Below are 71,921 nucleotides of genomic sequence, written 5' to 3'. Positions count from 1 at the left end.
ATCCACTCCTGCCCCAGTCCCACCTTGCATGCTGGAACCTGCACTCAGTCCTCCTCTCCTCTTTAGATCTCACCCCTGAGACTCAGGCACCAATAGTTTCCCTTTTCCTTCTTTGGATTCAATAAGGGGCTTGGGCATGAAGACTGGAAGCAGTGAGCTAGGGAGCAGGAGGGAAGTTCAGGGAACACAGGAGACAGGCTAGTCTCTGGATTGGATGTCAGGAGACACATCTGTTTGGTGCCAACCTGGGTCAGACTGCACCCTGCAGCTAGAGATAGATGGTGGAGTCCTTTGTGTTTTCACATCCTCCGTGCCCTAGCCAGCTGACCACCCTCGCCTCCAGCGTGAGCCTCTCTATACCCTTGAGTGGAAATGGGCCCATCATGCTCTATGGCAAGTGTGGTTAGTAGGTCTCTGTTCCAGTGAGTAATTTTGGCAGAGAACTTCCAGCTGAGGTCTCTGCCAACTGAGACATGTAGGTAAGTTGTGCCTGGGGAGAAGTCCAGCACCAGCATCAGCATCACCCTTGGGCAGAGAGGGGCCCGGGAGTGTGGTCACCAGGGTGAGGAAGTGGAGAAGCTCAGGGAAGTGGAGGTGCAAGGGCGTGAAGACAACCCCTCGTTCACTTTTTACCAGGCTCCCTTCCCTCCTCTGAGCACACAGTTCAGACCAACTACCTCACTATAATATTGCTGGAAACATAGACATCACAGGCCTTGGCTCAGGCCCAAGTCTTCCACTTCCAGTGGGAAATCTGTGGCAGGGCCTGAAGCATAGGTTAGAGAAATCCATCTGGGCCCCAGGGGGTAGGAGGAATGCAGAAGCCCGGCCTCATTCAGGGCATCCCTGTTGCCTTTCCCCTTCAGCCTTGGAGAGCCCTAGGCCCCATCCTGCCTGGTTCTGCTGCCTGTCCAACTCCAGGGAAGACGCTCGCTCCCTATCACACCCCCAGCCCACCAGCACCAGCCCCAGGTCTACCGCTTTCTCTGGACTATTGACGGACACTGGCACAAACAAAGAATTTACAGTAGGTGAGCCCTGAAGAGAGCGCTAGCTGCAGTGGGCACAGTAATCATGCCCCAAAATGTCCAAGTCCTAATCCCTGCAGTTGGCTTATATGTTCCTTTGCATGATAGCAGTTGGTTAAGCTTGCAGATGCAATAAAGGCTGCTACTCAGCTGACTTAATGTGGGGACACTCTCACCTCCAATGGGCAAGTCCGGCCAGGAACTCTGGGCCTGCCAGGGTTGCCAGGTGGACTGTCCCTGTGTGACCCAGGGAGCAGCGTTTGAGTGACTACAGTGTGCTTGTTGTACCTGTGCTTGTGCAATCAATGTTGACATCCTGGTAATACTGCTCAGATGCAGATGGAGGACTTTTACAAAGAAGATTCACTTTCTTTCAAAAGATTTACCATTTCTAATTCATAAAACAACCCTTCCAAACATAGAAGAGAAATTGCATTGAATTAAATATGAGTTAAACAGACAACACATATACACATTTGAATCAGTTCTAATGAGATGGATGAAACTGGAGCCCATTATACAGAGTGAAGTAAGTCAGAAAGATAAAGAACATTACAGTATACTAACACATATATACGGAATTTAGATAGATGGTGGCGATAACCCTATATGCAAAACAGAAAAAGAGACACAGAAATACAGAACAGACTTTTGAACTCTGGGGGAGAACGTGAGGGTGGATTGTTTTGAAAGAACAGCATGTATATTATCTATGGTGAAACGGACCACCAGCCCAGGTGGGATACATGAGTCAGGTGTTCGGGCCTGGTGCACTGGGAGGACCCTGAGGAGTCGGGTGGGGAGGGAGGTGGGAGGGGGGATCGGGATGGGGAATACATGTAACTATATGGCTGATTCATGTCAATGTATGACAAAACCCACTGAAATGTTGTAAAGTGATTGGCCTCCAACTAATAAAATAATATTAAAAAAATAAATAAATAAAAAATAAAAAAAATAAAAAAAAAAATAAAAGCAGTAAAAGAAAAAAAAAAAAAACAAAAAAAACAAAAAACACATATACACATTATAGACAGGTTAAGCCTTCAGTCTGACGAATAGGTAGGTAACAATCAACCCATTTCACTATACTCAGGTGACATGTACATTGCACATCCAGGAGTCACCTGTATATCCTTTTCCCTCACAGAATCCTCGTGGGTAGGTCGACCTACTGCCTATTCCATTTACTCGACATTCTTGAGGGGGTCAAACTATATATAGAGAAGACAGATGGGGTGTTGCCTGCCTCTGGGGATTGACATAAGGGGTTAACTGACAAGAAACCAGAAGCAATTTTGCAGGTGAGGAAATGGTTTTTATTTTGATTGTGGTGATGGAACCATAAGAGGATGTGCTTACAGCGGCTCAGAGACCTTGTGAGTAAATTGTATCTCAATAGTTCCATATTATTGTGATACTAATATTGCTTTTCAACAGCACAAGAGACAGTTTTTTGCATGGTCATCACCAAATGGTCAATACCAAAATCAAATTGATTACAGTCTTTGTAGCTGAAGATGGAGAATCTGTATATAGTCAGAAAAAACAAGACCTGGAGTTAACTGTGGCTCGGATCATCAGATTCACATAGCAAAATTCAGGCTAACCTAAAAATGTGGTAAAAACTTCTAGACCAGTCAGGTACGATCTAAGGCAAATCCACTATGATAATGCAGCAGAGGTGACAAATGGATTCAGGGGATTAGAACTTGCCAACAGTGTGTTTGAAGAATGATGGACTGAGGTCTGTAATACTGTACAGGAGGCTGTGAACAAAACCATCCAAATGAAAAAGAAAAGCAAGAAGGCAAAGTGGTAGGAGGCCTTACAAATAGCTAAAGAAAGAAGAGAAACAAAGATCAAGAGAGAAAGGGAAAGGTATATAAAAGTAAACACAGATTTCCAAAGAACAGCTCAGAGAGTCAAGAAGGACTTCTTCAATGGACAGTGTATAAAACTAGAAGAAAAACAGAAGAGGAAATTACTAAAGATCTCCTCAAGAAAATTGGAGATATCAAGGGAACATTTTTTCCCAAAGATGGGCACAATAAAGGACAGAAACAGAAGAGAACTAGTGAATGCTGAAGAGATCAAGAAGATATGGAAAGAATATGCAGAAGAACTGTACAAAAAAGATCTTAATGTACTGGATTACTGTGATGGTGTGGTCACCACCCAGAGCAACCTATTCTGGAGAGTGAAGTCAAGCGGGCCTTAGGAAGCACTGCTCTTAATAAAGCTAGTGGATGTGACAGAATTCCAGTAGAACTTCTCAAAACCCTAAAGGATGATGCCATCAAAATGTTGCATTCACTATGCCAGCAAACGTGGAAGGCCTAGCAGTGGCCACAGGACTGGAAAAAGGCAATCCACATCCCAATTCCCAAAAAGAGTAGCACCAGGAATGTGCTAACCATCAGACAATTGCACTCACCTGTCATGCTAGTAATGAAACGCTTAAAATCTTGCATGCTAGGCTTCAGCATTATGCGAACCAAGACCATCCAGATGTCCAAGTTGGGTTTAGAAAAGGAAGAGAAACCAGAGATCAAATTGACAACATTCGCTGGATCATAGAGAAACCAAAGGAATTCCAGGAAAACATCTACCTCTGTTTCGTCAACTAGACCAAAGTCTTTGTCTGTGTGGATCATGATAAGCTGTGGAAAGCTCTTAGAGAGATGGGAATACCAGACCATCTTACCTGTCTCCTGAGAAACCTGTATGTGGGTCCAGAAGAAACACACACTGTATGGAACAACTGATTGGTTCAGGATTGAGAAAGGAGTATGACAGGGCTGTCTGCTGTCACCCTGTTTGTTTAATCTATATGTTGAGCATATCATGAGAAATGCCGGGCTGGATGATTTACAAGCTGGAATCAAGACAGGCAGGAGAAACCTCAACAACCGCAGGTATGCAGATGATGCCAATCTAATGGCAGAAAGGGCAGAGGAACTAAAGAGCCTCTTGATGAGGGTGAAGGAGGAGAGTGGAAAAAGCCAGCTTAAAACTAAATATTGGGGGGAAAAAATAAGATCATGGCATTCCATCCCTTTCCTTCCTGGCAGATAGAGGAGGGGACAGTGGAAATGGTGACAGCTTTCCTCCTCTTGGGCTCTAAAATCACTGCGGATGGTGACTGCAGCCATGAAATCAGAGGATGTTTGCTTCTTTGCAGGAAAGCTATGACAAACCCAGACAGTGTGTTGACAATCAGACACATTACTCTGCTGACAAAGATCCATATAGTCAAGGCTATGGTCTTCCCAGTGGGCACATACGGTTGTGAGTGTTGGAGTGTAAAGAAGGCGGAGCACCAAAGAATCGATGCCTTCAAAGTGTGGTGCTGGAGAAGACTCCTGCGAGTCCCTTGGACAGCAAGGAATTCAAACCAGTCAATCTTAAGCAGAATCAACAATCCTCATTGGGAAGGAATGATGCTGAGCTGAAACTCCATTATTTTGGTCATTTGATATGTACAGCTGACTCTTTGGAAAAGTCCCTGATGGTGGGAAGGACTGAGGGCAGAAGGAGAAGAGGGCATCAGAGGATGGGATGACTGGATGGCATCACCGATGCAATGGACATGAACTTAGGCAAACTTCGGGAGATGGTGAGGGACACGGAGGCCTGGCAAGCTGCAGCCCATGGGGTCGCCAAGAGTCAGACACGACTGTGCGGCTGAACATCAACAACAAACCCATATTATTGAACAATGATAAAAAGTAGAAATCATCTGCAGCAAAAGCAAAACAAAACTGTAGAAAAAAGCAAACATGTGGAGGTGAAGTCAGTGAAGAAATGAAAGAGTAAATCATAATATACCTATAGGGAAATGAAAGGGAAAACACAAACCCTATGGAAGGCAGCAAAAGCAGTTCTAAGAGTGAATTTTGTAGCAATACAGTCTTACCTCAGGAAACAAGAAAAATCTCAAATAAACAACCTAATCTTACACCTAAAGAAATGAGAGAAAAAGGAACAAATAAAATGGAAAGTTAGCAGAAGGGAAGAAATCAAAGATGAGAGCAGAGATATATGCAATAGACGTTAAGAAATCAATAGTTGATATCAGTGAAACTATTTTGGGCACCTGATGTGAAGAATTGGCTCATTGGAAAAGACCATGATGCTGGGAAGGATTGAAGGTGAGAGAAGGGGACGACAGAGGATGAGATGATTCGTGAACATCACTGACGCAATGGACAGGAGCTTGAGTAAGCTCCAGGAGTTGGTGATGGACAGGGAAGCCTGGCATGATGCAGTCCATGGGGTTTCAAATAGTCGGACACAACTGAGTGACTGAACTGAAGTGAATAAAACTAAAAACTGGTTCTTTGAGAGGATAGGCAAAATTGATAGACCTTTTGCAAGACCCATCAAGAATAAAAGGGAGAGGGTTAAATTCAATAAAATTAGACACAGAGCAGTAAGTTGCAACTGACATCACAGAAATACACAGGATTGTAAGAGAATACAGGAAGCAAGTATTTGCCAATGAAATGGACAACTCAGAAGTAATCGACCAATTATTCAGTTCAGTTCAGTCACTCAGTCGTGTCTGACTCTTTGTGACCCCATGAATCGCAGCATGCCAGGCCTCCCTGTCCATCACCAACTCCCAAGTTTACTCAAACTCATGTACATCGAGTCGGTGATGCCATCTCATTTTGTGTCCTCCGCTTCTCCTCCTGCCCCCAATCCCTCCCAGCATCAGGGTCTTTTCCAGTGAGTCAACTCTTCTCATGAGTTGACCAAAGTACTGGAGTTTCAGCTTCAGCATCAGTCCTTCCATGAACACCCAGGACTGATCTCCTTTAGGATGGCCTGGTTGGATCTCCTTGCCGTCGAAGGGACTCTCAAGAGTCTTCTCCAACACCACAGTTCAAAAGCATCAATTCTTCGGCGCTCAGCTTTCTTCACAGTCCAACTCTCACATCAATACATGACACTGGAAAAGCCATAGCCTTGACTAGATGGACCTTTCTTGGCAAAGTAATGTCTCTGCTTTTCAATATGCTCTCGAGGTTGGTCATAACTTTCCTTCCAAGGAGTAAGCGTCTTTTAATTTCATGGCTGCAATCACCATCTGCAGTGATTTTGGAGCCCCAAAAAATACTCTGTCACTGTTTCCACTGTTTACCCATCTATTTCCCAAGAAGTGATGGGACCAGATGCCATGATCTTAGTTTTCTGAATGTTGAGCTTTAAGCCAACTTTTTCACTCTCCACTTTCACTTTCATCAAGAGGCTTTTTAGTTCCTCTTCACTTTCCATCATAAGGGTAGTGTCATCTGCATATCTGAGGTTATTGATATTTCTCCTGGCAATCTTGATTCCAGCTTGTGCTTCTTCCAGCTCAGTGTTTCTCATGATGTACTTTGCATATAAGTTAAATAAGCAGGGTGACAATATACAGCCTTGACGTACTCCTTTTTCTATTTAGAACCAGTCTGTTATTCCATGTCCAGTTCTAGCTGTTGCTTCCTGACCTGCATATACAGTGGTACAATTTTCCAACTATGAACCAGAGAGAAATAGAAAATACAAAGAAACACATCATATGTACTGAAATTGAAACTCTGATTTAAAATTTTCCAGAAAACAGAAGGCCAGGACCAGATGACTTCACAGGCAAATTCCATCAGGCATTTAGTGAACAGTCAATTCCTATCCTTCTGAAACCATTCCAAAAACTTGCAGAGGATAGAACACTCCTCAAACTCATCCTATGAGGCCACCATCACCCTGATACCACACGCAGACAAATGTACCACCAAAAAAGAAAGTTACAGGGCAATATCAATGATGAACATAGGCACAAAATTCTCAACAAAACAGTAGCAAACCAATTCCAGCAAGACATTAAAAGGACCACACAACATGATCAAGTGGGATTCATCCAAGTGATGCAAGAATTTATCAATATCCACAAATCCATAGATCTCAATAGATGCAGAGAAGGCTTTAGAAAAAGTCCAACATCCATTTGTGATAATAACTGTCCAGAAAGTGGGCATAGAGGGGCCCTATCTGAACATAAAAAAGGCCACATTTCACAAACCTACCGATAACATCAGACTCAATAGTAAAAAGAAGAAAGCATTTCTTCTAAGATCAGGAAGAAGAGAAGGATGGCCACTCTCACCACTTTTATTCAATATAGTTATGGAAGTTCTAACCACAGCAATCAGAGAAAAAGAAATAAAAGAATCCAAGTTGAAAAGGAAATAAAGCTGTCACTGCTTGCAGGTTGCATGATACTGTGCACAGAAAATCTTAAAGATGCTGCCAGAAAACTATTAGAGCTCATCGATGAATTCAGTAAAACTGCAGGATACAAAATGCATGCACACCAATCCCTTGCATTTTTACATGCTAACAATGAAATTTCAGAAAGAGAAATTAAATAAACAATCCCCTTTACTATCACATCAAAAAGAATAAAATGCCAAGGAATAAACCTAAGGAGACCAAACAGCTGTACTCACAAATCTATAAGATGCATGCACCCCAATGTTGGTTGCAGCACTATTTACAACTGCCAAGACACGGTAGCTACCTAAATATCCATCGACAGAGGAATGGATATAAAGAATATGTGGTACACATATACAGCAGAATAGTACTTAACCATAAAAAGAATGAAATAATGCCACTTGGGGCAACATGGATGGATGTAGTGATTGCCATACTGAGTGAAGAAAGTCAGAAAGAGAAAGACAAATGTCCCTTACATGTGGAACCTAAAAAATTGTACAAATGAACTTATTAACAAAATGGAAACAGACTTTGAAAACTTATGATTACCAAAAGGGAAAGGCAGAGGTAGGGAAGGGATAAAGATCCTTAACATCCTATTGAGAGATGTTGATGATGATGTAAAGAGATAGAAAGAAGTATCATATTCTTGCCAGGCCAAGCATTTACAACTAGCCTCTGCTTTACACTTCCTAAGGAAGGAGGCAAGTGGGCTTGAGTCCAGGTATTTACAGTCAGCCTCTGGCTTGCACTTTGAAATAGAACAAGTAAGAGTAACTGGGTAAATAGTCAGGCTTTGTCTCCTGAGGACATTTTAAGATAACAGCTCTGGCAGAGACAGAGGGGCTACTCTCTGTTTGAGTAAAACATCAAGAGGTCACATATGTCCCATTCTCAGGGCAGGAGAGACACTGCACATGGGAAGAAAGGCTCCTTGGGGGTCAAAAATAAAGGGGCCCCACCCCATAATAAGTGATGCAACGTCTCCCCCATAGGTCTCCGGGCTGGCATGCATCTGGGAATAGAGTTGCTCATACATGTTGGGGAGGGTCTTAGGAAAGGTCAGGTGTGAGAAAAGAAACAAGATAACTGGCCAAATGTAAACAAAAACCCAAAAGGACTGTCCTATAAAAATGACTTAACTGCCTCTTACTGCACTTCTCCTCAGTAGGACAGATGCCCACACCTTTTCTCTCCAAGTGTGTATCATTGCCTTCTCTGTCTTAACTAAACAAACTGTTTCTCTATGTGCTCTCCTACTTGTTGTGCTGTGTCTCTAACAATTAACTCTGTACCTGGTTTTTCTTGTTTTTGTTTTTTTACAGATTTTGTCTCCTTGAGAAATGCATTTTTCAAAGGGGCAAACTTAAAGCCACAGCTCACTGCTGCCTCTCTGAGATCACTTGGATTGGAAGAATCAATATTGGCAGAATGACTATACAACCCAATGCAACTTACTGATGCTACTGAATCCTTATCAAATAACCAATGGTATTTTCCACAGAACTAGAACAAAAATTCCCAAAGATTCTTTACAGACACAAAAGACCGTGAATAGCCAGAGCAATCCTGAGAGAGAAAAATGGAGCTGGAGGAATCAGGCTCCTGGACTTCAGACAATACTACAAACGTACAGTCATCAAAACAGTATGCTACTGGCACAAAAACAGAAATACTGATCAAAGGAACAGGATAGAATGCCCAGAAATAAACCCATGCGCCTATGGTCAATTAATCTCTGACAAAGGAGGCAAGAATATACCAATGAGAAAAGACAGTTTCTGCAGTAAGTGGTGCTGGGAAAACAGCTGCACAGAAAAGAATGAAATTAGAACATTCTCTAACATCATACACAAAAATAAATTAAAAATGGATTAAAACCTAAATCTAACACAAGACACTGTGAAACTCTTAGAGGAAAACACATGCAGAACACACTTTGACATAAATCACAGCAACATGATTTTCCATCCACCTCCTAGAGTAATGAAAATGAAAACAAAAGTAAAAAAGTGGGGCCTAATTAAACTTAAAAGCTTTTGTACAGCAAAGGCGGTGGGGGTTGCGGGAGTGGGGGAGACTATAAACAAGATGAAAAGACAACCCTCAGAATGGGAAAATATATTTGAAAATGACGTGACAGACAAGGCATTACTTTCCATTATACAAGCATTTCATGAAGCTCATCATATATATATGTATATATTTATTTATTATGCCCAATATATTTTATAAAAAGCGACAGAAGTTCTGTTTCTCCAAGAAGACATACAGATGGCCAAAAGCCACGTGAAAAGATGCTCAACATCTTTAATTATTAGAGAAATGCAAATCAAAACTACAATGAGGTATCACCTCACACCTATCAGAATGGGCATCATCATAAATCTACAAACGGCAAATGCTGGAGAAAGTTTGGAGAAAAGAGATTCCTCCTTCACTGTTGGTGGGAATGTAAATTGGTACAACCACTATGGAGAAGAATATGAAGTTTCCTTAAAAACTGAAAGTAGAACTACCATAAGATCCAGCAATCCCACTCCTGGGCATATATCCAGAGCAAACCATAATTCAAAAAGATGCATGCACTCCAATGTTGACTGCAGCACTCTTTGCAACAGACAAGACACGGTAGCTACCTAAATATCTATAGACGGAGGAATGGATAAGGATTATGTTGTACATATATACAATGGAATATTACTTAACCGTAAAGAGAATTGCAAGTGGATTCTTTACCGTTTGAGCCACCAGGGAAGCCCTGGGATGAACCTACTCATTGCATACTATGTATTCCCCTTTTTCATATCCTGTAGGATTCAGTTTGCTAGTATTCAATTTCTGGTTCTTCCTTTTATGCCCTGAGCGTGTGATTGACCTGAGTTTCCTTTCTCAAATGGTCCTTGACAGAATTTAATATCAAGGTTATTTCATCCTCAGGAAAATGAGTTTGGGAGAATCGCACCTTTTCTATTTTTCCTAAGACTTTGTGTGAAGTTGAAAATATTTATGCCTAGGATGTTTGTCAGAATTCAGCGGAGGAAGCCTGGAGGGTTTTTGCGAAAGTTGCTTTGATTACTGGTATATTTATTTTTGGTGACCTGAAGCAATTAAGGTTGGCTATACTTTCTGGAGTCAGTGTTGGGTAGTTACTATTTTTTTTCTAAAAATTGGTCATGTTTTCCTAGGTTTTCAAACGGATTGGAATAAAGTAGCCCATGATGTCCTCTTTGCCCCCAAATTCTACTTTTGGAAATATCTCTCTTACAGGTAGTCGTTGTTGTTGTTCAGCCACTAAGTCGTGTCCAACTATTTGTGACCCCATGGAAAAGACCCTGATGCTGGGAAAGATTGTAGGCAGGGGGAGAAGGGGACGACAGAGGATCATGTGTTTCGATGGCATCACTGACTCAATGGACATGAGTTTGAGCACCCTCTGGGAAAGGGTGAAGGACAGGGAAGCCTGGCGTGCTGCAGTCAATGGGTGGCAGAGAGGGACAAGACTGAGCTACCAAACAACAATAAATTCTATTGCATATAAACCTGCAAGCCTAAAACATACTTGTCTCCCCACTATGAATCAATATCAAATGAATAAGCATAGCCTTCTGCTGACATAGCTATGGCTCGCTCCTACATGGCTGGCTAGGGGGTCCTAGGTGTCCCAAAGTTCGCCTTGTCCTGCTGGTGAGTGTGGCTGTTTCTGGGGGCAGCTGGCTGACATGCCAGGGTGTCTTGAGGCTGGTTTGTCCTGCCGTTGACTGGGTTTGGGGCCCAGGGTGTCCTGGGGCTAGTGCCAGCTCACTGGTGGGTGGAGCTCTGTTTCTGTTCCTGGCTCTCTAGCTGCAGGGCTGGTCTCAGTTCACTGTTGGGTGGGGCCAGTTCCCCACATGGCTGCCTGTGGGATCCTAGATGTCCCAAAGGGGGCTTCCACACACTGCAGTGTGGGGACAGATTGCAGAGCTGCTGGCTGAGAGCTCCAAAGTGTCCCAGACCTGGTGTCGACTTGCTGGTACACTGTGCTGGGACTCAGTGGCTCTCGGGGCTGGGGTGGGCCTGCTGGTGGGTGACCTATTTCCTGTAGTGCAGGCTGCAGGGCTGGAGTTACTCCGCTTGCTGTTGTCTGCCTGCTGGTGTGTGGAGCTGGTTCTTGGGTTCTCTGGCTTCAGGGCTCTGGAGGGGTCCAGGAGTTGGTGTTTTGGGCCATTGGAGGCTGGGGCTGGGTCCAGGGCATCCTAGGGCTGGGGACTACCCACTGATGGGTATAACTGGTCCTGGGGCTAGTGATGACCTGCTGTGGGCAGGAACTAGGTCCCAGGGTCTCTGACTGCAGGACCCTGGAGTCCTGGCTTAATGCCTTCTTACTGGTGTATAGGGCCAGTGTGGTATGTCAGGGCCTCTGATTGACAGGTCCAGCTCCAGGGACTCTTAAGACAGCAGGCTTGCTTGTGGGTGGGACTGCACCTCTGCCTGGCTAGTAGCTTGTCCTGCCCCAGTATTATTGCCTACAGGCTGATGGGTAGGTCTGGGCACTGGTGCTAGTAAGTAGAGGGAGGATTCCAAACGGCAGTGGCTAGTGCCAGTGTCCACGTGGTGGAAGGAGCTCCACAGAATGGCTGCTTCCAGGGTCGATGCCCCCAGGGTGAGTCCAGCTGCCTCTTGCCTCTCTGGGAGGCTCTCCAAGATCAGCAGCTGCCTCTGACCCAGGCTCCCTTCAAATTATTGCTTCAGCCCTAGGTCCTGGAGCATGTGAGATGTCCTTTGCCCCCTTTAAGAGTGCAGTCTATTTCCCACAGCCCTCTGGCTCTCCCACAATTAAGCCCTGCTGGCTTCAAATCCAAAAGTTCTGGGAGATCCTCTACATGTGAATAAATACAATTTCATCAGCAAAAATATACAAAGTACTACCACACAGAATGGGCATGAATCTCACAAATTTAACATTGATTGAAAAACCAAGAAGCACACAGATATATTTAACAATTCCATTCATATGACTGTAAGTAGCTGTCAACACTAACTCACAACATTTTATAAATAAATAAATAAATAAATAAATGTATATATTATAAAATCTTTGAGGAAAAGGAAATAAAGGGTGGCACATAAGTAAGTGTGTGCCTATTCTCCTTGACGAACTAATGGGGCTAAGATAAGACAGGTAAACTGTAGGAGTGTTGTGGGTAGCCGACACTATCCCCTTCTGTGACTTGGGGGTATACACTTCATAATCAATTATTAAGCTCCACGTATACATTGAGACTTTTTCTCTATCTATGTTACATCTCAGTATAATTGGAGAAAAACATAATGCCTATGGAAATAACATCCCAGTGTAAGCATATTGTAATTATGTTCTAACCAGAAGTAGAACCAAAGTTACTTTCTTTGTTTATAACATATCTAATTGAGATTAGTAATCTTATTTCATCTACATTAATAGCTATATTTTTGAGAACTCATACCTTTTCAATAACAAAGTGATGCTTACATAATTATAATATCAATCTCACTTTTTAATAAATAGTCCCTATGTGGGTAGTACATTATCATTCAGAGTTTAATTGTGAACTTGTGTTGAAGCTCACAGAAGTGATGTACTTGGATACAATTTCTCAGAGACTTCTCCCCTCTCCATCCACTTCCTCTCAGAGGTGGAGCACCAAGAACCTGAGAAAAAGAAATGAAGGCAAAAAACCCAGAGCGCTGTGTCTGCATTGTAATACACCGATTTGACCAGCCGAGGGCAGTATGGTTTAAGGCTGTTTGTGGGAAGGGCCAGATGCCATTCCTTTGGAGTTCCTCCTGTTCTTTGTGATTAGTCTATGAAGCCCTGAGACTGAAGAGCTTATTTCAGCCAATATGGTGGTGATGGTGCTGGTGCTGGTGGTTGGATGGGCGGCATCTCCCTTGCCCGTTTGGCACTTCTATCTTAACACCAGCCTTCACCCCTGCTCCCCGCAGTAGCAGCTCTTTTCTTCCTCTTTCTCCTCAGACAGAAACTGAGACCTTTGATGTGCTAGACTGGGTGAGCTCCCACCTTCCACTGGCACAGAAGCAGTAGGTGGGTGTGCACAACCCTTCAAGCCCTTCCTTAGTTCTTTGTAGGGAGCAAAGCTGAAAGAATTTTCCTTAAATGTTAGCTGCCACCCCGCAGTGAGTGCCCCTGCTTTTGTCTCTAGTCTTGTGGCCCAAGTGAAGGCTCCACACTGGTTTGTGGCATTGATAGGGTCAATAGGAAGAATGTCATCTCATTGATTGATGAATTGAAACAAGAGTCATTTTCTGGGGCCACCCTTCTGCCTAAAGATAACATAACTTTTCCCATTATAAATACTGTTCCAAGATGGTTGTTCAGAATTCCAGCTATTATTAATTAGCCTCCCTTTTTAAGGATGGACCTGAAACAGAAATTGAGGAAACATTTCTCTTGGGACTTTACCTTAAATGACTGAGTATGTAAAGGGTCTTCGTGTGCTTATTAGGGATTTTTCATCTCTTTAAGCTATATGTGCTTTATTGCTAACTCTTTGACGCCATCAGAAGACATTTTGAAAAAATAAAATTGTTTTGCCCAGGATTCGAGGACCCAGAAGCCTCAACTGATTTTTCCTGCATGGTTCCTGCCCCAGCATCACAGATGAACAGAATATTAGAGCTAAATAATCTCATGTAGAAATCTAACAGATCTACTCCTGAGGGGTGTACAAATGAGGAATCTGAGAGTAGAGGGACAGCGCCATGTCAAGGCCAGCAGACAGTTCAACTATACCTCTTCAGTCCCCACTTTGCTGTTGGGTAGGACAGAAGCACCTCCATCGCCTCACACTCAGAACTCTTGTGTGTGTATGTTGAACTTGGTGCAGCTTCTCCCCAACCTCCTGACTGATTTGAAACAATGAAGTCTGTCCCATTTACTGTCAGTTATAGCTAGAGCCTTGTTCACTCACTTGAGCACCCCAGGTGAAGCACTCCCCTTCACTGCAGCCACAGAATCTCTAGTGTTTTGAGGTCACTGTGGATTGCTGACCTAACAGGTCTAACACAAGGCAGAGTAAGGTAGGGCAAGCACTTGATGAGGAATCAGGAGACCTGTCTCTCTCCTAACCTGCTGAAAAGCCCTTCCCCTTTCTGAACCTCTTGTTTCCCCATCTGGGAAAAGAGGAAGGTGCCCTAGAACAGAGACTCTCAACCTGGGATGCAAGAACGTCCTGAAATTGTGTGCAAAGTTGTGGGAGGCAATGTATCCAGTCTTCTTGGGAGGGTGTATAGAGCTTCCAATAGATTCTCAAAAGAGTTCTACTATGGGCAGAGTTGTGTTGCCCCAAATTCCTATCTTAAAGCCCTAACCCTCAATGTGACTGAATTTGGAGATGGAGCCTTTAGAGAGGTAATCAGGGTTGATTGAAAGAGCTGGTAAAGAATCTGCCCGCAATACAGGTTTTAATTCCTGTGTCGGGAAGTACCCCTGGAGAAGGGATATGCTACCCACTCTAGTATTCTTGGGCTTCCCTGGTGGCTAGATGGTAATGAACCCACCTGCAGTGTGGCACACCTGAGTTCCATCCCTGTGTTGGGAAGTTCCCCTGGAGGAGGGCATGGCAACCCACTCCAGTGTTCTTGCCTGGAGAATTCCCATGGACAGAGGACCCTGGTGTGCCGCAGTTCATGGGGTCACCAAGAGTTGGACACAACTGAGCGACCAAGCACAACACACACAGAGGTTGTAAGAGTGGGGCCCTAATCCCAAAGGACCTGGCATCCTTATAAAAGGAGGACTTACCAGGTCTCTCGCTCTCTCTCTCTCTGTCTCCATACACACACAGAGGAAATGTCATGTGAGGAAACAGAGAGAAGGTTCCCAACTGCAATATAGCAGGAGTGCCTACGCCAGGAACTGAACTTGCTGGCACCTTGATCTTGGACTTCTAGTATCCCAAACTATGAGAAACTAAATGCCTTTTGTTTAAGCCATCCAGCCTGTGGTATTTGGTTTTGGTAACTCAAACAGACTAACACAGGGCCCACAACTGAAAAAAGGGTTCGGAACCACTGGACCCACTGGTTGCCAGAAACCCATCCTGGACATTCATTTTTCAATACAACGTTTTTAGGGACTTGCAGATTTCTTGAGTTCTTGCTTGGAACTGTGCAGTATATCTTTTATTGCAACATACTTCCTTTTATAATAGTTGCATAACACAGATTTGTATCTATATAAACCCAAGGACAAGAGTTTAAATCCTGATTCCACCACCTACTATATGTTTGACTTTGGACAAGTTATCACATGTTTGTGCCTCGTATATAAACTAGGGATAAGATTCGTGTCTACCTCACATGGCTGTTGTGAGAATTAAATGACATAATGCATGAAGAGGGCCTAGCACATAGTAAAGTTTCAACAGATATTAGTAGCTTTTGTGATGAAAATGTAAGTAGCAGTCAGGGATTTTTACCCTTATAAACAGCACTGTTGTGAGTGAACTTATTTATACAAAGAGATTTTTTTTCAAAAATACTTACCTAGATTAACTAAGAGAAAAAGACTAAAATAACTAAAATCATATATAAGAGGGGATATTACAACCAACTGGGCAAAAACAAACAGGATTATACAAGAATATTATGAACAACTGTGGCAAGAAATTGGACAACCTAGAAGAAATGAATAAATTCCTAGAAACACACAATCTACCAGAACTGAATCAAGGAGACAAAGAAACCCCAACATACCAATAATGAAATTGAATCAGTAATGACAAACCTCCCCCCACACACACAAAATCAGGAACTGATAGCTTCACTGGAGAATTCCACCAAACGTTTAAAAAATTAATACCAATCTTCTTCAAATACTTCCAAAAAATTAAAGAAGAGGGAACACTCCCACACTCATTTTATGAGGCCAGCATTATCCTGATATCAAAGGCACCAAAAGAAAAGAACACTACAGGTTGCTTTCCCAGATGAATGCAGATGCAAAAATCCCCAACAAAATACTAGCAAAACAATTCAACGGCACATTAGATGGACTATGTGCAACGGTCAAAAGCGACTTATCCCTTGGTTGCAAGGCTAGTTTAACATACAAAAATCAATCAATGTAATAAAACACACTAACAGAATGAAAGACAAAAATCACATGATTATCTATATAGATGCATAAAAAATTCAACATTCCTTCACGAAGAAAAACAGTCAACGAACTAGGAGTGGAAAGAAATTACCTCGACAAAATAAAGGTCACAACTAACATCACACTCAGTGATGAAAAACTGAAATCTCTTCTTCTAAGGTAAGGAACAAGGCAAGGAAGCCTGCTCTCGCAATTATGTTAGTATTCAACAACTGGAAGTAATAGCCAGAGCTGTTAGGAAAGCAAAAGAAATAAAGGCATCCAAATCAGAGACAGATAAAATTATCTCTGTTGACGATAGCATGATTTTGTACATGCAAAACTCAAAAGATTACACGGAACCATACACACACACACATGCACACAACTGGAAGAATTAATAAACAAATTCAACAAAGTTGTGGGGCACAAAATTGATAAACAAAATTAAGTTTATTACTATACACTAACAAGAACATTTTGAAAAGGAAATTAAGAAAACAATTCCATACATTAGCTTCAAAAAGGATAAAATATTGAGGAATAAACTCAAACAAGGAATCAAAAGACTTGTACACTCCAAACTACAAAACATTGCTGAAAGAAACTAAAAAAGACACAAATAAATGGAAAGGCATCTGTCTGCACAGACCAGAATACTAAATATTGTTAAGAAGTGCATGCTACCTGAGGTGTTTAATTTTATGTGTCAGCTTGACTGGTCCACAGAATGCCTAGATATTTAGTCAAACATTATTCTGGATGTTCCGGTAGAGTGCTTTTCCATGAGATTAACATTTAAATCAGTCAACTGGATAAAACAGAATTCCCCCTGATAATGTGGGTGGGCTTTACCTAATCAGTTGATAGTCTGACTAAAACAAAAAAGCAACCTTTCCTCATGTAAGAAAATTCCTCCTGCGTGAAAGCCTTTGGATCTGGGACATCAGCTTCTTTTCCCGCCTTTAGACCCAAACTGAAATATTAGCTCTACTGGTTTGGTTCTTAGGCCTTCTAACCTGGACTAGAGCTAAACCACTGGCTCCTCTGGGTCTCCAGCTAGCCAACTCACCCTCTAGATCTTGGAACTTACCAGCCGCTATAACTGAATGAGTCAATTCTTTTACACACACACACACACACACACACACACACACACTCCACTGGATCTGAACTTACCAGCCGCTATAACTGAATGAGTCAATTCTTTTACACACACACACACACACACACACACACACACACACACTCCACTGGATCTGTTCTTCTAACACATTACCCAGAGTGATCTACAGATCCAATGCAAACCCTATCAAAATCCCAATAGCATGCTTTAGAGAAATAGAAAAACTCATCCTAAAATTTAAGTAGAATCTAAAGAGATCCTTAATAGGGAAAACAATTTGGACAAAGGAAAATTAGAGAATCACACTTCCTGATTTCAAAACATTACAAAGCTACACTAATGAAAACTGTGTGTTACTGCCATAATAACAAATAGACCAATGGAGTAAAATAGAGATCTTAGAAATAAATCCTCACTTTTAGAAGATGTGCCAGGCAGTGGATTTCCTGATAGAGGGGAAAACATACCTTTTTTAGATCTTTGAATCAAAGCAGGGACTCTGGAGTCAGATTGCTTGGCTTCAATTCTACCACTGATCCCCATGGGCCAAACGACCGTGGGTCAGTGGCTGAACCTTAGGCTGCTAATCATTAGTACTAGAGTCCTGGGAGCGTCACAAAGAACCACTACTACTTACATACAGCACTTAGAAGAGTGCCGGGCACGGGGTCTCTGCTGTATAAGTTGCTTTTCACAGATTCTGCGAAATTACCTCCCAAATGGATTTCTTGCACCACCGCCACAGAGGTTTGCCGCTAAACTCTCCCACTCTCGGAATCGTTAAGCACTTGGAGGAGGTGGGACGAGAGGCTTGACAGAGGTATACTCGCAGCGTCACATTCACCCGCCAACTCGCCAACTGCCCGGACGGCCCTTGGACTTGGCAGCAAGCCAGCGGAGGCCCTCGACCCCATTGGTTACACCTCGAGGGGACGGCCAAACAAGGCGCGTGCTGGTTGGCAGGAACCGGACCAATGAGGAGGCGGCAGGGCTGGCGCGCTGAAAACCTCGCGTCATTTGCGGCCATCTCCAGCATGCTTGACGGCGAGCTCCAGACGCCGCCCGCCACACCTGCCCTGACCGCCGCCACCGCGACCCGGTTGATAAATGGTCGCCGCCCCTGATCCGGCGGCCACCCAGATGGCGACATGAGCTCCCCAGGTGGTGAGGTATCTGTTTTGGGAGCGGGTTTCGGCTCAGAGCACGGAGAGCAGACCAGCGGCCTTAAGGCCAGCTCCAGAGCCCCGCGGGGACCCGGCCCCGGCCCTGAGCCAGGGGCACCGCAAAGCAGCGAGGGTGAGGGCGGGAATGGCTTCCCAGACCCTGAAGGCTTCGAGTCAGAGCTGGAGGTGCTGGAAGCGGGAGCGCCGGTGCTGCAGGGCCGCGAACGCCGGCCTGGCTCCCTGGCCGACGACCAGGGGGACGCCCTGCAGCTGGCTGACGAGTCAGTGGCGGCCATCCTGCAGCAGCTGACCGACCTGAGCGTTCTGAACACCCGCAGATACCTTTTCCAGGAGAGCAACGTGGTCGGCGAAGTGTCTGCCTTCTGGGACTTCAAGGCGTGTCCCCCCAGTCGAGGCGGTGCCCCCCAGAGGTGTGGGGAGGCCGCACAGGCTGGTGCCGTCCCTCTCCAGGTTGGCGGGCCCAAGGAGGGCCGGGCCTGGGGGAATGCTAAGAGAGGCACTAAGAGTAGGTTGAACGTGGCTGTGGATCACCAGTGGCCTCCCTCAGAAAGCCCAGCCAGGCTGCTGTCCAACCCTGAGTCCTCTGATGTGTTCGGTGAGAGAGAGAGCTGATGAGGGTGAGCATTTCTCCCAAAGACGGAGGCCACGTGAAGCTAAACAGACCCGAGGATCCCGGGAACACACCCCGACGCTCGAATGTCCAAGGCAGGGAGAATCTCCTTAATATGCCAGGCACTTGCCTATCCTCGGCTCCGCGAGGATTAATTTCGGTTGAGGGCAGGCAGGGCGATGCAGAGCGGGATGACGCCTCTCCCCCTAAGAAAATGCAGAGTGCGCCCTGGGTGACGGGGAGCAGCCTGCCCAGCTACCCGGGAGTAGCAGTAACATCAGCTACTGCAGTTCCTCTACCGGCAGCGGGCTGCGGCCCATGCCTAGGAGGAAGGGGGTCCAGGAGAAGAAATCCCTTGGGGGCGTCTCCAAACCTGCCTTGGGGAGAACCTTCCCTTCCTGGGGGCAGGGAATCTCGGCCACTCCCCTGGAACCGGCCACCTTCCCCGCAATCTCCGGCATCCCGCTCCTCGGGAGGTCCAAGAAGTATGCCTTGGTCCCTTGGGAAGCGAAAGAGTCCAAGCACACCGTCGCTGGGAAGAAACCCGTGGCTAGGCGGGCCCAGGAGTCGGTGGCAGTAATGGTGGTGTCCGGAGAAGACAACGACCCAAGTAGAGATTCATTCCCAAAGGGCCAAGTGAGTAGGCCAGGCCCCTCCTCTCTCCCCACTCTTACGCCTCCTACCCTCCCCAGGGCACAGGTCTTCACCCCTTGTCCCTCTCTCTATCCCTCAGGGGTCGCCATTGGGTGGCCCTCGGTCACTGGGTCATTAGGATGCCTGATTGGGGTCCTTTTACTAGGGACAAACGTTAAGGTAGCACTTTGGGTGTGCTGGGCTCGGCTTTCCACTCTTGGCCTGTTTCCAGCCTCCTCCACGAAGCTGGGGCTGGAGTGGAAGGGAGAGCTGGTAGCTGAATGGATTTGAGGGGACCCTCTAAAAGCTTCACAGAACTTCGGTGTTTAGACGCATCACTATCTTGAATCCTACTTTGTAGCTGTTCCCCAAGCCTTCCTTGCAGGGGCCCCAGGTTTTCTCAGTGCCACACTGCTGTCCCAAGCTCAGCTCTGCCTGCTGGGGCTGACTGACAGAGAATGTGCTAAAGAGATCAGCCTTTCAATTCTCTTTCCAGTTCCCTGCCTCAGCTCTGTCTTGAATCACATGAGCGCTCGCACACACAGGCATAGACATATAAATGCACTGGTACACACACGCGTGTGCATACACACATCCTTACTCCAGATCAGTGAGAAATCTTTGTTTTTAGCTGACCACTGACAGGCCATGGCCATCTTCTCCATGGGTGCATCATGGAGAACCCAGCAGCACCAACCTCAACATCAGAGGCACACAGGATTCAGGAAACTCAGAGCCCGTGGCCATGAACAAGGGAGAGGTCAGGCCCAGAGGGCCTGGCCCCTCAGGTGAGTGTCCTGGGTTATGATGTGGGAGGAGGGGGCCAGGGGTGAGGGCAGAAACCTCTGTCTCTGACTCTTCCTCTCTCTTCTGGGGGCTCAACCTTGCTCCCAGTCCGCTTCTCCCATGAGAAACAGGGTGTCACCAGGGCTGGACCTGGTCCCATCACCTTCTGTGTGGGATTTGTTTGACAGGGGTGATCGGTGGCAGTGCTCCAACAGCTACTCTGGGCTTCGACCTGTATGCAAATAACCTTTTCTGTGAAGTGCTGTTTGCCCACATTGGTCTCCCAGGTGCTGGCTGTGGCTGCTGCTCTGGGAGACTGGAACCCAGAACCACAGTCTTTGGTGACCATTGTGGTGAAATCGCTGCCCCTGAGGAATAGGAGGTGCAGGCCCAGAGAGAAGGTTTGGGCTGCCTGCCGGGCAGAGCAGGGGATGTCCAATGCTAGCAGAGGGTGGTACTGCCTCACCTTACATTAGACCCGGCCTGGGCCTTTCCACCTCACCGGGTACCTGGGAAGCTGGATTGTGTGTCCTTTCCCTGTCAGGTGACCAGGAACCAACTGACCATTCCCCAAGACTGAAAAGGCAGCCACAGCCACCTGGAAGACAGGGCTGTCCTCGGGTAATGCTTCTTCTGGCTCCTGGATATGCACACGCAAACCCCATTGTGGGATCTGGGTCCAAGTTCAACTGACATGTGTGGGTCCCCCACCCCCATCCCATCCCACACCGCAGGGAGGGAGCCCATCTCCTTTCCACTGAGGAACGTCTTTTGCTTGCCAGTCTAACACCTGGCTTTGGGATGGAGGGCCTGGGGGAGAGGAGAGGAGGAGGAGAGGGGAGGTGGGTGTATACTAACCATTTCTCTTCCTCCTTTGTCTGCTGGCCTAGTGTCTGGTGCTACAGAGAGAAATAGACGACCTTAAGGAGCAACTTGGTATGAGGAACCAGGGACAGAGAGCAGCGGGTTCTTAGTGCAGAAGTGGGGTGGGCCCTTGGGGTGAGGTGGGCTGCAGGTGCAGGGGGCCTCGTAGGGTTCAGCATTCCTGTGGGGAGGAGAACCTATCAAGCCTGTCCCTGGAGCATGTGGTGCATGTCCAGCTGGGTGTGCGGACAAAAAGCAAAGTACTGTGTGGACTGCGTGCATACTCTGCCAGTCACACGAGTCCTAGACAGCTCCTTCTGATAGGACTTGTAGAGATGCCTTGTTGATCTGTTGTGGTCTTTAAGGGTCTTGTTGGATTGTTTGCGAGACAGTTTTTGAAAGGTTCGGGTGTGGCCCCAAGCTTGAGAGCTGCTGGCACATTATGTTTCCTTTTAGGAAATGGCTCCACATTTAATTCCGGTAGTGGGGAGTGATCAGGCCCAGAGCTCTTTGCATCGGGGCTGGGGGTATGTGTGTTTCAGGTTGCAGGGCTAGGTGGTTTCCCACGGGGACAGGGGTTCGGGCTTCTGTGTTCGTCTGTCTGGAGCACCTGTTTATGCCTTTCCCTGTTGCAGCCTCCAAGTGGTACCTGGCTGAGAAGTTCCAGATCGTTTGAAGTGAGTGTTACACACTGCATACCCCTTCCCACAACATTGGCTGTTGAGCAGGACTGTGGGCTGGCCGTGGCCTGAGGCTCTTCCCTGACTCTACTGTTTTACAGGTTGAGCCCAATATCTTCCTGCAAGATGAGCAGCTGTTACTTCTGGGGCCTGCGAGCTGCGGCCAAGCTTGCTGCCTCTCGTTCTGCCTCCACCAGGGCATCCTGTGCCCCTTGTTTTGCCCCCTCTCTACCCCAGTGTCACATCATTGTTTGATTAAAGGACTTCTCATGTTCTGTGTTCTTCCCTGTCTCTGGGGGGTAGGGGTTAAAGGAGTGGGAGGAGGTCTGCTGGAGAGCTGTTCCACCTCAGAACATTTTCCAGAATAGTACCTCTGGAATCTGTGTTGGGGACTCTGGGTCAGCCTCTGCTACCATCCAGGCCATCAGACAAGCGGAGCCCCCGAGTCTGTGTTCTGTGTTGGCTCTGTCTGGCCACATTGGCATGTCCTCCCTTTTCCCTGAGGGCCTTCTTCTGGTTCTCTAAACATCCTCGTCTGGTGTTTAGCAGTTTCCATTCATTGCTGCCATTCTGCTTCCCTGTCGGAAGGAACTCATGACCCCCTTACAGAGCTCCAGTCTTTCACCCTTCCCTCACTGCACTCATTGTCCTGCTTACCCTGACCACTCTGCTTTCCTGTCAGAGCACCCTCGATCCCTCCCCTGGCTTGTCATCCATGACCTTGCCTGCATGTTTACTTAAGCAGGTGGTAACAGGCACAGGTTTGCTCATCTTCCCCCTTCCTGGGCCCTACCCTCTCAGTGGATCACCACCCCACCCCCCAGTACCAGCTTGCAAGCAGGAACCTGCATACTCTCCCCCTCTCCTGTTTAGCACTCACCCCTGAGACTCAGGCACCAAAACTTTTGCTCCCACTTCCTCGGGTTCAGTAAAGGGCATGAGGATGAATCTTGGACCCAGTGAACTGGGGAGCAGGAGTGAAGGTACAGGGAACACAGGAGAAAAGCTCAGGTTAGTTGCTGAGCTGGAAGTCAGGAGAGGCGTCTGGTGCCAATCTGGGGCAGAGTGCACCCTGACAGCTAGAGATGGATGGTCCAGTCCTTGGAGCTTTCATATCCTCCCTGCCCTAGCCAGCTGACCAGCCTACACTCCTGCAGCCTGGATGTCTCTCTGCTCTTGGGTGGAAAGGGGCCTGTCAGGCTCTATGACAAGTATGGTTGGTAAGTCTGTGTTCTTACAGGGCCTCCATCAAATACTGTTCCATCAGCCCCATGACATAGATTTTCCTGCAAATGCTATTTCCCGGAGTGTCCCAGCTCAGTCTGCCAGACTACTTGTTAGGGCACCCAAGACAGAGTGAAATCCATGTTCAATTTCCCCCCCCCACCCTGAAGTTTGGCGAGGACTTCCTTCTCTTAGCCAAGACCCCAGGGCTGTGTCAGCCTGTGACTCAGAGGGACACATTTGTATTTGAGTGAAGTGAGGGTAGGTTCTGCCTGACTCCCTTCCTGAAAGACCATGGTTTTATTTCACAAAAGAGGGTATGATGGTAGGTAGCACATTCAAAGCTTGTGCCTGGGCATCTCTCTGTGAATAAAAGTCATCAGAGATAATGCCCCTTAAGGCAGAAAGATGTGATTCAGGCAGTAATGGAAGTAGAGACTGGTCCAGATCCGGTAAGGCATTGAGTGAGCCAAAGCAAGGGTCAGATCGCCTTTATTCAAGGGGTGTTGTCACGTTCCCAAAACAGAAGGGGAGGATGCAGTTCACCAAACTTCAGGACAGGACATCTCAAAATGTTGGAGTCACTGGAGGAGGCACTGCATCCTAACTTGCAATTCTGTGGTGTCTGCCAACAGCTGAGGGTGTGGATGAGTGAAAATTGAAATGGTACCGGGGACATAGCTGCCCATCTTAGAAACAGGAGAACCGCGCCCCCCCCCCCATTCCCGTAAGCTGGTTTACTTGTGGGGAGTTAGGGGTGACTACAACTGAGCAATGGGGAGCACTTCAGTCCGCCCTTCCCCCATGTTCTCATGGTGACTTCCTTCCGGGGCTCATGGCATGAGTTCAGGTGGACAGAGCACGAGGTTTGGGACAGTCGCAGACCTCAGGGTCAGAAAAGAACATGGGTGGGACTTACAACTTCCACTCAGACCCCTCCCCAGAGCAGGTGGGCTTGATCACTTAATTTACAGTGATCCAGTATTTATTGCCTGGTGGTGTGGCACATCTCGCTGTTGTCCGAGTGAGTTAATTTGGCAGAGACCGTCCAGCTGAGGTTCTGGCCACCGAGACACGTAGGTAAGTTGTGCCCGGGGAGAAGTCCAGCACCAGCATCAGCACCACCCTTGGGCAGAGAGGGACCCGGGACTTTGGTCACCAGGGTGAGGAAGTAGAGAAGCTCAGGGAAGTGGAGGTGCAAGGGCGTGAACACAACCCCTCATTCACTTTTTGCCAGGCTCCCTTCCCTCCTCTGAGCACACAGTTCAGACCAACTACCTCACTATAATGTTGCTGGAAACATAGACATCACAGGCCTTGACTCAGCCCCAAGCCTTCCACTTCCAGTGGGAAATCTGTGGCAGGGCCTGAGGCATAGGTTAAAGAAATCCATCTGGGCGCCAGGGGGTAGGAGGAATGAAGAAACCTGGCCTCATTCAGGGCACACCTGTTGCCTTTCCCACTCATGCCCCTTCTCCAGCCTGGGAAACAGTGACAGCTGCTTTGGAGAGCCCTAGGCCCCAACCTGCCTGATTCTGCTACCTGTCCAACACCTGGGAAGATGCTCCCTCCGCATCACACCCACACCCCACCAGCACCAGCCCCAGGTCTACCTCTCTCTCTGGACTCTTGAGGGAGATTGGCACAAACCGAGAAGGTAGACTAGGTGAGTCCTGAAGAGGGAGCCTAGGGTGGTGAGCACAGTAATCTTGCCCAAAGATGTCCAAGTCCTAATCCCTGCAGTTGGCTTGTATTTTCCCTTGTGTCATAACAGTGGGTTATGCTTGCAGATGCAATAAAGGCTGCTACTCAGCTGACTTAATGTGAGGTGAGTCTCACCTGCATTGGCCAGATTTGCCCGGGCACACTGGGGCTGCCAGATTTTCCACCTTGACTATCCCTGGGTAACTATCCCAGTTCCTGGGCCCTCCGAGTGTTTGAATGACTGTGTTGTTCTTGGTGCCCTTGTGCTTGTGCAATAGTGAAGGCCTGGTAAGTACTGCTCAGATGCAGATGAAGAACAGATCTGTAGGTTTGAACCCCCCTTTTGTTCCAATCCAATCACTTCTTCCTCCCTAGTCCTCTTGAGGTATCTGCCAGCCTGACTTTTCCAGTGATGATTCACCTTTTTTTAAATTAATTGATTAATTAATTTTACTTTACAACATTGTATTGGTTTGCCATACATTGACTGAATCTGCCACGGGTGTGCATGTGTTCCCCATCATGATCCCCCCTCCCACCTCCCTCCCCATCCCAGTACACCAGCCCCGAGCATCCTGTATCATGCATCAAACCTGGACTGGCGATTCGTTTCACATTGATAATTTACATGTTTCAGTGCCATTCTCCCATAGCATCCCACCCTCGCCCTCTCCCATAGAGTCCAAAAGACTGTTCAATGCATCTGTGTGTCATTTGCTGTCTCGCATACAGGGTTACTGTTTCTTCTTTCTAAATTCCCTATATATGCATTAGTATACTCTATTGGTGTTTTTCTTTCTGGCTTCCTTCACTCTGTATAATGGGCTCCAGTTTCATCCATCTCATTAGATCTGATTTAAATGTATTCTTTTTAATGGTTGAGTAATATTCCATTGTGTATATGTAGCACAGCTTTCTTATCCATTCGTCTGCTGATGGACATCTAGCTTGTTTCCATGTCCTGGCTATTAAAAACAGTGTTGTGGTGAAAATTGGCGTACACATGTCTCTTTCAATTCTGGTTTCCTCAGTGTGTATGACCAGCAGCGGGATTGCTGTGTCATATGGCAGTTCTATTTCCAGTTTTTTAAGGAATCTCCACACAGTTCTCCATAGTGGTTGCACTAGTTTGCATTCCCACCAACAGTGAAAGAGGGTTCCCTATCCTCCACACCCTCTCCAGCATTTATTGCTTGTACACTTTAGATAGCTGCCATTCTGATTGGCGTGAAATGGTACCTCCTTGTGGTTTTGATTTGCATTTCTCTGATAATGAGTGCTGTTGAGCATCTTTTCATATGTTTGTTAGCCATCTGTATGTCTTCATTGAAGAAATGCCTCTTTAGTTCTTTGGCTCACTTTTTGATCAGGTCATTTATTTTTCTGGAATCGAGCTGCAAGTGTTGCTTGTATCTTTTTGAGATTCATTCTTTGTCCGTTGCTTCATTTGCTATTATTTTCTCTCATTCTGAAGGCTGTCTTTTCACCTTGCTTATAGTTTGCTGAGTTGTGCAGAAGCATTTAATTTTAATTAGGTCCCCAAAAGGGACAGGGGCATTAAGTACTAAAATCTTACCTATCGATAATTACTCTAAATGTAACTGGATTTAGTTCTCCAGCAAAAGGAATAGAGTGGATGGATGGATTAAAAAAAAAAAAAACACTGAAAAATTGTGCACAACTGCACTGCTGCCTACAGGAGACTCACTTCAGGTTTAAGCTCATACATATGCTCAAAGTGAAGGCATGGTGAAAGGTATTCCATGAAAGTGGTAAACAAAAGAGAGCAGGAGTAGCCACACCAATATCAGACAAAATAGGCTTTAAGCCAAAAATGGTAATTTGAGACAAAAAAAAGTCATTATATAATGATAAAGGGTGTCAGTTCATCGAGATGATACAAGGATTGTGAATATTAATATATATCCACCCACCATTGGAACACCTGTGTATATTGAGCAAATACTGACAGATCTGAACAGCTAAATAGGTAACAACACGACAATAATAGGGGATTTGAATATTCCACTTCCACAATGGATAGATTACCCACATGAGATCAACAAAAGGAAAGAGGAAATGGGCTTGAACCATACTGTAGCCCAGATGGACTTAACAGAATTATACAACATTCCATCTCACAGCAGCAGAACAAATTCTTCTCAAGGGCAAATGGAACCTCTTCCAGGATGGATCATATGATAGCTCCTGAAATATCTCTAATTAAATTTAAGAAGATTGAAACCACACCAAGTATCTTTTGTGAGTACAATGGCATGAAACGAGAAATCAGTAACAGGAACAAAGCTGGAAAATTCACAAATATCTGGATATTAAATAGCACACTCCTGAGCAACTAACGGGTCAAAGAAGAAGTAAAATGGTATATTTAAGAATATCTCGAAACAAATGAAAACAGAACCACAATGTACTACAAAAGCAGGCCTAAGAAAGAAGTTTATAATGATAAATGAATACATTAAGAAACAAGAAAGAGGGATTCTCCGTTGGCTCAGTGGAAAAGAATCTGCTTGCCAATGCAGGATACACAGGTTCATGCCCTGATCTGGGAGAATCCCACAAGCCGCAGAGCAACCAAGCCTGTGCACTACAACTATGAGCCTGTGCTCCACGACAAGAGAAGCCACTGCAACCGGGGGCCTGCACACCACAACTAGAGAGGAGCCCCCATTTGCTGCTACTGGAGAAAAGCCTGCACATCAACGGAGACCAAGCTTGGCCAAAAATAAATACATGGGAATGAAATTATATTTTTTTAAAAAAAGAAACAAGAAAGTTACCAAATAAACAACCTTGTGGAATAAGGGAAAAAAAGAAAAAGCTAAGTGCAAAGTTAGAGATAGAAGGAAACAACAAAGATCAGAGAAGAAAAAAAATTGAAATGGAGACCAGAGAATGAATAGAAAAGATCAATGAAAATAAGAGCTGGCTTTTTGAAATGATAAACAAAATTGACAAACTTGTTACTAAATTAACTCAGAAAAAAGAGTTCAAACAAATAAAATCAGAAATGAAAGAAGAGACATTACAATGACACCACAGCAATACAAAGATTGTGAGAGACAATTATGAACAGTCATACACCATCAAACTAGAAATCTAGGAATGGATAAATTTCTAGAAACATGCACTTTACCAAGACTGAATCATGTAGAAATAGAAAATACGAACAGACCAATTATGAGCAAGGAGATCAAATCAGTGAAGGCAAAATAAAACACCTCTCAGCAAAGAAAAGGCCAAGACCAGGTGGTTTCAATTGTGAATTCTACCGATCATTTAAGGAAGAATTAATGCCAGTCTTTCTCAAACTCTTCCAGAAAACTAAAAAGGGTGAAATACTTCTGAACTCATTTCACAAGGCCAGTGTTATCTGATACCAAGGTCAGAGAAAGACACTACAAGAAAACTATAGACTAATGTCACTGATGTCACTGAAATTCTTAACAAAATAGCAGGCCAAACTCAACAGCACATGAAAAGAAGTATATACCATGACCAAGTGAGAATTATCCCTGAGAGGCGAGGGTGGTTCAACCTATTTAAATCAGTAAGTGTGATATACCACATTAAAAAGTGAAAACTTAGAATCATATGATCTCTTTGATATATGAAGAAAAAGCATTTGGCAAAATACATCACTTCAGGATAAAAATGCTGAACAAGCTGGGTATAGAAGGAACATACTTCAACATATTAAAGACCATATATGACAAGCCCACCATCAGTATCATACTAAACAGTGAAAGGTGATGTCACACATGACCAAAAAATGTCTGGGAAATTGTTCTAGTTTAAAGGACACTAAAGAGACACGAAAACTGAATGCAATGCATGTTCTTTGATTGGAAGCAGAATTAAAAATATAGTGACAAAGAACAGTTTGGGGACATGTGGATTTTGAATGAGTGACTTCAGTAGATAATTGTATTGCTTCAAAGTTAAATTTTCTAAGTTTGAAAACTGCTTAAGATGTTGTAGCGATCAACATGTAAAAGAATGAAAGTAGAACACTTCCTAAACACCATACACAAAGATAAATTCAAGATAGATTAAAGACCTAAATGTAAAGCCAGAAACTATAAAACTCTTAGAGGAAAACATAGGCAGAACACTCAATGACATAAGTCAAAGCAAGATCCTCCATGACCAGCTCCTAGACTAATGGAAATAAAAACAAAAATAAACAAGTGGGACCTAATTAAACTTAAAAGCTTTTGCACAGCAAAGGAAACTATCAACAAGGTGAAATGACAATGCTCAGAATGGGAAAACATATTAGCAAATGAAACAACTGACAAAGGATTAATTTCCAAAATATACAACCAGCTCATACAAGTCAATACCAGAGAAACAAACAACCCAATCAAAAAGTGGGGCAAAGACCTAAACGGGCATTTCTCCAAAGAAGACATACAGATGGCTAACAAACATATGAAAAGATGCTCAGCATCACTCATTATTAGAGAAATGCAAATCAAAACTACAATGAGATATCACCTCACACCGGTCAGAATGGCCATCATCAAAAAGTCTACAAACAATAAATGCTGGAGAGGGTGTGGAGAAAAGGGACACCTCTTGCACTGTTGGTAGGAATGTAAATTGACACAGTCACTAGTGAAGACGGTATGGAGATTCCTTTAAGAAGTAGGAGTAAAACCACCATGTGACACAGCAATCCCACTCCTAGGCATATACCCTAAGGACACCAAAATTGAAAAAGACACATGTACCCCAATGTCCATTGCAGCACTGTTCACAATAGCTAGGACACGGAAGCAACCTAGATGTCCATCGACTGATGCATGGGTAACGAAGCTGTAGTACATATACACAATGAAATAATACTCAGCCACAAAAAGGAATGCATTTGAATCAGTTCTAATGTGGTGGAAAAACCTAGAGCCTATTATACAGAGAGAAATAAGTCAGAAAGAGAAAAATAAATATTGTATACACTGATGCATATATATGGAATCTAGAAAGATGATACCAATGAATTTATTTGCAGGGCAGCAATGGAGAAACAGATATAGAGAACAGAGTTATGGACATGGGGAGAGGGGAGGAGAGGGTGAGATGTATGGAGAGAGTAACATGGAAACTTACATTACCATATGTAAAATAGATGGCCAATGGGAATTTGCTGTATGTCTCAGGGAACTCAAACAGGGGCTCTGTATCAACCTAGAGGGGCAGGGTAGAGAAGGAGATGGGAGGGAGGTTCAAGAGGGAGGGGAATATGTATACCTGTGGCTGATTCATGTTGATGTTTGACAGAAAACAAAACTCTATAAAGAACGATCATCTCTAGGTCCATCCATGTTGATGCAGATGGCATTATTTCTTTCTTTTTTATGGCTAATATTCCATTGTATGCATATATATATATATACACACACATCTTCTTTACCCATTCTATTCCACGTGTGTATGTATGTGTGTATAGATATAGATATATAGACATATTTATGTGTGTGTATGTATATGTATATTTATATCACATCTTCTCTCTTCATTCCTCTGTTGATGGACATTTAGGTTACTTCCATGTCTTGGCTATTTTGAAGTAGTTTTCCCACACCACCTTCTGAAGAGACTCTCTTTTCTCCATTGTATATTCTTGCCTCCTTTGTCACAGAGTAATTGACCATAAGTGCATGGGTTTATTTCTGGGCTTTCTACCCTGTAACATTGATCTTTGTGTCTGTCTTTGTGCTGGTACCATGCTGTTTTGATTACTGTATCTTTGTAGCACAGTCTAAGGTCAGGGAGCATAATTTCTACAACTATATTCTTCTTTCTTAAGATTGTTTCCACAATTCAGAGCTGTTTGTGTTTCCATGCCATTTTGAAAATTATTTGTTCCAGTTGTGTGAAAAATGCCATTGGTAACTTAATAGGGATTGCACTGAAATCCGTAGATTACCATGGGTACCGTGGACATGTTACAATATTGATTCTTCCAATCCAAGTTCAGTTCAGTTCAGTTTAGTCGTGCAGTCATGTCTGACTCTTTATGATCCCATGGACTGCAGAACGCCAGGCTTCCCTGTCCATCACCAACTCCCGGAACTTACTCAAACTCATGTCCATCCAGCCGGTGATGCCATCCAAACACCTCATCCTCTGTCGTCCCCTTTTTCTCCCACCTTCAATCGTTCCCAGTATCAGGGTCTCTTCCAATGAGTCAGTTCTTCGCATCAGGTGGCCAAAGTATTGGGGTTTCAGCTTCAGCATCAGTCCTTCCAATGAATATTCAGGACTGATTTCCTTTCGGATGGACTGGTTGGATCTCCTTGCAGTCCAAGGGACTCGAAAGAGTCTTCTCCAACACGAGAGTTCAAAAGTGTCATTCTTTGGCACTCAGCATTTTTATAATCCAAGACTCACATCCATGCATGACTACTGGAAAAACCATACCTTTAACTAGACAGACATTTGTCGGCAAAGTAATGTCTCTGCTTTTTAATATGCTGTCTAGGTTGGTCATAGCTTTTCTTCCAAGGAGCAAACGTCTTTTAATTTCATGGCTGCAGTCACCATCTGCAGTGATTTTGGGGCCCCCCCAAAATAAAGTCTGTCACTGTTTCCACTGTTTCCCCATCTATTTGCCAGGAAGTGATGGGACCCGATGCCATGATCTTCGTTTTTTGAATGTTGAGTTTTAAGCCAGCTTTTCCACTCTCCTCTTTCACCTTCATCAAGAGGCTCTTTAGTTTCTCTCCGTTTTCTGCCACTAGAGTGGTATCCCCTGCCTATCTGAGGTTATTGCTATTTCTCCTGGCAATCTTGATTTCAGCCTGTGACTCATCCAGCCCAGCATTTCACATGATGTATTCTGATTATTTAATCAGGGTGACAAAATACAGCCTTGATGTATTCCTTTCCCAATTTTGAACCAGTCCATTGTTCCATGTTTGGTTCTAACTGTTGCTTCTTGACCCGCATACAGGTTTCTCAGGAGACAGGTAAATTGGTCTGGTACTCCCATCTCAGATGATAGAGAATCTGACTGCAATGCAGGAAACATGAGTTCTGGTCCCTGGGTCAGGAAGATCCCCTGGAGAAGGGGAATGGCTTCTCGCTTCAGTATTCTTGCCTGGAGAAACCCATAAACAGAGGAGCCTGGTGGGTTACAGTCCATGGGTTTGCCAAGAGTCACACACGACTGAGCAACTAATACTTTCACTTTCACGTACTAGCATGTGAAATGAGCACAATTGTATTGTAATTTGAACGTTCTTTGGCATTACCCTTCTTTGGGATTGGACCCCATGAGCAGGATAGAAATGTAACAGATTTCTATATAATGCTTTTGTACACTGCAACTTTACTGAATTGACTTATGAATTCTGGTAGATTTCAGGTGGCATCCTTAGGATTTCCAGTGTATAGTAACATGTCATCTGCAAACAGTGACAGTTTTAATTTTCCTTTTCCATTTTGGATTCCCTTTGTTTCTTTTTTTTTTTCTTTTTCAGTGGGTTTTGTCATACATTGATATGAATCAGCCATAGAGTTACACGTATTCCCCATCCCAGTCCCCCATCCCACCTCCCTTTCCACCCGATTCCTCTGGGTCTTCCCAGCCCACCAGGCCCAAGCACTTGACTCATGCATCCCACCTGGGCTGGTGGTCTGTTTCACCACAGATAATATACATGCTGTTCTTTCGAAACATCCCACCCTCACCTTCTCCCACAGAGTTCAAAAGTCTGTTCTGCATCCCTCTGTTTCTTTTTCTTCTCTGATTGCCATCTCAAAATGTACTTTCTACAATTTATTAAATAATATGGGTTTATTGAAATTAATTTACACACAAAATCTAAGTGCCTGCAAACATGCTATTATGGAACCACCACTACAATCAACATAAAAAATATTTTCATCAGCTACAAAATTGTTTCATGCTCTTTGGTAGTTTAACCCCTCATCTCAAGCCCGAGACCCTGGCAATCCCCAGTCTGTTTTCTTGTGTCTATAGTTTGGCCTCCTCAAGACTGTGAAGTAAATGGAATCGGGCAGTATGGAGATTTATCCATTTGGATTCCTCAGAGAAAAGAACATATAGGTGACTTCTGGATGTGCAATGTACACTTATGTCACCTGAATATAGTTACATGGGTTGATTGGTTCATAATCATTTGTGATACTGAGGGCTTACACTCTCCACAACGTGTATATGTATAGTCTGTTAAATTCATATTTAATTCAATGTAATTAACCTTTTATGTTTGGAAGGGCTATTTTATGGAAAAGCAATAGTAAATCCTTTTTAAAAGGTGAATCATCATTGTAAAAGTCAGGCTGGCAGATACCTCAAGAGGACTAGGGAGGAAGAAGTGATTGGATTGGAACAAAAGAGGGATTCAAAACTACAATTCTGTTCTTCATCTGCATCTGAGCAGTACTTACCAGGCCTTCAATATTGTACAAGCACAAAAATCTGGCAGCCCCAGTGTGCCTGACCGGATCTGGCCAATGCAGGTGAGTTACCCCACATTAAGTCAGCTGGGTAGCAGTCTTTAATCCATCTGCAAGCATAAGCCACTGTTACCACGCAAAGGAAATAAAAGCCAACTGCAGGGATTAGGACTTGGACATTTTGTGGCAAAATTACTGTGCTCAGCACCCGAGGTTCCCTCTTCAGGACCCACCTACTCTACATTCTTGGTTTGTGCAAATCTCCCTCAAGAGTCCAGAGACAGAGGTAGACCTGGGGCTGGTGCTGGTGGGGTGTGGATGTGACGGGGAGGGAGCATCTTCCCAGGTGTTGGACAGGTAGCAGAATCAGGCAGGTTGGGGCCTAGGGCTCTCCAAAGCAGCTGTCACTGTCGGCCAGGCTGAAGAAGGGGCATGAGGGGGAAAGGCAACAGGGGTGCCCTGAATGAGGCCGGGTTTCTTCATTCCTCCTACCCCCTGGGGCTCAGATGGATTTCTTTAACCTATGCCTCAAGCCCTGCCACGGATTTCCCACTGGAAATGGAAGGTTTGGGGCTGAGCCAAGGCCTGTGAGGTCTATGTTTCCAGCAACATTATAGTGAGGTAGTTGGTCTGAGCTGTGTGTTCAGAGGAGGGAAGGGAGCCTGGTAGAAAGTGAACAAGGGGTTGTGTTCACACCATCACACCTCCACTTCCCTGAGCTTCTCTACTTCCTCACCCTGGTGACCAAAGTCCCAGGCCCCTCTCTGCCCAAGGGTGGTGCTGATGCTGGTGCTGAACTTCTCCCCGGGCACAACTTACCTACATGTCTCGGTGGGCAGAGACCTCTCAGCTGGATGGTCTCTGGCAAATTTACTCACTCGGACAACAGCGAGATGGGCTACACCACCAGGCAATAACCACTGGATCAGCTGCAAACTAAGTGATCAAGCCCACCTGCTCCAGGGAGGGGTTTGAGTGGAAGGAGTAAGTCCCACACATGTTCTTTTCCGACCCTGAGGTCTCTGCGGTTCCCAACCCTCCTGCTCTGTCCACCTGACCTCATGCCATGAGCCCCGGAAGGAAGTCACCATGAGAGCATAGGGGAAGGGTGGACCCAAGTGCTCCCCATTGCTCAGGTGCAGTCACCCCTAACTCCCCACAAGTAACCCAGGTTGGGGGGGTTCTCCTGTTTCTAAGATGGGCAGCCATATCCCATGTACCCTTCCCATTTTTACCCATCCACACCCTCAGCAGTTGGCAGACATCACAGAATTGCAAGTTAGGATCCAGTGCCTCCTCCAGCGACTCCAACATTTTGAGATGTCCTGTCCTGAGGTTTGGTGAACTGCATCCTCTCCTTCTATGTTTTGGTAATGTGACAACATCCCTTGAATAAAGCAGATCCGACCCTTGCTTTGGCTCACTCAATGCCTTACCGGATCTGGACCAGTCTCTTACTTCCATTACTGCCTGAATCACATCTTTCTGCCTCAAGGGCCATTATCCCTGATGACTTTTATTCACACAGAGAGATGCCCAGGCACAAGCTTTGAATGTGCTACCCACCATCAAACCCTCTTTTGTGAAATAAAACCATGGTGTTTCAGGAAGGGAGTCAGGCAGAACCTACCCTCACTTCACTCAAATACAAATGTGTCCCTCTGAGTCACAGGCTGACACAGCCCTGGGGTCTTGGCTAAGAGAAGGAAGTCCTCCTCAAACTTCAGGGTGGGGGGGGGGAAATTGAACACAGATTTCAGACCCTGTCTTGGGTGCCCTAACAAGTAGTCTGGCAGACTGAGCTGGGACACTCCGGGAAATAGCATTTGCAGGAAAATCTATGTCATGGGGCTGATGGAACAGTATTTGATGGAGACCTTGTAAGAACACAGACTTACCAACCATACTTGTCATAGAGCCTGACAGGCCCCTTTCCACCCAAGGGCAGAGAGACATCCAGGCTGCAGGAGTGTAGGCTGGTCAGCTGGCTAGGGCAGGGAGGATATGAAAGCTCCAAGGACTGGACCATCCATCTCTAGCTGTCAGGGTGCACTCCGCCCCAGATTGGCACCAGACGCCTCTCCTGACTTCCAGCTCAGCAACTAACCTGAGCATTTCTCCTGTATTCCCTGTACCTTCACTCCTGCTCCCCAGTTCACTGGGTCCAAGATTCATCCTCATGCCCTTTACTGAACCCGAGGAAGTGGGAGCAAAAGTTTTGGTGCCTGAGTCTCAGGGGTGAGTGCTACACAGGAGAGGGGGAGAGTATGCAGGTTCCTGCTTGCAAGCTGGTACTGGGGGGTGGGGTGGGGATCCACTGAGAGGGTAGGGCCCAGGAAGGGGGAAGATGAGCAAACCTGTGCCTGTTACCACCTGCTTAAGTAAACATGCAGGCAAGGTCATGGATGACAAGCCAGGGGAGGGATCGAGGGTGCTCTGACAGGAAAGCAGAGTGGTCAGGGTAAGCAGGACAATGAGTGCAGTGAGGGAAGGGTGAAAGACTGGAGCTCTGTAAGGGGGTCATGAGTTCCTTCCGACAGGGAAGCAGAGTGGCAGCAATGAATGGAAACTGCTAAACCCCAGAGGAGGGTGTTTAGAGAAATAGAAAGGGCCTTCAGGCAAAAGGGAGGACGTGCCAATGTGGCCAGACAGAGGCCACACAGAACACAGACTGGGGGCGCTCCGCTGGTCTGATGGCCTGGATGGTAGCAGAGGCTGACCCAGAGATCCCAACACTAATTCCAGAGGTACTGTTCTGGAAAATGTTCTGATGTGGAACAGCTCCCCACCAGGCCTCGTCCCACTCCCTTAACCCCTACCCCCCAGAGACAGGGCAGAACACAGAACATGAGAAGTCCTTTAATCAAACACTGCTGTGACACTGGGCAGAGAGGGGGCAAAACAAAGGGCAGAGGATGCCCTGGTGGAGGCAGAACAAGAGGCAACAAGCTTGGCTATAGCTCGCCGGCCTTGGAGGTCAACTGCTGCTCCTCTTGCAGGAAGATACTGGACTCAACCTGTAAAACAGCAGAATCAGGGAAGAGCCTCAAGCCAGGGCCAGCCCACAGCCTTGCTCAAGAGCCAACGTTGTGGGAAGGGGCATGCAGGGTGTAACACTCACTTCAAACGATCTGGAACTTGTCAGCCAGGTACCGCTTGGAGGCTGCAACAGGGAGAGGCATAAACAGGTGCTCCAGACAGACGGAATAGAAGCCTGTGCCCCTGTCCCCGTGGGGAACCACCTAGCCCTGCAACCTGAAACACACATACCCCCAACCACGATGCAAAGAGCTCTGGGCCTGATCACTCCCCGCTACCGGAATTAAATGTGGAGCCATTTCCTAAAAGGAGACAAAATGTGTCAAGAGCTCTCAAGCTCCGGGCCATGCCCAAACCATTCAAAAACTGTCTCGCGAACAATCCAACAAGACCCTTAGAGACCACAACAGATCAACAAGGCGTCTCTACAAGTCCTATCAGGAGCTCTCTAGGACTCGTCTGGCTGGCAGAGTATGCACGCAGTCCACACAGTACTTTGCTACTTGTCCGCACGCCCAGCTGAACATGCACCGCACACTCCAGGGACAGGTTTGATAGGTTCTCCTCCCCACAGGAATGCTGATCCCTATAAGCCCCCCTGCACCTGCAGCCCACCCCACCACAAGGGCCCACCCTGCTTCTGCACTAAGAACCTGCTGCTCTCTGTCCCTGGTTCCTCATACCAAGTTGCTCCTTAAGGTCGTCTATTTCTCTCTGTAGCACCAGACACTAGGCCAGCAGACACAGGAGGAAGAGAAATGGTTAGTATACACCCGCCTCCCCTCTCCTCCTCCTCTCCTCTCCCCCGGGCCCTCCATCCCAAAGCCAGGTGTCTAGACTGGCAAGGGAAAAACTTTCCTCCGGGGAAAGGAGGTGGGCTCCCTCCCTGGGGTTCGGGATGGGGGTGGGGGGGGCCCACACATGTCAGTTGAACTTGGACCCAGATCCCACCATGGGGTTTGGGTGTGCATTTCCAGGAGCCAGAAGAAGTATTACCCGAGGACACCCCTGCCTTCCGGGTAGCTGCTGCTGTCTTTTCGGTCTTGTGGGGTGGTCAGTTGGTTCCTGGTCACCTGAGAGGGAAAGGACACACAATCCAGCTTCCCAGGTTCCCAGTGAGGTGGAAAGGGCCAGGTCGGGTCTAACCTGAGGTGAGGCCATACCACCCTCTGCTAGCATCAAGCCTCCCCTGCTCTGCCCGGCAGGCAGTCCAAATCTTCTCTCTGGGCCTGCCCCTCCTTTTCCTTAGGGGCAGCCATTTCACCACGATGGTCGGCAAAGACTCTGGTTCTGGGTTCGAGCCTCCCAGAGTGGCAGCCACAGCCAGCACCTGGGAGAGCAATGTGGGCAAACAGCACTTCACGGAAAAGGCTATTAGCCTGCAGGTCTACGCCCAGACTAGCTGTTGGGGCACTGCCACCGATCACCCCTGCCAAACAAATCCCACACAGAAGGTGAGGGGGCCAGGTCCAGCCCTGTTGACACCCTGTTTCCCATGGGAGAAGCGGCCTGAGAGCAAGGCTGAGCCCCCAGAAGAGAGAGAGAGAGTCAGAGACAGAGGTTTCTGCCCTCACCCCTGGCCTCCTCCCCACATATCAAAACCCAGGACACTCACCTGAGGGGCCAGGCCCTCTGGGCATGACTCCTCCCTTGTTACTGGCCATGGGCTCTGAGTTTCCTGAATCCCGTGCCCCTCTGATGTAGAGGTTGGCGCTGCTGTGTTCTCCATGATGCATCCATGGACAAGATGGCCCTGGCCTGTCAGTGGTCAGCTAAAAACAAAAATTTCTCACTAATCTGGAGTAAGGGTGTGTGTGTGTGCACACGAGCGTGTGTGTACCAGTGCATTTATATGTCTGTGTCAGTCTGTGTGAGAGCTCGAGTGACTCAAGACGGAGCTGAGGCAGGGAATTGGAAAGAGAATTGAAAGGCTGATCACTTTAGCAAATTCTCTCTCAGTCAGCCCCAGGCCAGTAGGCAGAGCTGAGCTGGGGTCAACAGTTTGGCACTGAGAAACCTGGGCACCCTGCAAGGAAGGTTTGGGGAAGAGCTAGGAAGTAGGAAGCAGGAAAGTGATGCGTCTAAACACCGAAGCTCTGTGAAGCTTTTAAGGGGTCCCCTCAAATCAATTCAGCTATCAGCTCTCCCTTCCACTCCAGCCCCAGCCTCGTGGAGGAGGCTGGAAACAGGCCAAGGGTGGAGAACCGAGCCCAGCACACCCGAAGTGCTACCTTAACGTTTGTCCCTAGTAAAAGGATCCCAATCTGGCATCCTAATGACCCAGTGACCGAGGGCCACCCAATGACGACCCCTGAGGAATGGAGAGAGGGACAAGGGGTGAAGACCTGTGCCGTGGGGAGGGTGGGAGGGGGAAGAGTGGGGAGAGAGGAGGGGTCTGGCCTACTCACTTGACCCTTTGGGAATGGGTCTCTATTTGGGTCGTTGTCTTCTCCCGACACCGCCATTGCTGCCACCAACTCCTGGGCTCGCCTAGCCACGGATTTCTTCCCAGCACCGGTGTGCTTGAACTCTTTGACTCCCGAAGGGACCAAGGCCTCCTTCTTGGACCTCCCGAGCAGCGGGATGCCGGAGATTGGGGGGAAGGTGGCCGGTTCCAGGGGAGTGGCCGAGACTCCCTGCCCCCAGGAAGGGAAGGTTCTCTCCATGGCAGGTTTGGAGATGCCCCCAAGGGATTTCTTCTCCTGGACCCCCTTCCTCCTAGGAGTGGGCCACGGCCCACTGCCTGTAGCGGCAGCTGCAGCAGCTGATACTACTGCCACTCCCGGGTAGCTGGACAGGCTGTTTCCCTTCCCCCAGAGCACGCTCTGCACTTTCTTAGGGGTAGAGATGTCCTCCTGCTCTGCACCGCCCTGCCTGCCCTGCTTTTCCACAACTGAAATTAATCCTTGCGGAGCCGAGGACAGGCAAGTGCCTGGCACGTTAAGGAGATTCTCCCTGCCTTGGACATTCGAGCGTCTGGGTGTGTTCCCAGGATCCTCGGGGCTCTTGAGCTTGGCCCGGCCTCCGTCTTTGGGAGAAATGCTCACCCTCATCAACTCTATCTCACTAAACTCCTCAGAGGACTCGGGGTCAGACAGCAGCCCGGCTGGATTTTCTGAAGGAGGCCACTGGTGATCCACAGCCACGTTCAACCTACTCTTTGTGCCTCTTTTAGGGTTCCCCCAGGCCCGGCCCGCCTTGGGCCCGCCGACCCCGTTAGGGCCAGCCTCAGCCTGTGCCGCTTCCCCACACTTATGGGCGGCACCGCCTCGATGGCAAGGACGTTCCTCGAGGTCCCACAAGTCAGACACCTCGCCGACCGCGTAGCTCTCCTGGGACAGGTATCTGCTGATGCCCAGCACGTTCAGGTAGGCCATCTGCTGCAGGATGGCCGCCATTGACTCGTCAGCCAGCTGCAGGGCATCGCCCTGGTCGTCGGCCGGGAAGCCAGACCGGCCTTCGCGGCCCCACAGCACCGGCCCTCCCGCTTCCAGCAGTTCCCGCTCTGACTCAAAGTCCTCAGGGTCTGGGAAGCCACCCCCGCCCTCACCCTCGCTGCTTCCAGTTGCCCCCGGCTCAGGGCCAGGGCTGGGGCCGGGGCCGGGGCCGGGTCCCTGCGGGGCTGTGAAGCTGGCCTCAAGGCCGCTGGTCCGCTCCCCGCAGTCTGAGCGGAAACCCGCTCCCGAAACAGACACCTCATCATCTGGGGAGCTCATGTCGTGAGATGGATTGCTGCCAGATCTGGGGCGGTGATGATTTATCTGGGTCGCGGTGGCGGCGGTTCGGGCAGGTAAGGCGGGCGGTGTCTGGAGTGCGCAGTCAAGCACCAGCCGCACCACACGCAGGAGATGGCCGCAAATAACGCGAGGCTTTCAGCGCGCCAGCCCTGCCGCCTCCTCATTGGTCCGCTTCCTGCCAACCAGCATGCGCCTTGTTTGGCCGTCCCCGCGAGGTGTAACCAATGGGGTCGAGGGCCTCCGCTGGTTTGCTGCCCAGCCCAAGGGCCATCCCGGCAGTTTGGAGTTGGTGGGTGAAGGTGATCCTGCGAGTATACCTCTGCCAAGCCTCTCTTCCCACCTCCTCCTGTCCCACCTCCCCTTTACGCTTAGAGTCACATCCCTGAGCCCTGACTGTGTACAAAATGGGTGGAGCGGGAGGCAGGAGGGTACTGAGGGCGCTGGTCTCTGGGAGGTGAGGATGAAACGTCAGGATGGAGGCGCTGGACGCCTAGCACGTGCTGAAAGCACTTGCCAGCCTCCCTTCCACCACAAGTCTTATGACCCAATGGGAGAATGGGCAGAGGAATCCCGCACTCAGTGATGAGTGGTCGGCGTACTTCTCCCTAAGTGGCCAGAGGACAAAGGGATCGTAGTTTTGTTCTGTAACATCTCTGCCTCAACTGCTCCATCAAACGTTCTTGGCAGTCAGATTTGAGGGACAGACTGGGGTTGACCTTGCTCCCTCAGCTCTTTTTCCAATCTGAGGCAATTGAAAGAAGAGAGAATCTCAGTGTCCATTTACACTTGCAAAGGTGCTCACCACTGCTGATTCTTGAGATGTAAACTAAAACAACTAATCAGGTTTCACACACTAGGAAGACAACCTTCCAAGAGCTTAACCATTCTGAGAGTGGGAGAAGTTAGGAGCAAACCTCTGTGAGGTAGGTGCAAGAAATCTATTTGGGAGGTAATTTGGCAGAATCTCTTAAAATCAACTTATACAGCAGGACCCAGTGCCTGGCAGTCTTCTAAGTGCCATACATAAGTGGTAATGCTTCCTTGTGACACTCCTAGGACTATAGTACCAGGGATTACCAGCCTCTTACGGGGGAGGAAACAGGTACTGAGAGGTTCAGTCACTGAACCAAGGTCATTTGGCCTGTGTGGATCAGTGGTAGCATTAAAACCAAGCAATCTCACTCCAGAGCCCTTGCTTTGATCCAAAGATCTTAAAACTTAAAAAAAAAAAAGGCCCCTTTTATTCTCTTCCAGCAAGTCTGCTACCTGGCACACCCTCTGTAAGTGAGGGTGTATTTCTAAAATCTCTATTTTACGCCATTGGTCTATTTGTTAAATGGCAGTGCCACACAGTTTTGATTACTGTAGCTTTGTAATATTTTGAAATCAGAAAGTGTGAGTTCTCTACTTTTTTCTTTTTCCAAATTGCTTTGCCTATTAAAGATCTCTTTAGATTCTATTTAGACTTTAGGATGAAGTTTTCTTTTTCTGTAAAATATGCCACTGGAATTTTGATAGGGTTTGCAGTGTGTAGATCAATCTGAGTAGTGTGTTAGAAGAACAGGTCCAATGGAGTGTGTGTGTGTTTGTGTGTGGAAAAGAATTGACTCATTCAATTATACAGGCTGGTAAGTCCCAAGATCTAGAGGGTGACTTGGCTAGCTGGAGACCCAGAAGAGCCAGTGGTTTAGCTCTAGTCCAGGTTAGAAGGCCTAAGAACCAAACCAATAGAGCTGATATTTCATTTTGAGTCTAAAGTCAGTAAAAGTAGCTGATGTCCCAGTCCTAAGGCTTTCACACAGGAGGAATTCTCTTACATGAGGAAAGTTTGCCTTTTTTGCTTTATTGAGACTATCAACTGATTAGGTAAAGTCCACCCACATTATCGGCGGGGAGGGGGATTTGTTTTATCCAGTTTACCGATTTAGATGTTAATCTCATGGAAAAGCACCCTACAGAAGCACCCAGAATAATGTTTGACTAAATATCTAGGCACTCTGGACCAGTCAAGATGACACATAAAATTAACCATCTCAGATAGTGTGAACCTCTTAACAATATTTAGTATTCCAGTCTGTGTAGACAGATGTCTTTCCATTTATTTGTGTTTCCATTTATTTGTATTTCTTTCAGCAATGATTTGTAGTTTGTAGTGTACAAGTCTTTTGACTCCTCGCTTGAGTTCATTCCTCAGTATTTCATTCTTTTTAACGTTAATGTCAGTGGAATTGTTCTCTTAATTTCCTTTTCAAATTGTTCTTTGTTAGTGTTTAGTGATAAAACTGAATTTTGTTTCTTGACTTTGTGTCCTGGAACTTTGTGCTTGTGTGTAATCTTTTGGGTGTTCCATGTACAAAATCATGTTATATGCAAATGGAGATAATTTTACTTCTTTCTGATTTGGATGCCTTTAATTTCTTCTTCTTTCTTAAGTGCTCTGGCTATGACTTCCAGTATGTTGAATAGTAATGGTGAGAGTAGGCTTCCTTGTCTTGTTCCTTACCTTAGAAGAAGAACTTTCAGTTTTGCACCACTGAGTATGATGTTCATTGTGGACTTTACTTATATGGCTTTTATTATGTTGAGGTAATTTCTTTCTACTCCTAGTTCTTTGAGTGTTTTTATCATGAAAGAAGGTTGAATTTTTATGCCTCTATAGAGATGATGATGTGATTTTTGTCCTTCATTCATTTAATGTGTTTTATTCCTTTGATTAATTTTTGTATGTTAAACTATCCTTGCATCCAAGGGATAAATCCCATTTGACTGTGGCACATAGTCCTTCTAACGTGCTGTTGAGTTCGTTTTGCTAGTATTTTGTTGAAGATTTTTGCGTCTGCATTCATCTGGGAAACTGGCCTGTAATATTCTTTTCTTTTGGTGCCTTTGATATCAGGGAAAAATGAGTTTGATAGTGTTACCTTTCCTTCAACTTTTTTGGAACCATTTGAGAAAGATTGGTCTTAATTCCTTAAATGTTTGATGGAATTCTCCATTGAAACTATCTGTTCGTGTTTTTTTGTGGGGGAGTTAGTGATTACTGTTTCAATCTCATTATTGGTCTATCAGGTTTTCTATTTCTCCTTGATTCAGTTCTGGTAGATTGTGTGTTTCTAGGAATTGATTCACTTCTTCTAGGTTGTCCAGTTACTTCCCAAACAATGGTTCATAATGTTCTCTTATAATCCTGTTTGTTTCTGGGACATTGGTTTAATATCCCATCTTTTATTTCTGATTTTAGTTATTTTCATCTTTTTCTCTTAATCTATCTAAGTATTTGTCAGTTTTCTTGATCTTTAAAAAACCAAATACAGTTATGTTGATTTTTTTCTGTTGTCTTTTCTGTTCTTTATTTTTTATCTCTGCTTTAATCTTTATTATTTCCTTCCTCTGCTGGCTTTGGTTTTCATTTGTTCTTTCTCTAGCTCCTTGAGGTGTAAAATTATATAGTTGATTTGTGATCTTTCTTCCTTTTTAATGTGCACATTTATAGTTATAAAGTCCCAGCATTGCTTTCGTTGTACCCCGTAAATTTTGTCATGTTGTGTTTTCATTTCTTCTGTCTCAAGATGTTTTCTAATTTCCCCTGTGCCTTCTTTTCTGACCCATTGATTGCTTAAGTATACGTTGTTAAACTTTGGTACATTTGTGGATTTTCCCATCTTCCTTGTGCTGTTGCCTTCTGGTTTCATTTACTGTGATCAGAAAAGATACCGTGTGTAGTTTCAGTTTTCTTGAAGTTGCTAAGGCTTGTTCTGTGGTTTAACATGTAGTTTATGCTGGAGAATGTTCCATTTATATAGGGGGATTTGTATTTCACTGTTGTCGGATGGATTGTTCTGCATATGTTGTTAAGTTCAATTGGTCTGGAGCCTTGTTAGGTCCTCTATTTGCTTGTTGATCTACTGTTTGGTTGTTTTTATCCATTATTGAAAGTGGGATATCAAAGTGTCTTACTGTTATTGTGTGGCAATCTATTTCTCCCTTCAAATATGTCAACATTTGCTTTCTAAAGTTAAGAGCTCTGAGGTTTGGTGCCTAAATTTGTGTAATTGTTATATTATGTTGATGAATTGACCTTTTTAGCATTATATAATGTCCTTTGTCACTTATTGCTGTTTTTTATTGAAAATCCATCTTACCTGATATTAGTATAGCCATTCCTGCTCTCATTTTGCATGGAAAATCTATTTCCATTCTTTAATTTTCAGCCTCTGTGTGTTCTTAGACCTAAAGCGAATCTCCTGTAGACAGTGTATATGGATTCTGTTTTTTCCCTAATCATTCAGCAAATCTATGTATCTTGGGAAGTTTACTCCATTGACATTTAAGGTAACTATTGATAGGATGGACTTTACTACCAGTTTGTTAATTATTTTCCATATGTCTTGTAGCTTTTTTTGTCCCTCCTTTCATCTCTTATTGCTTTCCCTCCAATTTCGTTGATTTTCTTTTCTGTAGTGATATGTATTAATCCCCTTCTTATTTCCTTTTTTATATGTTCTACAGATATTTTCCATGTGGTTACCTTTGGAGTTATTTAAAATCTCTTTAAGTTATGCACTATTTTAAATGGCTGAAACCAGCTGCAGTTACATATAAAAACTGAATTCTTTCCCAGCTCGCTCCCTTTTTATGGTATTAATAACATATATCTTTATATATTGTATACCCTTTAATATAGGTTTATAATTATTTTTATGTCTTTCTTATTTAATTCTATTCACCAAAAATCTCATAGTGTTTGGTCCATGTATTTGTCTTTACCAGAGAACCTTATATTTTGACATGGCTTCAGAGTGCTGTTTACCTTCCGTTTGTATCAGATGGAAGGACTGCCTTTAGCCTATCTTGTGGAGCAGGTCTAGTGGTAAAGAACTCCATCAGCTTTTGCTCATCTGGGAACGTTTCCAGTCTTGTGGAAGTGGGGCCCAGTATCTGAGACGGCTGTGCAAGTGCAGTATTGGAGGGTTGTGTGGGTGAGGGTGTCTTCCTTTCATCTCTCTTTGCCTCTGCCTCTCTTCCTGTATTCTCTTGCATGATAAGACTTTCTATGTAGAAAGAGTAAAATGCACATATGAACTTAAAAATAACCTAACTGCCCTAAACTACAGTTTTGGTTGGCACAGAACTCACTTTCTGAAGAACCACATACAACTGTTTGACCAAATGTTTCATCACCACATACCTAAGAGTAACAACTTTTCAACCTGCCATAGCTTTACCATTATGGCTCCCAAGTCCAATCCTTCCTATTCAGCCAATTCTAAAACTTTAGATTCTGTAACTTACAGCTTGCACTTTGAGGTACCAAATTCTAAATCAATTAGAATCTGAATTTAGCTCCAGTAACAGGAACTCCAAAAACAGTAGCTTAAACAAATTAAGTAAATTTTTTTTTCTATTTGAGGAAAAGTCTGAAGATGGGCAGTCAAAGGCTGAAATAGTACTTCATGATGTTTTCAGAAATTCAGACTCCTTTTGTATTTCTGCTCAGTGTGAGAATGATCATTTATTTAGCCTTCACGAGATGGCTGCCTGAGCTTCATCTTTCACATCTGTCTTCAAGGCAACAGAGAGGAAGAGAAGGTAAAGAACAAAAGGAGACTGGTCAACTGATTCAGCTCTCCCACTCAGGTTTCTTTGCCATAAAATATGTTTGTATCAGCATTTAGGTACTTTTATTTCATTGCTAGTTTTAGCAGAGTATACCGTCAAAGAATGATATATCCAGTGTGGATTTGGCAGTGGTACATCAAAACAGATGTTAAACAAAGAGCACGCAATCTGCAAAGAGATTTATAATAATAATTTAAAGCTTCATGATCTAGGATCATTCCAATTTAAAACACTATGAAATGAAATCAACTTCTGATGGTAAGAAAAGAAATATAAGGCAAGAAGAAAACTAGCATTTGTTGAGTTAAGAGTATGAGCTTTCCATAAGATAGATATTGTTCTTCAGTGGGAAACCTTGCAGATACAAAATAAAATCCAAATATTTGGTCATGTAATACAAATTTTACCTGAAATAAAGCCAAAGCCATAGATTCTGGCTCTGGCTTGTCAGCTATTCCTGGCACTAACATATCTGGAGAAGCATCTGGCCAATTTGTACCTAGTGACGCTTTATGCATGCTAATGGGGTTCAGGTAAAATGAACCTGTGTACAGAGCATTCTCCACCCTGGGGGAGTTATCAGTATACCGTAGGAGTTCATATTTTTGTTTCCTTATAGTAATTCAAATGTACCTCCTGCTGGGATTTTTATTTTGCAAAATGAATCTGTGTCCTCTACTTACACTTAACAACAACAACAATAATAATAGTAAAAACTCTAGCTTTAAAGAGTTGACATTTACCACTCAAGATGTGGGACATACTGAGGTCACATTGCTTTCTGAGGAATCTACCCCAAAGCTCTATGTACTCACTTCTAATTATGTCTCACTGGCCAGAATTTAGTCCTGTGCTTATACCTCTCTGAGGAAGCCTGGGAAATGTAACTTTTTAGCCTGCACATATTGCTGCTCTCAACAAAATCAGTTTGTTAACAAGGAAGAAGGAAAGAAAAAATCTCATGGGGGCAACTCTAACTAGTTGGGACAGAAGGGAATTTATCCCTTGCAGAATTGTTAGAAGGGCTATAGAAGAAACTTTGGGCAAAGCTCTCAGAAACATTGTTGCTTAATTGATCTGAAACCTCAGAAACACTGCCTCTATTGCCATCAGTGCCACGGAAACCATGACCTCTGCCCAGCAGTTTCTTCATGTTACAAATCAAAGCCTTCTGCAGAAATGCCCTAATGGTGAGAACCAAATCACAGGCATGCAACGGGTATTGGGAAATGTAGAATAAGAAAATTATCTGAAGAAGATGGGATACATAGTAGTGGTGAATGAGCATATTTCATTGATTCTAAGACAGGCCTTTTGTTTGTTTGGTTTGTTTACATTTTCATGTTTCTAAAGTGAGCATAATTTGACAGTGCCAGCTGTTGGTGATCTGCCAGTTTTATGATGTAGTTTTCGTTATTTATACGTACATGAAACACTGGGAAGACCCAGAGGGATCGGGTAGAGAGGGAGGTGGGGGGGGGGGATCGGGATGGGGAATACATGTAAATCCATGGCTGATTCATGTCAATGTATGACAAAAACCTCTGCAATGTTGTGGGGTAATTGGCCTCCAACTAATAAAAATAAAAAAAGGAAAGCATCTCCACTGACAGGGTGCAGATGGGGGTCTCCGTAGTTTGGAAGGAAATCCTGGACCCAACAGTGAAGCACTCTTTACAAATGTTGCATGTGGTGCAAAACTAGCAACACTGGTAATTCTGAGTTGAAAGGGACTAATAAAATTCTATACTAAATAGAAAGAACTCGTGGAAATGTTATAAAATTTTTTTGATTTTTTGTGTATTTCTAAGAGTTTTACAAAATAAATGTAAATGATATGCTTCAATAAGAACAAGATAAGAACATCTAACTGATAAGGGATTGACTTGGTTGTACCATGGTCAGGAATTCAGCCTGAGGAAATCATTTAAAAGAAAAAAGAATTCTCTGTGTATAAAGAAGTTTGCTCACAGCAGTGTAGTTTATAAGGGCAAAAAACCCTGATAGATACTTACATTTTCATCACAAAAGCTACTAATCGAAAGTTTACTATCTGCCAAGCTCTTCCTCTGTCATTTCATTCTCACAACAGCCATGTGAAGTAGACACTAATCTTATCCCTATTTCATATGCGAGACACAAGCCTGTGATAACTTGTCCAAAGTCAAACAGCTAGTAGGTGGTGGAATCGGGATTTAAACTCTGGTCCAGGGGTTACAAATCTGTGTTATGCAGCTGTTAGAAAAAAGAAGTATGTTGCAATAAAAATAATATACTGCACTGTTCTAAGCAAGAACTCACGAAATCTGAAAGTATCTAAAAATGTATTAAAACAAGAATTTACAGAATGCGTTTCAGGCAACCAGTAGGTCCAATGGCTCTGGATCTTTCTTGGCTTATGGAACTTGTGTTAGTCTCTTCAAACTGCCCAAACCAAATACCACAGGCTGGATGGCTTAAACAAAGAACATTTAGTTTCTCACAGTTCGGGATACTAGAAATCCAAGATCAAGGTGCCAGCAAGTTCAACTCATGGTGAAAGCACTCCCTTGTATTGTAGTTCACCAACTTCTCTCTGTTTCTTCACATAACATTTCCTCTGGGTATGTATGGGGAAAGAGAGAGAGAGAGATCTCTGGTATCTCTTTCTCTTATAAGGATATCAGATCCTATGGGATTAGGGCTCCACTCTTACAACCTCTGTGTGTGCTGTGCTTGGTTGCCCAGTCATGTGTGACGCTTGGCACCCCATGAACGATGGCCCACCAGGCTGCTCTGTCCATGGGAATTCTCCAGGCAAGAATACTGGAGTGGGTTGCCATGCCCTCCTCCAGGGGATCTTCCCATCACAGGGGTCGAACCCAGGTGTCCCGCATTGCAGGCAGATTCTTTACCATCTGGACACAATGGAAGTCCTACCTAGGGTAGGTAGCCTATCCCTCCTCCAGGGGAACTTCCCGACCCAGGAATCTAACTGGGGTCTTCTGCATTGCAGGCAGACTCTTTACCAGCTCCCTTAATTAACCCTAATTACCTCTCTAAAGGCTCCATCTCCAAATTCAGTCACATTGAGGGTTAAGGCTTTAAGATAGGAATTTGGGGGCAACACAATTCAGCCCATAATAGGACTCCTTTGAGAATCTAATGAGCTCCTTACACCCTCCAAGAAGACTGTATACATGCCTCCCACAACTTTGCACACAATTTCAGGACGTTCTTGGACCCCAGGTTGAGAGCCACTGATCTAGATCACCTTCCTCTTTTCCCAGATGGAGAAACAGAGGTTCAGAATGTGGAAGTGCTTTTCAGCAGGTTAGGAGAGAGGTAGGCCTCCTGATTCCTCATCAAGTGCTTGCCCTACCTTACTCTGCCTTGTGTTAGGCCTGTTAGGTCAACGATCCACAGTGACCACAAAACACTAGAGATTCTGTGGATGCAGTGAAGGGGAGTGCTTCACCTGGGGTGCTCAAGTGAGTGAACAAGACTCTAGCTATAACTGACAGTAAATGGGGCAGATTTCATTGTTTCAAGTAGTTGTGAGTTTGGGAAATAGCTGCACCAACTTCAACACACATCCACAAGAGGTCTGATTGTGAAGAGATGGAGGTGCTTCTGTCCTAACTAATGACAAAGTGGGAACTGAAGGGGTATAGTTGAATTGTCTTCTGGCCTTGACATGGCACTGTCCCTCTACTCTCAGATTCCTCATTTGTACACCTCTCAGGAGGAGACATATGAGATTTCTGCGTCAGATTAACTAGCCCTAATATTTTGTATGTCTGTGATTCTGGGGCAGGAACCATGTGGGAAATATCCGTTGAGGCGTTTGGGTCCTAGAATTATGGGCAAATATTTTTTTTCCAAATGTCTTCTGATGGTGTCCTAGAATTAGCAATAAAGCAAATGTCATTTAAAGAGATGAAAAATCCATAAGAAGAATCTGAGAAGATCCTTTAGATACTCAGTCATTTAAAGTAAAGTCTCAACATAAATGTTTACTCAATTTTTGCTTCAGGCCCATCCTTATAAAGGGAGGTGAATTATGATAGCTGGAATTTAAAACAACAGGGTTAGAAGATGGAACAGTATTTTTAATAGGAAATGTTATTTTATTTTTAGGCAGAGAGGTGGCCCCAGAGAATGATTTTGTTTCATTTCATCAATCAAAGAGATTTGAAAAAATGACATTCTTCCTATTGGCCTTATCAATGCCACAAACCAGTGTGGAGCCTTCACTTGGACTACAAGTCTAGAAACTAAAGGAGGCGCACCCAATGTGGGGTGGAGGCTATCATTTCAGGAAAATTTTTCCAGTTTTGCTCCCTACAAAGAACAAGGGAAGGGCTTGAAGTGTTGTGCACACCCACCTACCGCTTCTGTGCCAGTGGAAGGTGAGAGCACACCCAGTCTAGGACATCAATGGTCTCAGTTTCTGTCTGAGGAGAAAGAGGAAGAAAAGAGCTGCTGCTGCGGGGAGCAGGGGTGAAGGCTGGTGTTAAGATAGAAGTGCCAAACGGGCAAGGGAGATGCAGCCCATCCAACCACCAGCACCAGCACCATCACCACCATGTTGGCTCAAATAAGCCCCTTAGTCTCAGGGGTTAATAAGCTAAGGACAAAGAACAGGAAGAACTCCGAAGGCATGGCATCTGGCCCTTCCCAACAAACAGCCTTAAACGATACTGCCCTCAGCTGGTCAAATAGGTATGTTACAATGCAGGCACATTACTCTGTATTTTGGGCCTTCATTTCTTTTTCTCAGGTTCTTGGTGCTCCACCTCTGAGAGGAAGTGGATGGGAAGGGAGAAGTCTCTGAGAAATTGTAACCAAATACAACACTTCTGTGGGTTTCAGCACAAATTCACAATTAAATTCTGAGTTAAAATGTACTACCCAAATATGGAATATTTATTAAAAATTAAGATTGATATTATAATTACGTAAGCATCACTTTCTTATTTTTAGCAAACAGTTATGAGTTCTTGAAAACAAAGCTATAAATATAAATGATATAAAATTACTAATCTCAATTAGATATGTTAGAAACAAAGAAAGTAACTTTGGTTCTACTTCTGGTTAGAACATAATTACAATATGCTTATACTGGGATGTTATTTCCCAAGCATTATGTTTTTCTCCAATTATACTGAAATGTAACATGGACAGAGAAGAAGTTGCAATATATACGTGGAGTGTAATAATTGATTATCAATTATATACCCCCAAGTCACAGAAGAGGATAGTGTTGGCTTTCCCTAAGACTTCTGAAGTTTCTCTGTCTTATATTAGCCCCATTCCTTCTTCGAGGAGAATATCCACACACTTACTTTTGTGCCATCCTTTCTTCCCTTTCCCTCAAAGTTTTGTATTGTATATATATCTTTAAATGATATGAGTTAGCGATGACAGCTATTTACAGCTATATGAGTGAAATTATTAAATGTATCTGTTTAATTTCTTACTTTTTCAATGTTAAATTTGTAAGCTTCATGCTTATTCTGTATAGTTCTACTTTGTATATTTTTGCTGATGGAATTATATTTATTCATATGAAGATGATCTCCCAGAATATTGGGCTTTGATGGTCAGCACGAGTTACTTTTGGGAGGGCCAGGGGCCGTAGGAAATAGACTGCACTCTTAAAGGGCACATACAACATCTCACATGCTCCAGGACCCAGGGCGGAAGCAATAATTTGAAAGGAGCCTGGGCCAGAGGCAGCTGCTGATCTTGGAGAGCCTCCCAGAGAGGCACGAGCCAGCTGGACTCGCCCTGGGGGCATAGACACCGGAAGCAGCCATTTTGCAGAGCTCCTTCTACCACACGGTCACTGGTGCTAACAAGTGCCGTTTTGGAATCCTCCCTTAGCTTATTAGCACCAGTGTTCAGACCTGCCCATCAGCCTGTAGGCAGTAGTACGAGGGCAGGCCAAGCCACTAGCCAGGCAGAGACACAGCCCCACCCACAAGCAAGCCTGCTGTCTTAAGAGTCCCTGGAGCTGGCCCTGTCAATCAGAGGCCCCGACACACCACATGGCCCTCTACACCAGTAAGAAGGCATTAAGCCAGGACTCCAGGGTCCTGCAGTCAGAGACCCTGGGACCTAGTTCCTGCCCACAGCAGGTCATCGCTAGCCCCAGGACCAGTTTTACCCATCAGTGGGTAGGCAACAACCCTAGTACATCCTGGACCACAGCCCCAACCAAAAGTGGCCCAAAACACCAACTCCTGGACCACTCCAGGGCCCTGAAGCCAGCAAAGCCAAGAACCAGCTCCACCCACCAGCAGGCAGACACCAGCAACCACAGTAACTCCCACCTTTCAGTCTGCCATACCAGGAAAAAGGCCACCCACCGGCAGGGCCACACCAGCACCAGGAGCCACTGAGTTCCAGCACAGTGTACCAGAAAGTAGACACCAGGTCTGGGACACTTTGGAGCTCTCAGCCAGCAGCTCTGGAATCTGGCCCCACATAACAGCGTGTGGACACCCCCTATGGGACATCTAGGGCCCCACCGCCAGCCATGTTAGGAACTGTCCCCACCCAACAGTGAACTGTGACCAGCTCTGGGACCCCAGGGCCCTACAGCTAGAGACCCAGGAACAGAAACAGACCTCTACACACTATTGAGCTGGCACTAGCCCCAGGACACCCTGGATCCCAAACTCAGTCAACGGCAGGACAAACCAGCCTCACGATACCTTGGCCTCTCAGCCAGCTGCCTTCAGAAACAGCCACACTCACCAGCGGGACAAGCAAAGGTTTGGGATACCTAGGACCCCGTAGCTGGCAATGCAGGAACTAGCCCTACGAAACAATTGGCCTACGCTAGATCTGGGATTCCCAAGCTTGCAGCTATTCACAAGAGAAACAGGCTCAGAAATCCCTCAGGGACACAGAGCCAGCAGTACCATGATCCCACCGCACTCATAAGTGACTGGCAGACTCCACACAAGCAGCGCCTGGCAAGCAGTCAGACCAGAGGCTAGCTAGCCCTATGAGACCATGCGTCACATACGGGGCATCCCTAGAGCATATAGCTCTGGTGACCAGAGGGGCGTGCACTGCAGAGAGGCATGGGATGTCTCCTACAGAAAGCCATTCTTCCAAGACTGGTAGATGTAATCAACCCACTAAACACATAGGATTAAAAGTGCAAATTAGACAAAAAGAGGAGACAGAGGAATATGTTCAAACCAAAGGAGCAAGGTAAAACCCCAAAAGAAGCACTAAGTGAAGTGGAGGCAGGCACTCTACTTGAGAAAGCATTCAGAGTAGGGTTCATAAACCGGATCAAAAAACTCAGGGCAAGATTGGATGGACAGGGAAAGGAGTTACAAGTTTTTAACTTAGAATTGAAAATCTAAGACAAGAAACTCTAAAGTTCCTAGAGGAAAACAGGCAGAGTATTCTATGACATAAGTCACAGCAAGATAGATTCTCTATAACACACCACCTAGAGTAATGGAAATATAAATAAACTAACTAACTAACTAACTAACTAAACTTAAAAGCTTTAGCACAGTAAAGGAAATGATAAAAAAGGTGAAAATACAACCCTCAGAACGGGAGAAAATAACAGCAAATTGAACAGCTGACAAAGAAGTAATCTTCAAAAGATACAAGCAGCTCATGAAACTCAATACCAGAAAAACAGAAAACCCAGTCAAAGACTTGGCAAAGTATCTAAATAGACATTTATGCAAAGAAGACACAGAAGGCTAATAAACAGATGAAAGATGCTCAACATCACTCATTATTAGAGACATGTAAATCAAAACTATAATGAGGTATCACCTCACACCCGTCAGAGTGGTCATCATCAAAAAGTTATAAACAATAAATGCTGGAGGGGATGTGGAGAAAAGGGAACCCTCTTGCACTGTTGGTGGGAATGTACATTGATACAGTCAGTATGGAGGACAGTATGGAGAGTCCTTAAAAAAGAAAACTAGGAAGAAAACTACCACAAGACCCAGCAATCCAACTACTGGGCATATACCATAAGGGAACCATAATGGAAAAAGATACATGAATGGATAAAGAAGTTGTGGTACATATATACAATTGAATGTTACTCAGCCAGAAAAGGGAATGCATTTGAGTCAGTTCTATTGAGGTGGATGAGCCTAGAGCCTAGTATACAGAATGAAGTAAGTCAGAAAGAGAAAAACAAATATCAGATATTAAGGCATACACATGGAATCTAGAAAGGTGGTACTGATGAACATAGTTCAGGGATGAAATGGAGACACAGACATAGAGAAGAGATTTGTGGACACAGTGGGGGAAGGAGTGGGTGGAACAAATGGAGAGAGTAGCATTGAAACACATACATTACCTTACATAAAACAGATAGCCAGTGGGAATTTGTTGTCTGACACAGGGAGCTCAAACCTGATGCTCTGTGGCAACCTAGATGGGTGGGATAGGGTGGGAGCTGGGAAAGAGGTTCAAGAAGAGGGTACAAAAAACAGAGGAAAGGGATATATATATATATATATATATATATATATATATATATATATAACAGGCTGATTCCTGTTGATATATGTCAGAAACAAATATAATATCTTAAAGCACCTATCCTCCAGTTAAAAATAATAAATTAAATAGTTTAAAGAAAGCCAAAAATAAAAAATCTATAGGAGAACCAAACAGAGCTGAAGAGTACAAGAAGTGAAATGAAAAATACACTTCAATGGTTGGTGAGATGATACAGAGGGATGGATCAATAACCTGGGAGACAGAATAGTGGAGACCACTAAAGTCGAACAGAAAAAAGAAAGAATAAAAAGAAATGAGGACGGTTTCAGAGACCTCTGGGACCACATCAAGTATAGAAACATTTGAATTCTAGGGGTCCCAAGGAGGGGGAAAAGAGAGAAAGGGGCAGGGTGTACACTTGAAGACATACTAGCTGAACACTTTGCTAACCTGGGAAAAGAAATGGGCATCCTGGAACACAGAGTCCCAAACAAGACCACACCATGACACATTGCAATTAGAACGGCAAAAATTAAAGCTAAAGAGGGGATGTTAAAAGCAGCAAGGGAAAAGCAACAAGTTACAAACAAGGGAATTTTCGGCAGAAACTCTGCATGCCAGAAGGGAGTGGCACGATATATTTAAAATATTAAAGGGAAAAACCTACAACCAGAAGATCCTACTGGTAATCTGTCATTTCTTCAAATCTGTCATCCAGATTTGAAGGAGATCAAAAGTTTTACAGACAGACAAAAGCTAAGAGTTCAGCATCATCAAACCAGCTTTACAGGAAATGTTAAGGGGACTTCTCCAAGCAAAAAGGAAAAGACACAATTAGAAATATGAAAATGATGAAAGGAGTAAGTTCACTGATAAAGGCAAATATACAGTTTACAAAGCTGTATCAATGGCTTACAAAGCTAGTGGGAAGGTTATAAGACAAAAGTAGTAAAATCATCTATATCCACAATATGCAGTTAATGCATTATTGTTGTTTATTTGCTAAGTCGTGTCCGACTCTTTGAGATCCCGTGGACTGTAACCTGCCAGGCTCCTTTGTCCGTGGGATTCTCCAGGGAAGAACAGTGGAGTGGGTTGCCATTTCCTTCTCCAGGGGATCTTCCTGAACCGGGGATCGAACTCACATCTCCAGCACTGACCCACCAGGGAAACCCCTTAGTTAAGAAACATACAGGGGGAAAAAAAAGGGAAAATATGATGTCAGAAACAGTAAACATGAGGAAAGGAGTAAAAATGTCAGGATGTGAAAACGTGTTTACACTTAAGAGGTCAGCAACTTAAAACATTCAGATACAGAAAGAGTTATGCACAGTGTAGGAAATATAGCCAATAACTGTGTACTATCTTGCATGGTGGCACATTATAACTAGAATTATAGCGCTGACCATTTTGAAATATGCAGATAATAATTAATCACTATGTTGTGTACCAGGAGCTGACATAGTGTTGTATGTCAATTACACTTCAAAAACAACCAAACAAGCAAAGAAACAAAGATTCACAGAAACAGAGTTCAGATTTGCACTTACCAAAGGGTAGGTGTGGGGGTGGGGACAGGGGTGGGCAGAAGGGACACACTTCCAGTTATTAGGTAAATAAGTACGAGGGATGTAATGTATAACATGATAAATGCAATTAACATTGCTGTATGTTATATACGAAAGTTGTTAAGAGAATAAATCCCAAGTGGTCTCATCACAAGAAAAGTTTTTTCTTTATCTCTAATTTTCTATCTATATGAGAAGATGCATGTTTACTAAACTTATTGTGATAATCATTTCATGATGTATGTATGTCAAATCATTATGCTGTACACTTTAATACATACAGTGCTGTATGTCAAATATATCTGAATAGAATTGGAAGAATCATAAGAAAATCCTGATGCCATAAATTCAGAAGGACAGGACATCACCTATGCAATATTCCTTCTGAAACGTTTAACCTGAATGGAATCAGGAAGCAGCAATCACACAAATTCCACTGGAGAAGCTTTCTGAAAACCACCTGGACTGGATCTTTACAAATTTCAATATCATGCAACCCCCCCCAAAAATCTAGGAAAATGTTGTGGTTTAAAGAACACTAAAGACACTGATAACCAAATGCACTACATAACGTTTATTTGGAAGCAAGGTTTATTTTAGAATTCAGGTACGAAAACAATATTGGGACAATCAGACATTTTGAATGAGGATCATATAGTAAGTTAATTATATTGTCTCAAAGTTAAATTTCCCGAGTATGATAATTGGATTAAGATTTGAGGCAGACTAATTTTTCTCTGAAGAGATACATACTGAAATCCTGAAAGAAGAAACACTGCAATGTCTTAAAGTAACTCCAATGATTCAACAACACAGAGACAGAAACAGAATATGGGAAATTTGACAAAATAATAATGGGTCAGTCAAGGTGAAGGATGTTTGGGTGTTCTGTGTTATCTTCTTGCAACTACTGTATGTAGGAGAAATGCTATTATTTCCAAAAATAGAATTTTAGAGGAAAGAGGACACTATGAGCTGTTTTATTCTAATCAGCTTGAAAACTTAGGCAAATTGACCAGTTTTTATTTTATTTATTTAATTATTTTACTTTTTATGTGGCCAAACATAGAAGATATTTTTATTCATCAAAAATATTTAAAATTGACAATTTAAAGCAGAACAATGATAATGTGTTTAGAGTTTATAATGTGCATAGATGCAAAATGTATGACAACCATGTGTGTGTGTGTATACATATGTATATGTATATATAAAATAAAGTAAAGTTGCTCAGTCGTGTCCGAATCTTTGCAACCCCCTGAACTGTAGCCTACTAGGCTCCTCTGTGGGATTTTCCAGGCAAGAATACTGCAGTGGGTTGCCATTTCCTTCTCCAGGGGATGTTCCTGACCCAGGGATTGAATCTGGGTCTCCAGCATTGCAGACAGACGCTTTACTGTCTGAGCCACCAGGGAAGCCCCTATATATATGTATATATATATGTATATATATACATATATACAGAGAGAGAGAGAGAGAGAGAGAGAGAGGGAGAGGGAGAGAAGAGGGACAGAGAGACAGAGAGACAGAGAGATAGAGAGAGAGTTGCATGACCTATTTGCATATTTTGGAAATTAATCCCTTGTTGCTTACTTTGTTTGCAAATATTTTCTCTGATTCTGAGGGAGGCCTTTCATCTTGTTTCTAGTTTCCTTTGTTGTGCAAAAGCTTTTAATTTTAATTATGTCCTATTTGTTTATTTTTGTTTTTATTTTCATTACTCTAGGAGGTGCATGAAAAAACATATTGCTGCGATTTATGTCAAAGCGTGATCTGCGTGTGTTTTACTCTAAGAGGTTTGTAGTATCTGGTGTTACATTTAGGTCTTTAATCCATTTTGAGTTTATTTCTTTGTATGACATTTGGGAATGTTTTAATTTCATTGTTTTACATGTAGCTGTACTGCTTTCCCAGCAGCACTTATTGTAGCGAGTGCCTTTTCTCTTTTGTATATTCTCACCTCCTTTGTCATAGATTAATTGACCATAGGTGCATGGGTTTATTTCTGGGCTTTCTATCCTGTTTCGTTGATCAATATTTCTGTTTCTGTGCCAGTACCACACTGTTTTGGTGACTGCACTGTTGTAGTATACTCTGAAGCCCTGGAGCATGATTCCTCCAGCTCCATTTTTCTCTCTCAAGATTTCTTTGGCTATTCATGGTCTTTTGTGTCTCCATACAAACTTTGAGATTTTTTGGTTCTAGTTCTGTGAAAGATACCGTTGGCAGTTTGACAAGGATTGCATTGGATCAGTAGATTGCACTGGGTAGTATAGTCATCTTGATAGTTTTGATTCTTCCAATCCAAGTGGAGAGGCGGCAGTGAGCAGTGGCTTGAGTGAGATCTTAGTTCCCTGCCCAGGAATTGAACATGGGTAGCCTGGATGAAAACCAGGAACCCTACCCACGAGACTGAAAATGGCTAGAGGCTAGAAGCAAGTTTTCCCTAGCTCTTTCCCCATTGAAAAATGCGTTTCTCAAGGAAGTAAAAACTTTAAGTCAGTTCAGTCAGTTCAGCCACTCAGTCACGTCCGACTCTTTGTGGCCCCATGGACTGGAGCATGCCAGGGTTCTCTGTCCATCACCAACTACCAGAGCTTGGTCAAACTCATGTCCATTGAGTCGGTAATACCATCCAATCATCTCATGCTCGGTCGTCCCCTTCTCCTCCTGCCTTCAACCTTTCCCAGCATCAAAGTCTTTCCCAATGAGTCAGTTTCTTCACATCAGGTGGCCAAAGTATTGGAGCTTCAGTTTCAGCATCAGTCCTTCCAATGAATATTCAGGACTGATTTTCTTTAAGATGGACTGGTTTGATCTCCCCGCAGCCCAAGGGACTCTCAAGAGTCTTCTCCAACACCACAGTTCAAAAGCATCAATTCTTCAGTGCTCAGCTTTCTTTATAGTCCACCTCTCACATCCATACATGACTACTGGAAAAACCATAGCTTTGACTAGATGGACCTTTATCAACAAAGTAATGTCTCTGCTTTATAATATGCTGTCTAGCTTAGTCACAACTTTTCTTCCAAGAGTAAGGGTCGTTTTAATTTCACGGCTGCAGTCACCATCTGCAGTGATTTTGGAACCCCAGAAAATAAAGTTTGTCACTGTTTCCATTGTAAAAATAGGTACAAAGCTTATTATCAGTGATGCAGCACAACAAGTGGGAGAGCACACAGAGAAACAGTTTAGCTAAGACAGAGCAAGGCAAAGGAGAAAAGGAAAGCTATACCCATCTGAACGCAGAGTTCCAAAGAAGAGCAAGGAGAGATAAGAAAGCCTTCCTAAGTGATCAGTGCAAAGAAAGAGAGGAAAACAATGGAATAGTAAAGTCTAGAGAGCTTTTCGAGAAAATTAGAGATACCAAGGCAACATTTCATGCAAAGATGGGCATAATAAAGGACAGAAACGGTATGGACCTAACAGACCCAGAAGATATTAAGAAGTGGCGAGACTACACAGAAGAACTATACAAAAAAGATCTTAATGACCCGGAAAACCATGGTGGTGTGATCACTCACCTAGAGCCAGACATCCTGGAGTGTGAAGGCAAGTGGGCCTTAGGAAGCATGACTCTGAACAAAGCTAGTGGAAGTTACAGAATTCCAGTCGAGCTTTTTCAAATCCTAAAAGATGATGCTGTGAAAGTGCTGCACTCAATATGCCAGCAATTTTTAAAAACTCAGTTGTGGCCACAGGACTGGAAAAAGGTCAGTTTTTATCCCAATCCCAAAGAAAGGCAATGCCAAAGAATGTTCAAACTACCACACAATTGAACTCATCTCACACCATACCAAAGTAATGCTCAAAATTCTCCAAGCAAGGCTTCAACAGTTTATGAACCAAGAAATTCCAGGTGTTCAAGCTCGATTTACAAAAGGCAAAGGAGCCAGAGAGCAAGTTGCCAACATCTGTTGGATCATCAGAAAAGCAAGGGAGTTCCAGAAAAACATCTACTTCTGCTTTACTGACTATGCCAGAGCCTTTCACTGTGTGGCTCATGACAAACTGGAAAATTCTTCAAGAGATGGGAATACCAGATCACCTGACCTGCCTCCTGAGAAATCTGTATGCAGCAAGAAGCCACTGACACGGAAAAACAGACTGGTTTCAAACTGGGAAAGGAGTACGTCAAGGCTGTATATTGCCATCTTATTTATTTAACTTATATGCAGAGTACATTATGCAAAATGCCAGGCTGGATGAAGTACAACCTGGAATCAAGATTTCCGGGAGAAATATCAATAATCTTAGGTACACAGATGACACCACCCTTATGGCACAAAGAGAAGAGGAACTAAAGAGCCTCTTGATGGAAGTGAAAGAATAGAGTGAAAAAGCTAGCTAAAAACTCAATATTCAAAACACCAAGGTCATGGTATCCAGTCCCATCACTTCATGGCAAGAGATGGGGAAACAATGGGCCATGACAGACTATTTTCTTGGGCTCCAAAATCATTGCAGATGGTGCCTGCAGTCATGAAATTAAAAGACACTTGCTCCTTGGAAGAAAAACTATGTCCAACCCAGACAGTGTATTAAAAAGCAGAGACATTACTTTGCCAACAAAGGTCTGTCTAGTCAAAGCTATGGTTTTTCCAGTAGTCATATATGGATGTGAGATTTGGACCATTAAGAAGTCTGATTGCTGAAGAATTGATGCTTTTGAACTGTGGTGTTGGAGAAGACTCTTGAGAGTCCCTTGGACTGCAAGGAGATCCAACCAGTCCATCCTAAAGGAAATTGGTCCTGAATATTCATTGGAAGGACTGATGCTGAAGCTGAAGCTCCAATACTTTGGTCACCTGATGTGAAGAAGCGACTCATTGGAAAAGACCCTGATGCTGGGAAAGATTGAAGGCAGGAGGAGAAGGGAACAACAGAGCATGAGGTGGTGGGATGGTATCACTGACTCGATGGACAGGAGTGTGACCAAGCTCTGGTAGTTGGTGATGGACAGGGAAGCCTGGCATGCTGCAGTCCATGGGGTGGAAAATAAGGGGACACAATGAGTGACTGAACTGAAGGCAAAGGTACACACTTGGTGAGAAACAGTGTGGGCATCCGTCGTAATGAGGAGGAGTGCAGTAAAGAGTCAGTTAAGTCATTTATATAGGGCAGTCCTTCTGGGTCTTAGTTATGTTTGGCCAGTTATCTGGTTTCTTTCCCCACATCTGACTTGCCGTGGGACCCTCCCCAACATGCATGCACTGCTCTATTCCAAGATGGGCGCCAGCCCAGAGACCTATGGGGGAGACGGCATCACATACTGTGAGGTGGTGCCCTTTTCTTTTTGACCCCCAAGGGGCACACTCTGCACATGTGCCGTGTCTCTCCTGCCCTGAGGATGGGAAATATGTGATCTCTTGATCTTTCACTCGAACAGGGTGTAGCCCCTCTCTGTCTCTGCCATAGCTATCATCTTACAGCCTCGTCAGGAGACAAAGCCTGACTACCCTGTTTCTGCTGTTATTTCTATTTCGAAGTGCAAGCCGGAATCTGATTTCAATATCTAGACTCAGGCCCACTTGCCTCCTTCCTCAGGAAATGTAAACTTTTTATTTAAATCATAAAAGGTTATTGGATTTTTCTCAAACACTTTTTGTGCATATAGAGACCTATGGATTTGTGAATATTGAAAAATTCTTGTATCATATGATAAATCCCACTTGATCATATTGTATGGTCCTTTTAATGTATTGTTGGATCAGGTTTGCTACTGTTTTGTTGAGGATTTTTTGCCTATGTTTATTAGTGATAGCGACCTATAATTTTCTCTTTTGGTGATATCTTTGTTTGCTTTTGGTAACAGGGTGACAGTGGCCTGATAGAATGAGTTTGGAATAGATTCAGGAGGATAGGTATTGACTCTTCCCTTAATGCCTGATAGAATTTGCCTGTGAAGTCATCTGGTCCTGGACTTTTGTTCGCTTGCATGTTGTTGTTCAGTCACTCAGTCATATCTGACTCTTTCCGACCCCATGGACTGCAGCATGCCAGGCTTCCTTTTCCTTCACCAACTCCCGGAGCTTGGTCAATCTCATCGAGTCGGTGATGCAATCCAACCATCTCATCCCCTGTCATTCCCTTCTCCTACCACATTCAATCTTTCCCAGCATCAGGGTCTTTTCTAAAGAGTCGGCTCTTCACAACAGGTGGCCAAAGTATTGGAGCTTCAGCTTCAGCATCAGTCCTTCCAATGAATATTCGGGACTGATTTTCTTTAGGATTGACTGGATGGATCTCCTTGCAGTCCAAGGGACCCTCAAGAGGCTTCACCACAGTTCAAAAGCATCAATTCTTCAGCAATCAGCCTTCTCTCTGGTCCAACTCACACATCCATACGTGACTACTGAAAAAACCATAGCTTTGACTCGACGGACCTTTGTTGGCAAAGTAGTGTCTCGCTTTTTAATATGCTGTCTAGGTGTCTCATAGCTTTTCTTCAAGTAGCAAGTGTCTTTTAATTTCATGGTTGCACTCACCATCTGCAGTGATTTTGGAGCCCAAGAAAAGAAAGTCTGTCACTGTTTCCATTGTTTCCCCATCTATTTTCGACATGAAGTGATGGGACTGGATGCCATGATCTTAGCTTTTTAAATGTTGAGTTTTAAGCCAGCGTTTTCACCCTCCTCTTTCCCCTTCATCAGGAGGCTCTTTAGTTCCTCTTCACTTTCTGCCATAAGTGTGGTGTCATCTGCATATCTGAGGTTATTAATAAATATTCTGGCAATATTGATTCCAGGTTGTGCTTAATCCAGCCTGGCATTTCACATAAGGTACTCTGCATTTAAGTTAACTACGCAGGGTGATGATATACAGCCTTGATTTACTCCTTTCCCAATTTGATAACAGCCCATTGTTCCATGTCCAGTTCTAACTGTTGTTTCTTCAACAAAATACACATTTCTCAGGAGGCAGGTAAGGTGGTAAGGTATTACCATCTCTTTAAGAATTTTCCAATTAAACAGAAGTAGGTGTTTTTCTGGAATTCTCTTGCTTTTTCTATGATCCAATGAACGTTGGCAATTTGATGTCTGGTTCCTCTGCCTTTTCTAAATCCAGCTTGAACACCTGGAAGTTCTCATTTGTGTACCATTGAAGCCTCGCTTTGAGAATTTTGAGCATTATTTTGCGAATGTGTGAATTGAGTGCAATTGTGCAGTAGTTTAAACATTCTAGGCATTGCCTTTTTTGGGGACTGGAATGCAAAGAAAACATACTTGTACAGAGATTATATGATTCTCAAACATGTAGTGGGGCTGACTGGTGTGTGTGTGTGTGTGTGTGTGTGTGTGTGTGTACTTTAATTTTATTTCATTAAGTCTCCTTTTGATCATTAATCTTTCAATAGAAAGCATTAGGTGATCAAATATTTCATCTCTCAATTGGCTCTTCACTTGCCCTGGGTCTACCATGTCCCTCCCTGTTGGGTCCTAGGCCCAGCTCTCTGTTTCCTTTTAGAGAGTGGTAATAGTTAGGATGTCTAGCAAGAAATAAAGTCAACTCCACGTTGTCCAGTAGGACTACCCTAATTTTAACATACATGTGCTTTATATGCATGCATTACTTTAAAGAGAACTATATATGTGATCAATAGTTTCAAGTTCTTTAGATATCATTATTTTACTAGGAACAGGTGACACATGGTGCAAAAATCAAGACACTATCACTTTATAAGATACACAAACTGTAATCAAAGTTGCCAATAAACAGGAGGATAACAGTAAAGATTGAAACCAGTACCCACTTCAACCAAACCATTTTCCTAGCATTTCCCTTAAACTGGGAAGAGGATCATTCAGAGTGGAAATGTGACTTTTCATATACATCATAAAGGGGGTTGCATTAGAAGACTCATCAGGTATAAAAATACAGCATTCACTGTGTATTATAGTATAAGGCCCCCTTGGGAAGCTGTTAGAATATTGAGGACCATGCATTCTGCAGGACTTCTTTTCTCATCATGGAAATTTCTGAATTGAGCAAAGTAATGGCTTGGTTAGTATCATTAAAGGCTTCCTGGGTGAATTTTGTTAAAGCTTCTATATGAGTAGTGATATCTTCTATTCCAGCTGAAGGAACAAATATCGTGGCCAAATAATCATACCATTGGAGAACTGATTGAACCCAGCATGCCCACATTGAAGGCAGACTGAGAACAGCTGCTTTCAGGGTACATGAAGGCAACATTGAGCCTAAAGGAAACGTATTGTACACCTTCCTAACCAACCAGGGGAGATCCAAGGTCAAAACTTTGTTCCATACACCTACTGGATCCAGTTAGGAGCTATCAAATGTATTTCCCAGCCGGTGAAAAACACACTTCAGAACCTGAAACATACATACATTCAAAGGCTATCAAACACTAGATAGGATTCATTTGGGGTTTTAATAGATTTACAAACATGTATCCAACACCATCATCCTGCAACTTGCAGTATGAAGTCAGGGGGATGCTTTTGAAATCGATGATAATGGCCTGATCCATTCTTTTGGACTGCCACACTTGTATCAACTGGATGCTACACCATGTTGCATTGATCCCTTTGCTTACTGATGGGAATTGGGAGTGTTCTCAGTTTTTCCCATCACCAACACCACTGTGCATGTGTTTTTGACCACTACAAGTACCAGCGTGTCTCCAGAAGATATACCAGGTAGCAGACTTCCTGGAACAGAGAAAAAATAGTATTTTGTTTTTGTTTTTTTTTTTCAAGATTTAAGACTTTCGGCTCAAAGCAAGGACTCTGGAGTCATATAGCTTGGTTTCAATTCTGCCACTGATCTGCACGGGCCAAATGCCCTTGGGCCAGTGGCTGAGCCTCTTGGAACCCGTTTCCTCACCTGTAAGAGGCTGGCAATCATTGGTACTATAGTCCTAGGAGCGTCACAAGGAAGCATTACTATTTATGTACAGCACTTAGAAGAGTTCCAGGCACAGGGGCCCTACTGTATAAGCTGCTTTCCATAGATTTTGCCAAGTTACCTCCCAAAAAGATCTCTGTGCAAGACAGTGGTGCACACTGTCACAGGGGTTTGCTTCTAACCTCTCCCACTCTCGGAATGGTTAAGCTCTTGGAAACTTGTTGTCCTAGAGTGTGAAACCCGATTCATGGTTTTAGTTTACATCTCCAGGACCAGCGGTGGTGAGCATCTTTGCGGGTGTAACTGGACATTGAGACTCTCTATTCTTTGAATTGCCTCAGAGTGAGGAAAGAGCTGAGGGAGTGAGGTCAACCCCAGTCTGTCCCCCAAATCTGCCTGCCAAGAACGTTTGATGGAAGCAGATGAGGCAGATTGCTTGCAGAACAAAAATAGGATCCCTTGGCCCTCTGGCCACGTATGGAGAAGTACGCTGACCACTGATCACTGACTGTGGGATTCCTCTGCCCAGTCTCTCAATGGGTCGTAAGGCTTGTGGTGGAAGGGAGGCTGGCAAATGCTTTCAGCACGTTCTAAGTGCCCAGCGTCTCCATTCTGACGTTTCATCCTCACCTCCCAGGAGACCAGGGCCCTCAGGACCCTCCTGCCTCCCGCTCCACCCAGTCTGTACAGAGTCAGGGCTCAGGGCTGTGACTCTAATCAGAAAGGGAAAGCAGAACAGGAGGAGGTGGGACGAGAGGCTTGACAGCGGTACTCATACCATCACCTTCATCCGCCAACTCATCAACTGCCCTGATGACCCCTGGGCTTGGCAGCAAACTGGAGGGGGCCTTTGGCCCAATTGGTTACTCCTTGAGGGGCCGGGCAAACAAGGCGCACGCTGGTTGGTAGGAACCAGATCAATAAGGAGGCCATGGCTGGGGCGTCCCAGGCTTCCTGAAGCCTGGGGCAGTTTGCCACAATCTTGTGCATGCGGTGCCTGTGGTGCTTGACCGCTCGCTCCAGATGCCGCTGGCCTCACCTTCCGTGACCGCCACCACCACTGCCACCACAACTCGGTTGATAAATCATCGCCGCCCCAGGTGTGGGGGCCAGCCAGATGGCTACATGAGCTCCCCGGATGATGAGGTGTCAGTTTGGGGAGCGGGTTTCAGCCCAGGGGGCAGGAAACAGACCCGCGTCCCTCAGGTCAACTCCACAGCCCCGCAGGCACCTGGACTGGGCTCCAAGGTGAGGACACTGTGAAGGTGAGGGTGAGGGTGGAGATGGGTACCCAAACCCTGAGGGATTCAACTCAGAGTGGGAGGTGCTGGAAGTAGGGGGCAGGGGAGGGCGGTGCTGTGGGGCCGCGAAGACCGGCTTGGTTCCCTGGCCGATGACAAAGGGGAGGCCCTGCAGCTGGCTGACGAGTCAGTGGCGGCCATCCTGTGGCAAGTGAGTGACCTGGACATACTGGGCGTCCGCAGATACCTGTCCCTGGAGAGCTATGCGATCACCGATGTGTCCTCCTTGTGGGCCGACCTCAAGGCGGGTCCCAGCATTCGAGGAACAGTCCCCCAGAGTTGTGGGGCAGCGGTGCTGGCTGCGGCCGGCTCTCTCCAGGTCGGTGGGGCTGAGGCGGGCCGGGCCTGGGGGAACCCTAAGAGAGGCACTAAGAGTAGGTTGAACGTGGCTGCAGATCACCAGCAGCCCCCTTGGAAGGCTCGTTTGGGCTGCTGTCTGGCTCCGAGTCCTCTGATGACTTCAGTGAGATAGAGCTGATGAGGGTGAGCATTTATCCCAAAGGAGGCCAAGCTAAGCTCAACAGCCTCAAGGGTCCTAGGAACACGCCCAGACACTCGACTGTCTAAGGCAGGGAGAAGCTCCTTCTTAGCCTGCCAGACCCGTTCCTGTCCTCTGTTCTGCGAGGGTTCACTTCGGTTGTGGAAAGGCAGGACAGGCAGGGCAACGAAGAGCTGAACATCTTCCCACCTAAGAAATGCAGAGCAAGCTCTGGGGGAAGGGTGGCTGCCAGCAGAGCTACCAGGGAGTACCAGTAGTTGGCAGCTACTGCAGCTGCCACTACAGGCAGCCTGCCATGCGTCACTCCTAGGAGGAAGAGAGAGCAGGAGAAGAAATCCCTCGGGGGCGTCTCCAAACCTGCCCTGAGGAGAACCTTCCCTTCCTGGGAGCAGCGAACCTCGTCCACTCCCCTGGAACCGTCCCCTTTGCCCCCAGTCTCTGGCATTCCGCTGCTCGGGAGGTCCAAGAAGTATGCCTTGGTCCCTTGGGGAGCCAAAGAGTCCAAGCACATGGGCGCTGGGGTGAAATCTGTGGCCAGGAGGGCCTGGGAGGCCATGTCACCGATGGCGGTGGTGGGAGAAGACAACGACCCAAATAGAGACCCAGTCACAAAGGGCCAAGCGAGTAGGCCAGGCCCCTCCTCTCTCCCCACTCTTCTGCCTCCCACCCTCCCCAGGACACACGTCTTCACCCGTGCTTCCTCTGTCCATCCCTCAGGGGTCGTCATTGGGTGGCCCCTCGGTCACTGGGTCATTAGGATGTCAGATTGGGGTCCTTTTACTAGGGACAAACGTTAAAGTAGCACTTTGGGTGTGCTGGGCTCGGTTCTCCACCCTTGGACTGTTTCCAGTCTCCGCGAGGCTGGGACTAGAGAGGAAGGGAGGGCTGGGAGCTTAACTGTGTTAAGGGGACCCCTTAAAAGCTTCACAGAGCGTCAGTGTTTAGATGAATGACTTTCCTGAATCTTACTTCCTAGCTGTTCCCCAAACCTTCTTTCAAGGGGCCCGGGCTTTCTCAGTGCTGCCCTATTGTCCCCCACTCAGCTCTGCCTGCTGGCCTGGGGCCGACTGATGGAGAAAGTGCTCAAGGGGTCAGCCTTTCAATTCTCTTCCCATTCCCCTGCCTCAGCCCAGTCCCAACTCACGCCTGCTCACACACACACAGACACAGACATATAAATGCACTGGTACACACATACATAGATACACACACACACACACACACACACACACACACACACACACACACACACACACGTTAGTCCAGATTGGTGAAAAACCTTTGTTTTAGCTTCCCACTCACTGGGCATGGCCATCTTCTCCGTGGGCACATCATGGAGAACCCAGCAGTGATGACCTCAACATCAGAGACCCCCAAAATCCAGGAAACTCAGATCCCTTGATCCTGAGCCCAGGAGAAGTCGTGCCCAGAGGACCTGAACCCACAGATGAGTGTCTTGGGCTTTGATATGGGGGGAGGAGCCCAGGGGTGAGGGCAGATACCTCTGTCTCTCTCTCTCTCTCTCTCTCTCTCTCTCTCTCTCTCTCTTCTGGGGGCTCAGCCTTGCTCTCAGGTAGCTTCTCCCATGGGAAACAGGGTACCAACAGGCCTGGCCCTGGCCTCATCACCTTCTGTGTGGGATTTGTTTGGCAGAGGTCATCGGTGGCAGTGCCCCAACAGCTGCTCTGGGCGTAGACCTGCAGGCTAATAGCCTTTCCTGTCAAGTGCTCTTCACCCACATTGCTCTCCCAGGTGCTGGCTGTGGCTGCAGCTCTGAGAGGCTCGAACCCAGAACCACAGTCTTTGGGGACCGCAGTGGTGAAAATGCAGCCCTTGGGGAACAGGGGAGGCAGGCCCATAGAGAAGGTCTAGCCTGCCAGGCAGAGCAGGGGAGGCTTGTTGCCAGCAGATCGAGGTGCTGCCTCACCTCACATTAGAGTCTGGTTGACCCTTTCCACCTCACTAGGAGCCTGGGAAGCTGGATTGTGTGTCCTTTCCCTCTCAGGTGACCAGGAAACAACCAACCATTCCCCAAGACGGGAAAGGAAGCAGCAGCCACCGGGAATGCTGGACTGTCCTCAGGTAAGGCTTCCTCTGGCTCCTGAAATGCACACCCAATCCTCATGGTGGAATCTGGATCCAAGTGCCACTGAAATGTGTGGGCCTCCCCGCCTCGTCCCCATCCCACACCCCTCAGAAGGAGCCCACCTCCTGTCCACTGAGAAAAGTCTTTCCCTTGCCATTCTAGACATCTGGTGTTTGGATGGATGGCCCTGGGGAGAGGAGAAAAAGGAGGCGATGGGAGGGCAGTCTATACTAACCTTTTCTCTTCCTCCCATGTCTACTGGCCTAGTGTCTGGTGCTACAGAGAGAAATGGATGACCTTAAAGAGCAATACAGTATCAGGAACCAGGGACAGAGAGCAGCGGGTTCTTAGTGCAGAAGCGGGATGTGCACTTGGGGTGGGGTGGGCTGCAGGTCAGGGGACCTCGCAGGGATCAGCATTCCTGTGGGGAGGAGAACTTATCAAGCCTGTCCCTGGAGCATGCGGTGCATGTTTAGCTGGGCGTGCAGACAAGTAGCAAAGTACTGTGTGGACTGCGTGCACACTCTGTCCGCCAGATGAGTCCTAGAGAGCTCCTTCTGACAGGACTTGTGGAGACCCCATGTTGATTTTTCCCTTTAACTGCTGCTTGGTGTGGCCTCTAAGGTTCCTCTTAGATTGTTTGTTTGTGAACAATTTTTGAACTTGAGAGCTGCTGGCACATTTTGGTTCATTTTAGGAAATAGCTCCACATTGAACTCAGGTGGTGGGGAGTGATCAGGCCCAGAGCTCTTTGAATTGGGGCTAGTGGGGTGGGTTTCAGGTTGTAGGGCTAGGTTGTTCCACACAGGGACAAGGGGACATGCTTCTATATCCCTCTGTCTGGAGCACCTTCTTATGCCTTTCCCTATTGCAGCCGCCATGCAGCACCTGGCTGACAAGTTCCAGATCCTTTGAAGTGAGTGTTACACACACCATACCCCTTCCCACAGTCCTGGCTGTTGAGCAGGGTTGTGGGCTGGCCCTGTCTTGAGGCTGTTCCCTGACTCTGCTGTTTCATAGGTTGAGACCAACATCTTTCTGCAAGAGGAGCAGGTGTTACCTCTGGGGCTGGTGAGCTGTGGCCAACCTTGTTGCCTCCTATTTTGCCTCCACCAGGGCATCCTCTGCCCCTTGATTTGCCCCCTCTCCGCCCCAGTCTCACAGCAGTTTTTGATTAAAGGACTTCTCATATTCTGTGTTCTGCCCTCTCTCTGTGGGGTAGGGGTTGGGGGAGTGGGGCAAGGCCTGGTGGGGAGCCACTCCATATCAGATCCTGCTGCAGAACAGTACCTTTGGCATCCTGTGTTGGGGACTCTGGGTCAGCCTCTGCTACCATCCAAGCCAGCAGGGCAACGATACCCCTGGTCTGGGTTCACTGAGGGCCTTGTCTGGCCACATTGGCACATCCTCCCATTCCCCTAAAGGCCCTATTCTAGTTCTCTAAACACCCTCCTCAAGGATTTGCCAGTTCCCATCCATCGCTGACATTCTTCCTCCCCATCGGAAGGAACTCATGACCCCCTTAACAGAGTTCCAACCCATCCTCCTTGCCACACTGGACTCATTGTCCTATTTACCGTGACCACTCTCTTTTCCTGTTGGAGCACCCTCGATCCCTCCCATGACTTGCCATTGGTGACCTTGCCTGAACGTGTAGTTCAGCAGGTGGAAACAGGCACAGGTGCCCTCATCTCGCCCTTCTCAGGCTCTGCCCTCTCATTGGAGTCCCTACTGCCCATACCATCCCCACTCCCGCCCCAGTCCCACCTTGCACGCTGGAACCTGCACACAGTCCTCATCTCCTCTTTAGCCTTCACCCCTGAGACTCAGGCACCAACAATTTCCCTTTTCCTTCTTTGGATTTAATAAAGGGCTTGGGCATGAAGCTTGGACCCAGTGAGCTGGGGAGCAGGAGGGAAGGTACAGGGAACACAGGAGACAGGCTAGTCTCTGGGCTGGAGGTCAGGAGACGCATCTGTTTGGTGCCAACCAGGTCAGACTGCACCCTGGCAGCCAGAGATGGATGGTGGTGTCCTCAGTCTTTTCGCATCCTCCCTGCCCTAGCCAGCTGACCACCCTCGCCTCCAGCCTGAGCCTCTCTATACCCTTGAGTGGAAATGGGCCCATCATGCTCTATGGCGAGTATGGTTAGTAGGTCCCTGTTCTTGCAGGGTCCCTGTCAAATACTGTTTCACCAGGCCCATGACACAGATCTTCCAACAAATGATATTTCCCAGAGTATCCCAGCTCAGTATCCCAGACTACTTCTTTTTTCCCCAGTTATTTTTATTAGTTGGAGGCTAATAATTTTACAATATTATAGTGGTTTTTGCCATACATTGACATGAATCAGCCATGGATTTACATGTGTTCCCCATCCTGAACCCCCCTCCCACCTCCCTCCTCATCCGTTCCCTCTGGGTCATCCCAGGGCACCATCCCCGAGCACTTGTCTCGTGCATCCAACCTGGACTGGCGATCTGTTTCACACTTGATAATATACATGTTTTGATGCTGTTCTCTCAGATCATCCCACCCTCGCCTTCTCCCATAGAGTCCAAAAGTCTGTTCTATACATCTGTGTCCCTTTTTCTGTCTTGCATAGAGGGTTATCGTTACCATCTTTCTAAATTCCATATATATGCGTTAGTATACTGTACTGGTGTTTTTCTTTCAGGCTTACTTCACTCTGTATAATGGGCTCCAGTTTCACCCACCTTATTAGAACTGATTCAAATGTATTCTTTTTAATGGCTGAGTAATATTCCATTGTGTATATGTACCACAGCTTTCTTATCCATTCATCTGCTGATGGGCATCTAGGTTGCTTCCATGTCCTGGCTATTATAAACAGTGATGCGATGAACATTGGGGTACACGTGTCTCTTTCAGATCTGGTTTCCTCGGTGTGTATGCCCAGGAGTGGTGTTGTTGAGTCATATGGCAGTTCTATTTCCATTGTTTTAAGGAATCTCCACACTGTTCTCCATAGTGGCTGGACTAGTTTGCATTCCCACCAATAGTGTTAAGAGTGTTCCC

General features: G+C 45.4%; 2 protein-coding genes across 2 annotated transcripts; one reads left to right on the top strand and one right to left on the bottom strand.

The window, feature by feature from the left end:
- Positions 1-18,687: 18,687 nt before the first annotated feature.
- Positions 18,688-20,257, top strand: LOC136154487 (uncharacterized protein CXorf49 homolog). Its single transcript, XM_065916747.1, has 3 exons — positions 18,688-19,318; positions 19,545-19,943; positions 20,199-20,257. The coding sequence occupies exons 1-3, from the start codon at positions 18,688-18,690 to the stop codon at positions 20,255-20,257; spliced, it is 1,089 nt and encodes a 362-aa protein (XP_065772819.1).
- A 16,372-nt stretch (positions 20,258-36,629) lies between these two features.
- LOC136154486 (uncharacterized protein CXorf49 homolog) lies at positions 36,630-40,430 on the bottom strand. The gene is made up of 6 exons (XM_065916745.1): positions 39,123-40,430; positions 38,330-38,486; positions 38,045-38,143; positions 36,993-37,016; positions 36,804-36,838; positions 36,630-36,692 (listed from the first exon to the last, which is right to left on the bottom strand). Exons 1-6 carry the CDS (start codon positions 40,428-40,430, stop codon positions 36,630-36,632), a joined length of 1,686 nt encoding a protein of 561 aa, XP_065772817.1.
- Positions 40,431-71,921: the final 31,491 nt, after the last annotated feature.

Source organism: Muntiacus reevesi, chromosome X (genome assembly GCF_963930625.1).
Source record: "Muntiacus reevesi chromosome X, mMunRee1.1, whole genome shotgun sequence".
In the NCBI taxonomy this organism is placed as follows: domain Eukaryota; kingdom Metazoa; phylum Chordata; class Mammalia; order Artiodactyla; family Cervidae; genus Muntiacus; species Muntiacus reevesi.
Note: the sequence above shows the minus strand (reverse complement) of the source record. Positions and strands in the feature narration are given on the sequence as shown.

What these genes read in the sequence shown, in the direction of transcription:
- LOC136154487 (XM_065916747.1), top strand. Translation starts at nt 18,688, where the DNA reads ATGAGCTCCCCAGGTGGTGAGGTATCTGTTTTGGGAGCGGGTTTCGGC. An exon ending in TGAGTCCTCTGATGTGTTCG is followed by an intron (nt 19,319 to 19,544) that starts GTGAGAGAGAGA and finishes TCTCCCCCTAAG; the next exon opens with AAAATGCAGAGTGCGCCCTG. An exon ending in CGGAGAAGACAACGACCCAA is followed by an intron (nt 19,944 to 20,198) that starts GTAGAGATTCAT and finishes GCCTGTTTCCAG; the next exon opens with CCTCCTCCACGAAGCTGGGG.
- LOC136154486 (XM_065916745.1), bottom strand. Translation starts at nt 40,430, where the DNA reads ATGAGCTCCCCAGATGATGAGGTGTCTGTTTCGGGAGCGGGTTTCCGC. An exon ending in TGCCCACATTGCTCTCCCAG is followed by an intron (nt 37,017 to 38,044) that starts GTGCTGGCTGTG and finishes GTCTCCTTTTAG; the next exon opens with GAAATGGCTCCACATTTAAT. An exon ending in TGGCTGACAAGTTCCAGATC is followed by an intron (nt 36,693 to 36,803) that starts GTTTGAAGTGAG and finishes GCTGTTTTACAG; the next exon opens with GTTGAGTCCAGTATCTTCCT.